Here is a 72,089-nt window from a genome sequence, read left to right as displayed (position 1 = left end):
TTTGTTCCACTCTTGCCGCCCTAGTTTCCGTCATACCGGTGTTATGTTCCCGGATTTTGCGTTCCTTACGCGGTTGGGTGATTTATGGGACCCCCTTGACAGTTTGCTTTGAATAAAACTCCTCCAGCAAGGCCCAACCTTGGTTTTACCACTTGCCTCACCTACCCCTTTTTTCCCTTGGGTTTCCGGAGCCCGAGGGTCATCTTTATTTTAGCCCCCCCGGTCCAGTGCTTGTCTAAGTGTTGGTCCGAACCAGAGCCCTTTGCAGCGCCCCCTCAGGGAAACTTGAGGTCTGGTTTTAGTTGTATGGATTTCTCATCCGGTGTTGCCCTGAGAACGAGATATGTGCAGCTCCTATCAGGATTGTCGGCGCATCGGGCGGCTTTGCTGGTCTTGTTTTACCATTGTCAAAATGTCTTGTAAACTGGGATTCCGAGTCTGATCGGGTCTTCCTGGGAGAAGGTATATCCTTCATTGATCGCGAGAGCTTATCATGGGCTAAGTTGGGACACCCCTGCAGGGTATAAACTTTCGAGAGCCGAGCCCGCGGTTATGTGGCAGATGGGAATTTGTTAATGTCCGGTTGTAGATAACTTGACACCTGATTCGAATTAAAACGCATCAACCGTGTGTGTAGCCGTGATGGTCTCTTTTCGGCGGAGTCCGGGAAGTGAACACGGTTTATGGGTTATGTTTGATGTAAGTAGGAGTTCAGGATCACCTCTTGATCATTGCTAGCTTCACGACCGTTCCGCTTGCTCTCTTCTCGCTCTTATTTGCGTTGGTTAGCCACCATATATGCTTAGTCGCTGCTGCAACCTCACCACTTTACCCCTTCCTTTCCCATTAAGGTTTGCTAGTCTTGATACCCATGGTAATGGGATTGCTGAGTCCTCGTGGCTCACAGATTACTACAACAACAGTTGCAGGTACAGGTTATGCGATGATCATGACGCGAGAGCGATGTTTACTTGTTTTGGAGTTCCTCTTCTGCTTCTTCTTCGATTAGGGGATAGGTTCCAGGTCGGCAGCCTGGGCTAGCAGGGTGGATGTCATTTGAGTTTCTGTTTGTGTTTCATCCGTAGTCGGATGGTGCTCTTATGTAAGATGATGTTGTATTCGTGTGGCATTGTATGCCTTTTGTATATATCCTCTTCTATTATGTAATGTTGAGGTAATGATATCCACCTTGCAAAAGAGTTTCAATATGCGGGTCGATCCTTGGTGGGACCTTCGAGTTCCTTTTGGATAGGGTCGCATATTGGGCGTGACACCAGAAGACAAACACCGCCGGCAAGACCCTTGCCGGGGACGGCTCCAAGGCCCCCGGCAAGACCCTTGCCGGGGACGGCTCCAAGGCCCCCGGCAAGCCTTGCCGGGGACGATCGCTGGGCCGCGGCTGGACCCACGCCCGGCAAGGGTTCGCGATCTCACCACCACTCCAGTACAATGATCAGCATGCCAACTAAGCATACGCCTGCATGGCGACATGCAGATCTTCGTGGAGGCTCTACCATCGCGCCAACACAACAGCTAGTTAGCCAGCATGGCACTGCATGCCTCGTCAACATGGACGCATGTCGAAGCGAGGGGAGGCAGCAACGGACGGGATGGGTCCTGCTACCATCCCCGATAAAGTAGGAGGACATGTAGGCATCGCCTTAAATGCGTTTGTCCTACGTTGACCGAGCGATAAGCTTGATCACTGTAGCTTGCCACCTCTTGTGTGCCACTGTGGCAACCCCTTTACGTATAAAAGGAGGCCCAAGGCATACAGAGAGATGATTTGGACTGTTGGACCGTGCTCACATCGTTGGTAGTTCAAAAGCTCAAGAACGCATATATCCAGACAAGCAGGACTAGGGTATTACACATCTTTGCGGCCCGAACTTGGGTAAAATCCCCTGTGTGCTAACGGCTCGACCTGCTCTTCGTGCAGCTAATCCGCTGCCAAACGTAGAAGGGATCCTTGTGACCCCATAGGTGTTCGGTCACCCCGACATCTTTGGCGCACCAGGTAGGGGGATTTATTTGTGAGAATATGGTCTGTTAGTTAGTACAGTAATCTCTTCATCGCGATGGCACCGAAGAAGAAGACGATCGCAGCGATCGGACCGTCCATGGCCGCTCTGCCCGCACCTGCACGGACGGGCGATGTGGCGGACACCAGTGGTGAAGGAGATCAAGGTCGTCTGCGCCACCCTGGTGCGAGGGGCCGGGCGAGCGGCATTGATACGTCCATTTTGCATCATGCTTTTATGTCAATATTTATTGCTTATGGGCTGTTATTTCACGTTATGTCACAATACTTATGGCTATTCTCTCTTATTTCACAAGGTTTACATGAAGAGGGAGAATGCCGGTAGCTGGAATTCTAGGCTGGAAAAGGAGCAAATATTGAAGGACTATTCTGTGCAACTCCAAAAGTCCTGAAACTCCACGGAATGTCTTAAAATAACTAAAGAAAAATCATCACCAAAGATGAAGGCCAGGGGGCCCACACCCTGCTCACGAGGGTGGGGGGCGTCCCCCTACCTCGTGGGCCCCTTGGTGGCTCTCCGACGTCCATATTCTCCTATATGAAGTCTTTCGATGAGAAAAAAATGGAGGAGAACCTTTCGGGACGAGGCTCCGCCGCCACGAGGCGGAACCTTGGCGGAACCAATCTAGAGCTCCGGCAGAGCTGTTCTGTCGGGGACACTTCCCTCCGGGAGGGGGAAATCATCACCATTGTCATCACCAATGCTCCTCTCATCGGGAGAGGGCAATCTCCATCAACATCTTCACCAGCACCATCTCATCTCCAAACCCTAGTTCATCTCTTGTATCCAATTCTTGTCTCCAAGTCCAGGATTGGTGCTAGTAGGTTGCTAGTAGTGTTGATTACTCCTTGTAGTTGATGCTAGTTGGTTTATTTGGTGGAAGATCATATGTTCAGATCTTTATGCACATTATTACCCCTCTGATTATGAACATGAATATGCTTTGTGAGTAGTTACATTTGTTCTTAAGGACAAGGGAGAAGTCTTGCTATTGGTAGTCATGTGAATTTGGTATTCGTTCGATATTTTGATAAGATGTATGTTGTCTAACCTCTAGTGGTGTTATGTGAACGTCGACTACATAACACTTCACCATTATTTGGGCCTAGAGGAAGGCATTGGGAAGTAATATGTAGATGATGGGTTGCTAGAGTGACAGAAGCTTAAACCCTAGTTTATGCGTTGCTTCGTAAGGGGCTGATTTGGATCCGTATGTTTCATGCTATGGTTAGGTTTACCTTAATACTTTTGTTGTTGTTGCGGATGCTTGCAATAGAGGTTAATCATAAGTGGGATGCTTGTCCAAATAAGGGCAGTACCCAAGCACCGGTCCACCCACATATCAAATTATCAAAGCACCGAACGCGAATCATATGAGCATGATGAAAACTAGCTTGACGATATTCCCATGTGTCCTCGGGAGCGCTTTTACTATTATAAGAGTTTGTCCAGGCTTGTCCTTTGCTACAAAAAGGATTGGGCCACCTTGCTGCACTTTATTTACTTTTGTTACTTGTTGCTCGTTACCATTTATCCTATCACAAAACTATCTATTACCACTTATTTCAGTACTTGCAGAGAATACCTTGCTGAAAACCGCTTATCATTTCCTTCTGCTCCTCGTTGGGTTCGACACTCTTACTTATAGAAAGGACTACGATAGATCCCCTATACTTGTGGGTCATCAAGACTCTTTTCTGGCGCCGTTGCCGGGGAGTGAAGCGCCTTTGGTAGGTGGAATTTGGTAAGGAAAAATTTATTTAGTGTGCTGAATTTTTCTGTCACTTGTTACTATGGAAATTAATTGTCTGAGGGGCTTATTCGGGGTATCTTCACCTCGTCCAGTTGAGCCAAGATTTGCTCCTCAACCTACTCAACCTACTGAACCTATTGAACCTACTGAAAATGAGACTCCTTTTCAGATTCCTTTGGGTATGATGGAAAAACTGCTAGCTAACACTTTTGCAGGAGATGGAACAAAGCATCCTGACAAACATCTACGCTATGTGGATGATATTTATGGACTATTTAAGCTTGCAGGTATACCCGATGATGTTGTTAAGAAGAAGGCTTTCCCTTTATCTTTGGAGGGAGACGCATTGACATGGTATAGGCTATGTGATGATACGAGATCATGGAACTATAAAAGACTGAAATTGGAATTTCATCAAAAGTATTACCCTATGCATCTTGTTCATCGTGATCGCAATTATATATAAAATTTTTGGCCTCGCGAAGGATAAAGCATCGCTCAAGCTTGGGGGAGGCTTAAATCAATGTTATATTCATGCCCCAATCATGAGCTCGCAAAAGAAGTGATTATGCAAAGTTTTTATGCTCGGCTTTCTGGTAACAATCGCACCATGCTCGATACTTCTTGTGTTGGCTCTTTTATGATGAAGCCTATTGAATTTAGATGGAACTTATTGGATATAATTAAACGCAACTCTAAAGATTGGGACCTCGATGAAGGTAAGGAGTCAGGTATGACACCTAAGTTTGATTGTGTTAAATCTTTTATCGATACCGATATTTTCCGTAAGTTTAGCACTAAATATGGACTTGACTCTGAGATAGTAGCTTCTTTCTGTGAATGTTTTGCTACTTATGTTGATCTCCCCAAGGAGAAGTGGTTTAAATATCATCCTCCCATAGAAGTAAATGTAGCTGCACCTATTAAAGTTGAATAAAAGACTGTCACTTACAATGATCCTATTGTTCCTACTTCTTATGTTGAGAAACCACCTTTCCCTGTTAGAATGAAGGATCATGCTAAAGCTTCAACTGTTGTTCGTAAAAGCAATACTAGAACTTATACACCTCCTAAGCAAGTCAAAGTAGAACCTAATATTGCTATTGTTAAAGATCTCTTGTCTGATAATATTGATGGGCATGTTATTCAATTCTCTGGTGAAACTGCTAGAATTGCTAAACCCTGTGATAGAGATAAACATAGACCTGTGGTAGGCGTGCCCATTATTTCTATTAAAATAGGAGATCATTGTTATCATGGCTTATGTGATATGGGTGCTAGTGCTAGTGTTATACCCATTGACTTATACAAAGAAATTATGCATGATATTGCACCGGCTGAGTTAGAAGAAATTGATGCCACAATTAAACTTGCCATTAGAGATACTATTTCACCAGTGGGAATTGTTAGAGATGTTGAAGTCTTGTGTGGGAAAACCAAATATCCCGCTGATTTTCTTGTTCTTGGTTCTCCACAAGATAGCTTTTGTCCCATTATATTTGGTAGACCCTTCTTGGATACTGTTAATGCTACGATAGACTGCAAAAAGAATGTTGTTACTGTTGGTTTGGATGATATGGTTCATGAGTTTAATTTCTCTAAATTTAGTAAACAACATCGTGAGGAAGAATTGCCTAGTAAGGATGAAATTATTGGTCTTGCTTCTATTGCTGTACCTCCTAGTGATCCTTTAGAACACTATTTGCTAGACCATGAAAATGATATGTTCATGAATGAAAGAAGGGAAATAGATGAAGTATTGTTTAAACAGGAAACTATTCTGCAACACAATTTGTCTGTTGAAATCCTAGGGGATCCTCCTCCACCCAAGGGTGATCCCGTGTTTGAGCTTAAACCGTTGCCTGATAATCTTAAATATGCTTATCTTGATGAAAAGAAAATATATCTTGTCATTATTAGTGCTAACCTTTCAGAGCATGAAGAAGAAAGATTATTGAAAACTCTAAAAAAGCACCGTGCTGCTATTGAATATACTCTGGATGATCTTAAGGGCATCAGTCCCACTCTATGTCAACATAAAATAAATTTGGAAGCTGATGCCAAACCAGTTTGTGATCCTCAACGACGTTTGAATCCTAAAATGAAAGAAGTGGTAAGAAAGGAAATACTCAAGCTTCTGGAGGCAGGTATAATTTATCCCGTTGCTGATAGTCAGTGGGTAAGTCCTGTCCATTGTGTCCCTAAGAAGGGAGGTATTACTGTTGTCCCTAATGACAAAGATGAATTGATTCCACAAAGAATTATCACAGGTTATAGGATGGTAATTGATTTCAGCAAATTAAATAAGGCTACTAAGAAAGATCATTACCCCTTACCTTTTATTGATCAAATGCTAGAAATATTATGCAAACATACACACTATTGCTTTCTAGATGGTTATTCCAGTTTTTCTCAAATACCTGTGTCGGCTAAGGATCAATCAAAGAATACTTTTACATTCCCTTTTGGTACTTTTGCTTATATACGTATGCCTTTGGGTTTATGTAATGCACCTGCTACCTTTCAAAGATGCATGATGGCTATATTCTCTGACTTATGCGAGAAATTTTGTGAGGTTTTCATGGACGACTTTTCCGTCTATGGTTCCTCTTTTGATGATTGCTTGAGCAATCTTGCTCGAGTTTTGCAGAGATGTGAAGAAACTAATCTTGTCTTGAATCGGGAAAAGTGCCACTTTATGGTTAATGAAGGTATTGTCTTGGGGCACAAAGTTTCTGAAAGAGGTATTGAAGTTGATAAATATTGATGATAGCTTTCCTGATGAACAATTAAATGTCATAAGTACTTCTCGTAGCACCCCATGGTATGCTGTTATGCTAATTATATTGTTGCTAAATTTATACCGCCTAGCTTCACATACCAACAAAAGAAAAAGTTTTTCTATGACTTGCGACATTACTTTTGGGATGACCCACATCTTTATAAAGAAGGAGTAGATGGTGTTATTAGACGTTGTGTACCTGAGCATGAACAGGAACAGATCCTACGCAAGTGTCACTCCGAAGCTTATGGAGGACACCACGCTGGAGATAGAACTGCACATAAGGTATTGCAATCCGGTTTTTATTGGCCTACTCTCTTCAAGGATGCCCGTAAGTTTGTGATGTCTTGCGATGAATGTCAAAGAATTGGTAACATTAGTAGACGTCAAGAAATGCCTATGAATTATTCACTTGTTATTGAACAATTTGATGTTTGGGGCTTTGATTATATGGGACCTTTTCCTGCCTCTAATGGTTATACACATATTTTAGTTGCTGTTGATTACGTTACTAAGCGGGTAGAAGCTATTCCAACTAGTAGTGCCGATCATAACACTTCTATTAAAATGCTTAAGGAAGTTTTTTTTTTGAGGTTTGGAGTCCCTAGATATTTAATGACTGATGGTGGTTCACACTTTATTCATGGTGTTTTCCGTAAGATGCTTGCTAAATACGACGTTAATCATAGAATTGCATCTCCATATCACCCTCAGTCTAGTGGTCAGGTGGAATTGAGCAATAGAGAGCTCAAATTAATTTTGCAAAAGACTGTCAATAGGTCTAGAAAGAATTGGTCCAAGAAACTTGATGATGCATTATGGGCCTATAGAACTGCATACAAAAATCCTATGGGTATGTCTCCGTATAAAATGGTTTATGGAAAAACTTGTCACTTACCTCTCAAACTAGAACATAAGGCATACTGGGCTATTAAAGAGCTCAACTATGATTTCAAACTTGCCGGTGAGAAGAGGTTATTTGATATTAGCTCACTTGATGAATGGAGAACCCAAGCTTATGAAAATGCCAAGTTGTTTAAAGAAAAGGTTAAAAGATGGCATGACAAAAGAATACAAAAGCGTGAGTTTAATGTAGGTGATTATGTATTGCTATACAACTCTCGTTTAAGATTTTTTGCAGGAAAACTTCTCTCCAAATGGGAAGGTCCTTACGTTATCGAGGAGGTCTATCGTTCCGGTGCCATAAAAATCAACAACTTCGCAGGCACAAATCCGAAGGTGGTAAACGGTCAAAGGATCAAACACTATATCTCAGGTAATCCTATAAATGTTGAAACTAATATTATTGAAACTATAACTCCGGAGGAGTAAATAAGGGACACCTTTCAGAACGTTCCAGACTCCAAAAAGGAATAGGTATGTGGTACGTAATTAAATCGACTCCAAAACAATTTTTAAGGCAATATTTCTCCGTTTTGGAGTATTTAGAAAAATAGAAAAATAAGTAGCAGTCCGGGGAGGACACGAGGCCTCCATGAGGGTGGAGGGCACGCCCTACCCCCCTGGGCGCGCCCCCCTACCTCGTGAGCACCTCGTGTGCCTTCCGGACTCCGTTTCCTTGCACAATACGTATTTTGGTCGGTAAAAATTCATTATATATACTCCCGAAGGTTTTGACTCTCGTATCACACAAATCTCCCCTGTTCTTGTTTCGAGCTGTTTTTCTGACAGGTCTAGATCATCATGACGACCCCAAGTGCTTCCAAGGACAAGTTCTTCGAGAAGGTGATCAACCCTTACCTCGCGGAGGTGCTGCGACACCCTCAAACCATTGAGATGCGTGATGGGTTGCTACACATCCGCGATGTTGAGGGACCAAAGGGAACCGGAAGCGTGGAGTTGAGGCTCGAAGCAATGGAGCAACAAGTTTTCAAGTGCCAGGGGATGGTGGAGCGTGGAATCAACGCTACCCACAAGATGCTCGCGGAGTTCACCAACAACCATGAGCCGGATGCCAAAAAGACTGAGGAAGCCATCTTCAAGCTACATGAGAATATCGAGCACCTCCTAGCCCAAATCTATGATCTGCAAAACCAAAACTGTGATTATGAATATAGATTCAAAAGGATGAGTTTGGCTGCAGATTTGAGGATCCCGGAGACTCGATCATCCTTCTATGATGGTGAGCCTATGCCATGGAAGGTGGACGACAAGCTTGCATCATCATCAACACCTCCACCACCAACAACAAGGAAGGAGACATAATCACATGGGTATGGGCACTCCCCTTGGCAACCGCCAAGCTTGGGGGAGGTGCCCTGGTATCGTATCACCATCACAACTCCTATATTTACCTTTTTTCTTAGTTCGATCCTATTAGTAGTATCTTGATTTAGTAGAATAAATTCATGGCATGATCTAGTTTTGAGTTTTACTTTATGATCCTTCTTTGTAATCGAGTCCGTGAGCTATATAATAAAGATTAGTGTTGAGTCAAGGGCTTGAGTATTTTGCCATGATATTGGGTGATTAGAAGAAAAAGAATAAAAAGAATCAAAGAGTTCGTATTGATCTTATTGAAAGTAATGACTTCACATAGAAAGAGTATGATGATTTAAAGTTGTTGGGAGTTGGCAAATATAGCTTTGGTCATCGTTGCAATTAATAGGAAGTAATAAGGGAAGAGAGGTTTCACATATAGATATATTATCATTGACATCTTTTATGATTGGGAGCACTCATTAAAATATGACATGCTAAAGAGTTGATGTTGGACAAGGAAGACAACATAATGAGTTATGTTTTCTTACATCTGAGATAAAGTATGTTGTCATGGATCCTCTACCGTGTTGAGCTTGCCTTTCCCCCTCATGCTAGCCAAATTCTCAGCACTAAGTAGAAATACTACTTGTGCTTCCAAATACCCTTAAACCACTTTTGCCATGAGAGTCCACCATATCTACCTATGGATTGAGTAAGATCCTTCAAGTAAGTTGTCATCGGTGCAAGCAATAAAAATTGCTCTTTAAATATGCATGACTTATTAGTGTAGAGAAATAAGCTTTGTATGAACTTGTTTTGGACGCAATAAAAGCGATGGACTGCATAATAAAGGTTCACATACAAGGGGCAATATAAAGTGACGTTCTTTTGCATTAAGATTTTGTGCAGCAACCCTAAACGCGCATGACAACCTCTGCTTCCCTCTGCGAAGGGCCTATCTTTTACTATTATCCTCTACCTTATGCAAGAGTCACGGTGATCTTCACCTTCTCCTTTTTATTTTATCTTTTGGCAAGCTCAGCATGTTGGAAAGAACATGATATATATATCTAATTGGATGTGGGGGAGCATGAATTATTATTTTTGACATTACCCTTGAGGTAAAGGTTGTGGGGCAAAACTATAAGCTCCTATCTTTCTCTGTGTCCGATTAAAACTCCGTAACCACAAGTATTGCGTGAGTGTTAGCAATTATGAAGGACTAAGTGATAGTTGAGTATGTGGACTTGCTTTTAAGCTCTGACATAGACTCTTTCCGATGTTATGATAAATTGCAATTGCTTCAATGACTGAGGGTATAATTTGTTGGTGCCCAATAAGGTTTCTGATTCATACTTTGGCTTTGTGAAAAGATCATCACTTGAACATGAGTAATCATATGACAAAATCTATTTATGTTGCTGTTATGAACTAATCATGATGCCTTCATGTCCATATTTTATTTTTATCGACGCCTCTACCTCTAAACATGAGGACATATTTATTGTTATCAGCTTTTCGCTTGAGGACAAGCGAGGTCTAAGCTTGGGGGAGTTGATACGTCCATTTTGCATCATGATTGTATGTCAATATTTATTGCATTATGGGTTGTTATTTCACATTATGTCACAATACATATGGCTATTCTCTCTTATTTCACAAGGTTTACATGAAGAGGGAGAATGCCGGCAGTTGGAATTCTGGGCTGGAAAAGGAGCAAATATTGAAGGACTATTCTGTGCAACTCCAAAAGTCCTGAAACTCCACGGAATGTCTTAAAATAAATAAAGAAAAATCATCGCCAAAGATGAAGGCCAGGGGGCCCACACCCTGCTCATGAGGGTGGGGGCGCGCCCCCCTACCTCGTGGGCCCCCTGGTGGCTCTCCGACATCCATCTTCTCCTATATGAAGTCTTTCGATGAGAAAAAAATGGAGGAGAACCTTTCGGGACGAGACTACGCCGCCACGAGGCGGAACCTTGGCGGAACCAATCTAGGGCTCCGGCAGAGGTGTTCTGCCGGGGACACTTCCCTCCGGGAGGGGGGAATCATCACCATCGTCATCACCAATGCTCCTCCCATCGGGAGAGGGAAATCTCCATCAACATATTCACCAGCACCATCTCATCTCCAAACCCTAGTTCATCTCTTGTATCCAATTCTTGTCTCCAAGTCCGGGATTGGTGCTAGTAGGTTGGTAGTAGTGTTGATTACTCCCTGTAGTTGATGCTAGTTGGTTTATTTGGTGGAAGATCATATGTTCAGATCCTTTATGCACATTATTACCCCTCTGATTATGAACATGAATATGCTTTGTGAGTAGTTACGTTTGTTCCTGGGGACAAGGGAGAAGTCTTGCTATTAGTAGTCATGTGAATTTGGTATTCGTTCGATATTTTGATAAGATGTATGTTGTCTAACCTCTAGTGGTGTTATGTGAACATCGACTACATAACACTTCACCATTATTTGGGCCTAGAGGAAGGCATTGGGAAGTAATAAGTACATGATGGGTTGCTAGAGTGACAGAAGCTTAAACCCTAGTTTATGCGTTGCTTCGTAAGGGGCTGATTTGGATCCATATGTTTCATGCTATGGTTAGGTTTACCTTAATACTTCTGTTGTAGTTGCGGATGCTTGCAACAGAGGTTAATCATAAGTGGGATGCTTGTCCAAGTAAGGGCAGTACCCAAGCACCGGTCCACCCACATATCAAATTATCAAAGCACCGAACGCGAATCATATGAGCGTGATGAAAACTAGCTTGGCGATATTCCCATGTGTCCTTGGGAGCGCTTTTCCTATTATAAGCGTTTGTCCAGGCTTGTCCTTTGCTACAAAAAGGATTGGGCCACCTTGCTGCACTTTATTTACTTTTGTTACTTGTTGCTCGTTACCATCTATCCTATCACAAAACTATCTATTACCACTTATTTCAGTACTTGTAGAGAATACCTTGCTGAAAACCGCTTATCATTTCCTTCTGCTCCTCGTTGGGTTCAACACTCTTACTTATCGAAAGGACTATGATAGATCCCTATACTTGTGGGTCATCAGGCATCGCCTACAACCGCGACGACGATCCGCACAGCCACAAAAAGCTAAGTCAACTAAACCTTGAGTAATCCTTCCTTTTATAAGGTTATCTCCTCGACGGTTTCGGTCTTTGTATGGAGAACCTGCACGCAAAAGGAACCCTGCCATGATTGGGAACACCCTTGTTCTGTTTCGAGTCCGCTCAACAGCTCAGGTGCTGAGCTTTGCTAAGGACGGCAGGGTACCTTGCCGTAATCAATAGCGCCCCTGTTCTGCTTTGAGTCCGCTCAACAGCTCAGTTGACTGCGCCAAGAGCGGCAAAGTAACTCATTGGCGTTGACACCCTCAACAGGATGCTAAGGATCCATCCTTCTAGCGCCTACGACAAGGGGTGCACGCGTCGGCAGGCCTATCCAATCAAGCGTAGGGTGCAGAAAATACAAGGATAAACTGAACAGGAAGATAACATGCAATCAGTTCAAGGCATAATAGAGTTATATTACATCAAAACTCAATTCTAACTTAAGATAAATTGTCTTGGGTGCGAACTCGCAGCGGCAACAAGGAATGAAGGAGCTAATCCCGGTGCTGGCCCTCCAGCCTCGTGACTCCGCTAACGCAGCTGATGATGGGCTCGATGTGCTCCTCGAGCGCTTGACGGTCGACGCCCCCCGGGAAGCTATCAAGCGCCTGAGCGAAGTCAATGATGGGGTTCCAGCGTGCCACCTTGGTGAGCACCTTGGTTAAGGCTCCCCGGCAAAGCTTCCGGGACTCCCCAGCCAGGTAGGCCGCCCTAGTGGATTGGAGCAGCTTCAAGGCGTCAAGGACACGCTGAAAGAAGAGGGACACCCTGGCGCTGTCAGCCACGTTCACCTCATGGGAGAACCTGAAACTTGGCATGCCCATGGCATACAGCTGCGCCGTGAGCTTCTCCGCGACGTCCACAAGATGGCTGGTCCAAAGCTTCATGCTGGCCACGAGCTTGTTATGGGAAGTGACAGCGGTCCACAGCAGCAGCTGCTCGTCCGCGAGCTCCTTGGTCAGGGTCTTCTCACGGGCCTAGGACTCTGAAAGCATCTTCTCTTGGGACTCCAGCTTCAGCCTCAGATCATCAATGGACTCGTTAGCCTTGGAGAGCAGCTTGGTTTTGTCATATATGGTGGTCTGCATCTCTGCCAGGTCGTAGAGGGTTTTCTCTCTGTCGCCCTTGAGTGTGGAGATGTCCTTGTCGAGCCTTGCCAGGTCCACCTCTAGCTTTTCCGCCTTGCTGGCCAGCTCAACCCTGGCGGCCTCCGCGGTCTCGGCATGGTCGACGGCCTCCTTCAGCTTGCTGGCATGGTCGAGGACCAGAGTATCCAGTGCCTCTTGGTGCTTCTGCATCAAATCTTGAGTCCGCTTCGCGACGGGTTTTTCAATTTCCTCGTGCTTGGTGCGAAGCGTGGCGGCAAGTGCCACTTCACGAACAACCAGGTCTTCCTCCTGGGCGTCGAGCGAGATGCAGCGTTGCGTCTGGTCAGACTCGTCCTTGGTGACCTTCGCCTTTGCCTCCTCCTGAGCCTTCTTGATGTCGGCCTGTTTCAAGAGGAGCTCGTGCAGGGGCTCATCCAGCTGATCCTGGGCAGCCCTCAGGTCTTGCCGGGCCTCGGCAAACCAGCCCTGCATCTGAGTAACACGTTCCTAGAAGTCCGCCTCGGCCTTTTCCATGGCTGCCATCCTAGAGTCCACCTTATCCTTGCGAGCCCGATGGAGAGCTTGGAGCTTGTGGAAGTTGGCGCTCATGGCCTGAAGGAGCTGATCCTCTTTAGAGCTATCGCTGCTGACGCTCAGTTCTTCAACAACCTGGAGCCCGGTGCCGGTGAGGATCTCCTCATCGAAGGCCTCCCCCTCGATTGGTGCTCTGGTGCCTACCTCTCTTGGGATGCTGACGAAAAGATCATCACCAATCTTCAAGTACCTGCTCGAGGCAGGGGCTGAGGAGGAGGAAGGCTGGTCATTGACCATCTCCTCCCCGGCAGGATCCTTGGCGGCCTCTCCAGTGGCGGCCTCGTCGGCCTCCCCAGCAGGCCCCATGGCGGCCTCCTCGGTGGCAGCCTTGCCGCCCTCCTTATTCCATAGTCCATCGAATCTTTACCCAAAACGTGAAAACTCCACAACACAAAACTCAACAGTAAACTCGTAAGCTCCGTTAGTATAAAAAAATAAAACCACCACTTAGGTACTGTAATGAAGTCATTCTAAATTCATATTGGTATAATATCTACTGTATTCCAACTTATCTATGGTTCATACCACTTAATACTAGCCATAGATGCATCAAAATAAGCAAACAACACACGAAAAACAGAATCTGTCAAAAACAGAACCGTCTGTAGTAATCGGTATCAAACGTATACTTCTAGAACTCCAACAATCCTACCAAATTAGGAAGTCCTAATAAATTTGTATACTAATCCATAGAAAAAAGAATCATATCAGAAGCACGTTTCCGTGAATTATCAAAACTAATTTACTGGGTGCAAAAGTTTCTGATTTTCAGCAGGATCACCACAACTATCACCGTAAGCTATCCTAAAGGTCTGACTTGACACTTTATTGAAAAAGGCTATAAGACATGATTACTACAGTAGCATAATTATGTGAACACACAAAAATAGTAAGGATAAATATTGGGTTGTCTCCCAATAAGCGCTTTTCTTTAATGCCTTTTAGCTAGGCATGATGATGACAATGATGCTCACATAAAAGATAAGAATTGAAACATAACGGGAGCATCATGAAGCATATGACTAGCACATTTAAGTCTAACCCACTTCCTATGCATAGGTATTTTGTGAGCAAACAACTTATGGGAACAATAATCAACTAGCATAGGAAGGTAAAACAAGCATAGCTTCAAAACTTTAAGCACATAGAGAGGAAACTTGATATTATTGCAATTCCTACAAGCATATGTTCCTCCCTCATAATAATTTTCAGTAGCATCATGAATGAATTCAACAATATAACTATCACATAAAGCATTCTTTTCATGATCTACAAGCATAGAAAATTTACTACTCTCCACATAAGCAAATTTCTTCTCATGAATAGTAGTGGGAGCAAACTCAACAAAATATTTATCATGTGAGGCATAATCCAATTGAAAACTAAAATCATGATGACAAGTTTCATGGTTATCATTATTCCTAATAGCATACAAGTCATCAGAATAATCATCATAGATAGCAATTTTGTTCTCATAATCAATTGGAACCTCTTTTGAAATAGTGGATTCATCACTAAATAAAGTCATGACCTCTCCAAATCCACTTTCATAAATATAATCATCATAAATAGAAGTCATGCTTTCATAATAATAAATATTCTCATCAAAACTTGGGGGACTAAACATATCATCTTCATCAAACATAGCTTCCCCGAGCTTGTGGCTTTGCATATCATTAGCAACATGGATATTCAAGGAATTCATACTAACAACATTGCAATCATGCTCATCATTCAAAGATGTAATACCAAACATTTTATAGACTTCTTCTTCTAGCACTTGAGCACAATTTTCCTTTCCATCATTCTCACGAAAGATATTAAAAAGATGAAGCGAACGAGACAAACTCAATTCCATTTTTTGTAGTTTTCTTTTATAAACTAAACTAATGATAAAACAAGAAACAAAAAAATCGATTGCAAGATCTAAAGATATACTTTCAAGCACTCACCTCCCCGGCAACGACGCCAAAAAAGAGCTTGGTTGACGGGGTGTGAGTGCCGCTTACCTAGCCTCCCCGGCAACGGCGCCAGAAAAGAGCTTGATTTCCACTACACAACCTTCTTCTTGTAGACGTTGTTGGGCCTCCAAGTGCAGAGGTTTGTAGGATAGTAGCAAATTTCCCTCAAGTGGATGACCTAAGGTTTATCAATCCGTGGGAGGCGTAGGATGAAGATGGTCTCTCTCAAACAACCCTGCAACCAAATAACAAAGAGTCTCTTGTGTCCCCAACGCACCCAATACAATGGTAAATTGTATAGGTGCACTAGTTTGGCGAAGAGATGGTGATACAAGTGCAATATGGATGGTAGATATGAGTATTTGTAATCTGAAATTATAAAAACAGCAAGGTAACTAATGATAAAAGTGGGCGTAAACAGTATTGCAATGCTAGGAAACAAGGCCTAGGTTTCATACTTTCACTAGTGCAAGTTCTCTCAACAATAATAACATAATTGGATCATATAATTGTCCCTCAACATGCAGCAAAGAGTCACTCCAAAGCCACTAATAGCGGAGAACAAACGAAGAGATTATGGTAGGGTACGAAACCACCTCAAAGTTATCCTTTCTGTTATCTATTCAAGAGCCCGTAGTAAAATAACATGAAGCTATTCTTTCTGTTCAATTGAGAAACAGTATAATGTAGCTAGCTAGGAGCCTCCACGGCGATTTGACTGTTTGAACCGTCGGATCATCAAATCTATGATTCAGATCAGCTCTGGTCATCCTAGGTCGCTCGCGCGCTGCACGCTACATCTCGCGGGCTGCTGCTCCACAGAACGAGTTGGTTTTCCTCTCCGTAACCGGGCCTTTCGAAGGCCCACGTCTTTTCCATGCTAACGCTAACAGCCCAGGTCGTGCACCTCCATCGCTATCCTCCCCAACCGAGTGAGTAGTTTCTCTCTCGATGCGCCGCCGTTCTTTCCTCCTCGATATGTCGCCGTTCCGCCATCGACGAGCTTCTTCTGCGTGAACGCCTCCACGCTGGTTATGCACCCCCTCCCCCCGTACTCTTCATTCGTAGCCCTTCTTTACTGGTTTTAATTTCGTGTCTTGCAGCGTTCGTACATGGCGGCTGCAGCGCGCTCTCTCCAAAGACAGCAACACAAATGGGTAACGGTGGGATGTTTTCTCACCTTCCCGTGCATGGCAGTGTTGCTATGATGGCAAGATGATACATGCGATGAGGGAATATTGGTGACTGTGCTGCTTTTCTCCGTTCTCTGTTGAGATCCAAGTGAGCACTTATATCATATTCCAACTGCCCTAGATCTTCATGAATATATGTACTGCATATGCTTCACCCTTGATTTTTTTTGCAAGAAATAATAAGATGATCTTCCCTATCTTTTTGTTTAGGCTGTCAAGTGTGCTTGATTAATTAAGGTTTAGGTACCTGGAGTAATCAAAATGCATTGATAAGTGACCATCCAATACTGCTGGTCTGCTGCTTAGACATCATCTCCTACTCATGATTTGGAGTTACAGTATTGGTTGAAAATGGGAGACCAGCACACAAGTCGACGGAGAGAAAGTTATGATACAATGATATATACATTTGTATATTGGTATCCTAGTGGCGGGAAGATATATTTGTCTCGAGAAGTGACCAATTCATTATTTTTTATGGGAATTTTTATTTCAAAAGTTATGATTGGAAAAAGAGTTACAGCTCTGAGCAGCCTGCAGAAACTAAGATCTGTTGTTGTATTTTTATTTTTTGTGGTATTTATTCTAACCTCTAAGACATAGTCGTAAAATATGATGTATATGCTATTGATTAATACAATTCTCAATGGTAAATTATTGATTCCAGATTTTCAGCTATTCTTTATTCGACCAATAGTTTACATTGACAAAGTGACAAAATTGTTAGCAAGGAGGGCAATTATGCTATTCCCTTCAATCCATATTAGTTGTCACTCAAATGGATGTATTTAGACATATTTTAGTGATAGATACATCTGTTTGAACGACAACTAATTTGGATCGGGGGGGGGGGTACTTTATTTGCAGCTATGTGACTTAACATGGAAGAAATAACACAAATCTCCAAGCGCAATTTTGAGAAAACCAATGACAGGTATTGCCCTATCGTGAGGTATGAAGTATGAAACCTACCTGTTTTGCTCATAATGAATATATTCTATTTCCTTTGTTTCAAGTGTTTGTTTTCTATTTCCTTGCCAAGACAGTAAGATATGGTGTGTATATTCACTGATATGCTTGGCAACCTGTGTTTTGAATGTATGTACTTCATTTTCTTTCTACTTCTATGAGGTTTATCTTATCTTTCCTTCTACAATTTAATTGGGACCTTTTGTAGCTAGCCGCCACTTGGATGATCAGAGGTGGCATTGTAGCGGCATAGGGCATAGGTGGTTTTTATCCTTAAGACATCAACCAGTTAGTTCATCTGAGTATTCACCATGTGCTGGTATTGGCATTTCACTATTGTTCATTTTTGCACAGTGAAAAAGATTAGTGTCATGTGGGCATACGATGATGTAGGCAAGCTCCAGCGAGGTATGCGTGCATCATTTTACTGATTCAAAAGGAGGCGGTCCCTTTATAGCCGACTCCCTAGATTGTTGGTAATTTGAGCCTCTCTTGCCCATCCCTAATATTATTGCATGTGTGCATTGTACAAAATATAGCATGTATATAGAAATGAGATTCTCTTTATGGAACATAAACATTAGGATTGATTTATTTTCCGTATATTACCTTGTCCAGGATAGTTTATATCTTACTTTTGGAGGTTCTGGTATATGATATTTTGAACCATACGAATTTTATGATATGTTCAGTTCAACATTTCTCAACCAATTCTATTGAAACTCCTAAAATGGACGGGCGCGACAACGCGCGCCTATATGATCTAGTCTATCATAGACTTCATACTAGAATAACACCTTAAGACACAAATCAACCAAAACCCTAATGTCACCTAGATACTCCATTGCCACCTCAAGTATCTGTGGGCATGATTATACGATATGCATCACACAATCTCAGATTCATCTATTCAACCAACACAAAGTACTTCAAAGAGTGCCCCAAAGTTTCTACCGGAGAGTCAATACGAAAACGTGTGCCAGCCCGTATGCATAGGTTCATGGGCGGAACCCGCAAGTTGATCACCAAAACATACATCAAGTGGATCACGTGAATATCCCGTTGTCACCATAGATAAGCACGGCAAGACATACATCAAGTGTTCTCAAATCCTTAAAGACTCAATCCGATAAGATAACTTCAAAGGGAAAACTCAATCCATTACAAGAGAGTAGAGGGGGAGAACCATCATAAGATCCAATTATAATAGCAAACCTCGCGATACATCAAGATCGTGCCATAGAGAGAACACGAGAGAGAGAGAGAGAGAGAGAGAGAGAGAGAGATCAAACACATAGCTACTGGTACATACCCTCAGCCCCGAGGGTGAACTACTCCCTCTAGCTATCTATGCTTTTCTCGTCTCAAACTCTATTCATGCTACATCACAAAGTTTGAACAAGTCGAATTCGGACCCTCCGGGTGAGGAGCACTTGGAGCCACCGATCCCTCAAGTTCTTAACTTCCAAACCTCTTAATGCATCTTGGTCAGACCGATTCACTCCTACTCGGTCTCACCGAATTCATTAAAATGATCTAGGTTTTCATCTCGCTGCAACCGATTTGAACAATCCGGCCACACCGAGTTGCAGCAACCGCTAGTAGTTTTGCATCTTGATGCCACTGAGTCGTTCCACTTGGTCACACTGAAAGTGACTGGGTATATATACCGCATGTTGAAAATTTGGAAATTCCTCCAAACACTCAACCGCGCCTCCCAGCTCTGCCAGCCCCTTGGTCTTCAGATCATCACCATCGTCGCCAGTGACCCCTTACCGCTGGTCTCCGCCGCCGTCAACGGGATTCTCACTGCCGTTGCCGCCGTAGCAAGTTCATCGCCAAGTTAGGGTATGGACTTGACCTCTTTGTGCATTCCATTATTCTGATTCTTGCACAAAGATCATTGTCATTGTTCTTCCCACGTATGAGATCAATCTATCCACCAAAAGAATCCATTAGAATAGAGTTGATGCAAAAACTTAGGGTTAGGTTTCCACCGAACTCATCTCGGACCAACCAATCTGAGGATCTCGGTCACACCGATTTGGCCCTAGCCATTGCACAAGTACAACTCGGTCTAACCAAAGTGTACTAATCAGTGCGACCAAAATCACTTACTCTGTGAAACCCTAGCATCTCAGAGTCACCGAACTGCATTTCGGTCTGATCAAAACTGTGTGTTTAGACTCTATTTGTGCTTCGGTGTTACCGAGTTTGTTAAATTGGTAGCTCAGAAATGCTTTCTGTAGAAAACTAAAATTAAGTTTTTTTCTCAATATTTTTGCAAAACAAGTTGTAATTTGTGATGCTCATCCACTCTATCTGTACCCAACTATTCACAAGGTCAGTTTCAGTAATGTCATAGGGTAGTGGCAGCCAGAACAGGTCTGAAGAGCAAGTAAACCTCAGTGAGGCACTAGTCCCTCAAGCAGCTATGATGAGGGGGCAGAAGCACTCCCAACAACTTGCCAAAGGCAGCCACTAGGACAAAAAAGAGAACTTCTGAATCTGACGATGAGGACTTTGTTGTTCAGGAGGAGGTGACCTCCAAGAAGAAAGTACTCAAGAAAGAGTATGTTGCTGCTGCTGCCACCAAGCCTGGAATGAAGGTGAAAGCTCCTGCTAAGAGGAAGCCTATGTCAAAAGCCATAGCCTCCACTTAAGAAAGCATGGAGTTCACTCTTGAACCAAGAGAGGAAGAGGCTGCTGGAGGAAAGAAGGAGAAGGAGAGAGTCAGAAAGACAATTGCCAGAGTCATTAGCAAACCATCTATGATGAGAGACTCCGAGGAAGAAGAGGAGGAGGAAGAGCCAGTTATGCCTCCACCAAAGACTTAAAAGCTTATGGGGGATGCCATAAAAACTGGGGTTGCTCCATCTAAGCCCAAGTCTGCCCCCAAGCCTTCAGCTCAAGCTCAAGCCCCCAAACCATCTGCACCCAAGAGATCAACAAGGAAGATCCCTGCTGCTGAGAAGAATAAGGCCCCAGTGCCTGAAGTTCAAGAAGAAGAAGAGCAACAAGTGCTCAGAAAACTAAGGCCCAAGATTCCAGATCATAGTGATGATCATCCCGTGGCAGAAAATATGAAGATAAGGAAGGATGCATATCTGAGACTCTAGAGAAATACTGATCCACATGCCACCAGGAGGAGAACTGTTGTAGACTATCATTTTCACACCAAGGAACACATGATTTCTATGAGACTGTCTTATTAGACAAGAAGGACATTGTCTGTGATATGAAGTGGGTTGATTGGAAATTTATTGATGACAATGAGGACTACTTCCCAGATGTGCATGAGAGCTTTAGGATGAATGAAGTGGACAAGTTTGTTTGTCAGAAATTGACCAAGTGGAACGATGAGATGATCATGCAATTCTATTCCACTACTCACTTTTACCCAGATAGAAGGATTGTCTGGATGACTAAAGGTACAAAGTATCAATCTACAATCTCTGAATGGGCCAAGTTGGTCAATGCCCCAAAGGAAGATGAGAATGACACTAATGTATATGCCAAGCCTAGGAAGGATCACAACTCCATGGCCCACATGTACAAGGAAATTCATGACGATGTCCTAGAGACACAAAAGTTTGGATCCATCTACTATGTGTTGTCTAGCTTGACAACCATCAACACCATCTTGAGGCACACTCTTCTTATCAAGTCAGGAAATCATAGAATGATCCGTGGTCACTCAATCAACTTGCTCCACATGTTTGATGTACCTCAGAAGTTCAAAGTGATGAGTTTGATTGTTGAGACTATGAAGAGAACAACTGCTGATCAAAAGAGATCATGTGGATATGCCCCTCACATAAAAATGTTGATCAATTCTAAGATGGGAACCGGGACATATCTTCTTGATAAAGAGCATCTTCCCCTGAGGCCAGATTTTGAGGACAATGAGGTTGTCATGGATGCATCTCATCCAACTTGTGTAGAAGCTCAGGAGAAGAGAGAGAGCAAAGGCTGCAAAAGTAGCAAAGGCAGCCAGTGTACCAGATGCTTCTATAGTGATGCTCAAGACCAAGAAGGATCAACTCAGTTATATTCTTGAGGCTACAGTGAGAATTGAGAAGGGCTTGGCCACCCTGACTCAAAATCAAGAGAGTCTTGAGAGGATCATTGAGACAAAATTTCATGATCTAGATGTGAAGGTCACAGAGATTCAGACCAATGTGGAGAAGCTCCAGGAAGAAGCTGAGGACAGGAATGACAGGCCTACCACTGATACTTTCCAGAGAGTGCCAAGGGCACAAAGATCTTCAACAATGCCAGTTGTCAGCGACATCAGGACTTCTATTTCAGCACCTACAGCAACTGCCACGATTGCATCTCCAGTTTTAAATTCTCCAGCTCCACACAGACATCTGCTGAAGCATTGCAGATGCCCTCCTCTCCACGCCATCTACGCACACCGGAGCAACCAACCAAAAGACCCCTTCAGGAGCTCCCGTAGATCATGCCTAGAGTGCCGCATAGCACTATGCATTTTCAAGCTTTTTGGTAGCTTGTTTCCAAAGGGGGGGAAGTGTATAGATCATTAGGCTGAGAGAGAGAGTGTGTGTGTGTTTTGCCTTTTGTTGGTTTCATTTGCTACTCTTGCTACTTTGCTCATTTGCTTGTTTGATTACTATGCTACAATTTGTGTTATGCTCGTGAGATACTCTTGTGATCATGTGTTTGATCATACTATGCCTTAATATGTGCTTGCATGATGATGTCTATTATATTTGTGTATGATCAGTCATGTTTGCCCTTGGTGATGAGTGCATGTTATTTAACTCTTATCATTTTGAGCGCTCCACCAAGATGTATGTGACATGGAAGAGTGACCCATGATCCTAATCAATTGTGCATTTGCATTCAAAAGCAAATTTTAAATAATGCACAAATTTAGGGGGAGCTCTTGCTTATCACATACTCCCTCTATCCCAAAATAAGTGTCTCAACTTTGTACTAACTCTAGTACAAAGTTGTACTAAGATTGAGACACTTATTTTGGGACGGAGGGAGTACTTCTCAAAGGGACGATGTATTTCATTCATATTATCATTTGTGGAAGCTTTGATCTATATGTTGTCATCAATTACCAAAAAGGGGGAGATTTAAAGTGCAACTAATCCCTGAGTGGTTTTGGTAATTCATAACAACATATAGCTCATTCAACTAATATCCTTTCAAGTTAAATATTTCAGCAAGTTCAATGATTGGCATGGCATGGACTAGAGATGTGGATCCCTCAAAATGCTAAGGACAAAGATTGGCAAAAGCTCGAGACTCTTCATTTTCATTTTAGTGATCCAAGATCAAATTGAGTCCATAGAAAAACCAATACTATTAAAAGGGGACGAGGTGTCTAAAACTCATTGATATTGCTCCAAAACCCGCAGCCACTTTCTCATTTCCACATTTGTCTAAAACTCAAAGTCAAACTCGCCCCCTCCGATTTGATCCATCCGGCGCCACCAGTTCAGTTGACATAACCACTGCCAAAAACCCTAGACAATTCAGTCACACCGATACGGACCTCGGTCTCACCGAGATGGCCTTGCAAACTCTCTGTTGCTTGTTGTAATTATTTTGGTCTCACCGAAATGTGCAATTGGTCCCACCGAGTTTGCTTGACCAACTCTCTGTTTGCTCTTTGCTGAAATCGGTCTCACCGAGTTTGCTTGACCAACTCTCTGTTTGCTCTTTGCTGAAATCGGTCTCACCGGGTTCATGCAATCGGTCTCACCGAGATGGGGTTTTGCCCTAACCCTAGCACATTGGTCCCACCGAGTTGCTCCCATCGGTCCCACCGAGATTCCTGACGTTCACATCTTGAACTAAATCGGTCTCACCGAGTTCTTCTATTCGGTATGACCGAGTTGGATCAAATGTGTGTAACAGTTGGATTTTGTGTGGAGGCTATATATACCCCTCCACCCCTTCACCATTTGCGAGAAAGCCATCAGAACGTGCCTACACTTCCACTACTCATTTTCTGAGAGAGAACCACCTACTCATGTGTTGAAACCAACACATTCCAATTCAACCACAAGAATCTTGATCTCTAGCCTTCCCAAAGTTGCTTTCCACTCAAATTTTCTTTCCACCACATCTAAATCTGTGTGTGAGAGAGTTAAGTGTTGGGGAGACTATCATTTGAAGCACAAGAGCAAGGAGTTCATTATCAACACACCAACTATTACGTTTTGAAGAGTGGTGTCTCCTAGATTGCTTAGGTATCTCTTGGGAGCCTCCGACAAGATTGTGGAGTTGAACCAAGAAGTTTGTAAGGGCAAGGAGATCGCCTAGTTCGTGAAGATCTACCCGAGTGAGGTAAGTCCTTCGTGGGGTATGACCATGGTGGGATAGACAGGGTTGATTCTTCATGGACCCTTCGTGGGTGGATCCCTCCGTGGACTCGCGCAACCGTTACCCTTCGTGGGTTGAAGTCTCCATCAACGTGGATGTACGATAGCACCACCTATCGGAACCACGCCAAAAATCTCTGTGTCTATATTGCGTTTGCCTTCTCCAAACCCTTCCCTTTACCCTCATATGCAATGTTTTACTTTTCGCAGCTACACTCTTAGAATTGCATGTGTATGTTGATTGCTTGACTTGTACTAGTTGCTAAAATCTGTCAACACTTAAAATTGGGAAAATGCTAGATTTTTATTTGGTCAAGTAGTCTAATCCCTCCTCTAGACCTACTTTTGATCCTACATCAGTGTTGCCAAACTTGTCAGCAGGCGAAGCCAGACAGGTCAGCCTCCCCAGGATTGCTGCTGCCACTTCCTATACCACAAGTATCCTGGGATATGATTACTACGGATTTTATTGATGGTCTACCACAGTCTGGACGTTTCAATTGTGTGTGTGTGTAACCGTGGATAAGCATACCAAATTTGCTTACTCTTCCTACCATTGGCACATCCCTACACGGCAGCAAAAGTGGCCCACCTGTACATGGCACATATATACACCGTTCATGGTCTGCCAGGGGCTATTGTGTCAGACCACAACCCGGTCTTTACAAGCAAGTTTTGGCAAGGGCTTTTCCATTATGCAGGGACATAATTGAGGATGAGCACGGTGAACCACCCACAGATGGATGGTCAAACTGAGTGCGTCAACCAGTGCTTGTAGACCTTCCTCCGCTGCTTTACTCAGGCGTGTCCCAGGAAATGGAGCTTCTGGCTGCCGCTAGCTCAATACTGGTACAACACACCTCATCACACTGCCATTGGGATGTCACCTTTCAAGGTCATGTTTGGCAGGGACCCAAGGCACTGGGGGATTACAGCATCGACCGCCTGCTCAGTTCCCTCCCTACAATCTTGGTTGGAGGAAAGAACAATGATACAAGATCTGCTTCAGCAACATTTGAACATAGCACAACAACTGATGAAGACACAAGCTGGCAAGAAGCATTCATTTTGTTAGTTCACAGTGGGTGACATGGTCTTTCTCAAGCCCCAACCCTACATATAGACATCGGTGGCACCACGCGCGAATCACAAGCTGGCCTTCAAGTTCTTCGGGCCATTCCCCTTCCTGGAACGCATCAACGACGTCGCCTACAAACTGTAGCTACCTCCGCAAGCAACTGTGCCCCCCGTGTTTTTCATGTCTTGCAACTCCGCGATGCAGTGCTCCTTGGTACGCCAGATAGCTCTGAACTTTCAATTTTCTCTGATGAACTTGCTGTACCTGTCAAGATCTTGCAAACAAGATGGCACAAGAGCAGTGGGGCGATGATCGAGGAAGTAAGAGTGAAGTGGTTGAACAACGCAACTTTAAGGGACACCTGGGAGGACAAGCTCGCACTGCAAAAGATCGCTTTCCCAATGCAGAGGCTTAGGGGCAAGCCTCAAGCCAAGTAGAGGGAGATGTCAGGGCCACTCAGGACCCGGTCCCAGAGACAGGCGCGACTAGCCCCACTCATGCGTGCCGGGCCAACCCAAGAGTGCTCGGGCCAGACTGGGTGGCCCAAGCCAGTGTCAGTACTTAACCCAAGCGACACCCAAGGAGAAGGGCATCCAGAGGATCAACGAAGGCTCGGTGGCGGCTACCGGCCCTGTTTCCCCCTACCTCTGTTCTTCACCATTCGAGAGCTTTCGCTCCTGTAATCCACCTTGTAACAGCTACTACTTCAAAGAACTGCACTAGGTCGATTACCTACTACTGTATCCCTCACATTCCATATAAAAAGAAGATTGCAAATCGTTTTGACATTACTATGAGCTCATGGATTTATTCACTGTCCAATGCTAAAAGGAAAAAGTGTCCCATGCTAACGGCGGTCGCCGTCGGCGTCGCCATGATTGCGACTCGGAGAGCGAAGGCCCGAAACGTCTGGGCCACTGCGGCTCCACACCCACCCCCGTCCGTCCACTCCGCGCCTCAACTCTCAACGGCCCCGCCGCCCTGGCACCCCCTCTTATCCGTCGAGATTCGCGCCGCGTAGCGGATCCAGCCGGTCACGCCTCGTCGAGTCGACACGCACGAGACGGCAGCGACCGAGGCAAAGCATCATATACATCCATCCCCCCTGCTCCGTCCTCCAAAATTAAACAAGGACGAAAGCAACCGACGAAGAGGAAGGGGCGGGCGGAGAAGAGAGAAAAGTCGCCGGCTCGCCGCCGCCGTCGTCGGCGAGGCCACAGTCGCGGCCCTCCGCTCCCGATCGAGGGCCTCCTTCGTTCGTACCGTAGAGGTACCCCGTCCGTTTCCCGCCATCTCGTTGTTTCCTTAGCCGCCCGATTCGGCGCGGTGGTTCGTTGGTTTGATTGACTGATTGGTTGTTTTGGTTCGGCCGGTAGGTTTGGTTCGTTGGCCTCTTCAGTCTACAAGAACTCGACAGCTCGCCGCCACCTACCTACCATGTGGTGCGAGTTCCTTGGGGCGTAATTGAAACCTCCGGGCGGCAGGTGGTGTGAGAGGTCCTTCCTGGAAGCCTCAATGCAGCCTCCGCATCTGCTGGTGAGTCCTGTTTGGTGGACATCGTCGTGCTGAGATTGGGCGCTTGTTTCTTGGTTTCAAGAACTAGAAGTTGAACCCTGCGTGGACGTGGCTAGTCCGGGCTGGATCATGGAGGTATGTAAAGCTAATGGGGTTTGCAGATTGCTGTAATTGTTGCGTTCCTTGTGTTGATATTTGTGATTGTTTCATCAATTTGTAGCAACCAGGGCAGATCGATTTTGCTCTAGCCTGATCAGTAGTGATTGATCTCCAGTGAGCATGTCCTCGCCTAGCAAGACTTTGATGGGAGGGAAGAAAGCAAAGGTGGTGGAGGGGAATGCTCGGCTGCTCTGCAGTGATGCGCTCACCGAGGTCTTCCACAAGCTGCCTGCCCGCACGCTCGCTTCTTGCAGGATGGTATGCAAATACTGGATGTCATTGCTTTCCGATGTGCATTTTCTTCACGAGCACCTGAACCGAAGCCAGCAGAAGTTGCTGCTCTTTGCAAATGACAGAGCAAATGATAGGTCTCTTGCCATGGTGCTCGCAGACGCCAATGGATACATGTACCAGCTGTCTAGGCCCTTGGTTGCTCAGAGCCTGTTTGTGCACAACTCTTGCAACGGCCTGCTCTGCCTAGGTGACAGTAAAGGAGCAGTGGAGTTGCTCAACCCGACAACCGGTGAATCTGTTGTGTTGCCGAAGCCAATGTACACTGCAGGAAGCAGCCAATTCTCATCATGCAACTGGCACTGCTTGGGGTTTTGCCCGTCAACTAAGCAACACAAAATTGCGCACTTTTATCCGGGAGCTCATGCTGGTTCTCTCGAGGTGCTCTGCGAGATATACACAATTGGAGATAGAGACTGGAGACAAATTGGGACTCTCCGTGGGGCACCAATTGATAGAGGTATACATGTGAATGGTTCGGTGTATTATTTGACAAGGTTCCGTTATATCTCTTCATCACGTATCAATTGTTTGAATCTTCAAAGTGAAAAGTTTGATGTCTTGATGCTTCCTCCACGCAAGACCTATGGAGGGCACTGTTCTTTGTCCGAGCTCGAGGGAAAACTATGTTTATTAGTTGTGGATGGTGCGCTTGAAGGTATACCTCGTACAATGGACATATTAATGCTCGATAACGATGATAAGCAGAGTTGGACTCATAGATACCACATATCTTTGCCTCCGTTGATGCAATCATGTTATTTCACTCCAAGACACACACTTTTTCATGATTCCAAAATTTGGGTGCAGTTGTTTGCTCGGAACTTATATTGCTATGATCCAAATTCAAACTCTGGGGAATTGGAGATTGCCTGTCCAGAATCTGAGTTTCCTTTCAGCATTCATACGTTTGTTGAAAGTATAGTTCCTCTGCGTTAAGATAATTTCATCAAGAAGATACAATGATGTTGGTCTTCTTTATTCTTGAAGATAGATTTCAGCTTACAGATTTACATTATCTTTGTTGTTTTTTCTCTTCAAAAATGGAGTTGTTAACTGCCTTAATTTGGCCTACTTTATCACTCTCTGTGATTAGTTATAAGAACAATCTTGAAAATTTCCTAACAACTCACTTTGTCTTGATTCTGAGAGTTGCATTAATTGTAATTTCATAATATACCGAAGACTTTATAGTCCAAGTTAGGAAGAATATTTTGTTCTTTTACATTTTGCTTTCTGTAATTATTCAGGGAACAGCTTGGTTGAGATATTCGCTCCAGCTTGTGAACCTGGATGGCTAGCCTGGCTTTGTGTCATGTAAAATCAGACTAATCGCTTTCTGTTACGGAACTGCTCATGACTAGTCTGGCTTTGTGGCATGTAAAACCTTGGTTGCCTCCTTTTCGCATGATAAAGGCCTAGCTGGTTTGCATAGTCTGGTTTTCTGAAATTGACGGATGGTTGTGAGTGCACCCGTTTTTGCGTGTTTTGAAATTGATGCAGATTGTTCACATGAGACTATCGTTTGTGTCTTCATAATGTTGTAAATGCAGTCTCAGGCCTCAAGCTGGCCATAGAGAGTACAGTTGCCATGTTGTGCGAGAGCTAGATCCCAAGCCCTGTACGCTAGGAAATCATGTTGATGATAATGGGAATCGCTCCCTGGCTCCATTTTGCATCAAGAAAAGAAACCACGGCGTTCAGTCTTACATCAGCTCGGGTCAAACACAAAACAAGAGATAGGCTCTCTACATGATTCGACTTGAGCCATGCATTACATAGCTGAAGCGGCGACATTTTAAGGCCAGGCCGTGTGATGTGCATCCACCTGAGGCATTTCTTCTTCATCAGCCTGGTGCAGAACGATTGCCGAACGTCAGGCATAGCAGGTTTCTTCTGTCGAGAGCGATTGACTGCGGCTCCAATTACCATTTCCTCGGCATCCATCTTAGCTCTAGTTCCCTAGACAGCCCCCCTTCACAATCGACCTGCATCGCCGTTGGCGCGAGCCGCCCGATCCCCACCTTCTTCTGCTTCGACGGCACCTTTAACCGCGTCTCCAGCGGGTAAGGTACTCGTTTGAGAGGAGGGCATGCCGCTCTAGTCCGCAGCGTAGGTGAAGGTCGACACGCTGTGGCTGTACAGGTAATGCGACCAAACCACATGTACCGTGACACGCTATAGCCGTAGGAGGGGCTTCATCCTGCCACGGCGTCGAGGTCCTGCCCTCAACGTACCGCTGGGCGGACATGCTCAGGAACAGAGCAACCTGAGCTGAAACGTACAATAATTTTGATCTCTTTGCGTTCCTGCAGTACCCAAGCTATGTAGTTGCTTTGATCGCCAGCAAGTTATGAATGTCTTTATGATCCGTGAACAAGGCAATATCCCGAATGATGCAAACAAGGATGATCTGGTCCTTAAATGCCTTTAAGAGAAATGCCAATGTGGGGAGGGTTTGAACTTGAAGAATTCTTAGAAATGGCATGGTCCTCGTGCCGGACCAACGCCTTGTTGGAAAAACCGTCTAAGTGGGCTTTATGCCGAACGGCGCACCAACACGACTAAGAAGAGGCTGACTGACGAAACTGCAAAGGTAAGAGCATATCTAGTAGAGCCCTCAAACCCTTAAATCTAAAACCAGTTTTAAGGGTTGAGAATTGGCCATTTTTGACACTTTTAAGAGTTGAAAAACAGAGGCAAAGACTAGAACCCTCAAACCCAACCCTTATAACGGAATATTCCGTTATAAGGGTTGGGTTTGAGGGTTCTAGTCTTTGCCCCAACCCCAACCCTTAAAACTGTCATTTGACATATCATAATTTTCACTAGAAAAACACAATCAACCTTCAAACAAACATGGAAATGAAGATCGTTGATGCATGGTTTAATAGTTTACATCACACAATCATCATCTTCCCCCTCTCATCGGCACCATCACCAAAAAGTTGCACCTGGCGCCATCTCCTAGACCACTTCCACGTCCATCAAGCACCTCCATTGTCGTCGGTGGTGGAGTCCTCCACACCGCCATCGCCACCACCACTCATTGGAGTGTCACCTCGAAGAGTAGATGACGCACCACGAAATATCCTCTTCCTCTCCGCGATGTCCTGCTTGTACTCCTTCCGCCATATCAATTGGTCTCCATCCATGTCCTTCTTGGACATCATCATGTGCTCCTTCTCTTCCACCATGAGTTCTTTCCATGCCTTTGCTTCTTTGACCCTGATCATCCTCTCCTCCAAGTCGGCCTTGCGCTTGGCATCTTCACGCCTTGCTTCAACTTGTGCAAGCTTCACCTCTTTCTTCTCGTTGATAAGAAGCTTTGTCTCCAATGTCTTCATTGTCAATGCCTCCCTTGACTTCATCATATGTTCTATCTTCTCCCTTATGCTTGACGCCTCTCCTTCCATCTTCTTCCTTAGCTTATCCTTCTTGTTTCCAGCGGGCTTGTGCTCGTTCCTTCCCTCATCTTCACTATCGTCCATCCTAAGCATTGCCGACTTCTTGGGTGCGGTCTCTTGATCCCTCAACTTCCACTTGTCATAAGTTTGAAGAATTTTCCAAACATGTTTAAATGGGAATGCTTTGCCCTTGGAAGCGGCCATCTCCTTGTACCTCAAGTCGGCAATTGCCTCCTACAAACCCACCAATAGCATAGTAAACATATATGTACTCACATAACAATAGCATAAAAAATCAAAATAAATGTGAAAAACATATATGTACTCACATAGTCACTCTCCACGATTCCACTAGGCGGTGCATCCTTCGCTTGGTCCATTGCCGCACTCCAACGAGCACAATGGGGCTTCATCAACTCCCACCGGCCTTGAAGCGACCGGTAACTACGAGGGATGTACCCACCGGTCTTCGGCTTGATCTTACAATAGACGTCCTCTATGCGTTGCCAATAGCGTTTACCGGTTTGATCGGTACCGGTGCTTGCATCCAACCCCACATGTGCCCAAGCATGAACCAAGAGAATATATTCGTCCTCGCTATAGTTTGCCGAGCGCACGGTGGGTTTTGCAACGGCGGTGAACGCCTCCTCCTCTATCTCGGTCACCTCCTCCTCATCACCCTCTTCCTGCTAGTAATAACCAAACCCAAAGGGTTTGAGAGAAGGAGCCCCGATGTCCACCTCTGCTTCTTCGAGAAGCCCCATGAACGACGTTGGTGGGGCAGGCATTCCATCGAGCACCTCGTGCACGACGGGCGGAGGTGCGGGGGCCGGGGTGGGCGGGGCGGCCGGGGCGGGCGTCGGCTTCTTCCTGGAGGTGGTCTGCTTCGCCTTCGGCGCCGCTGCAGCCGGGGCGACGGAGGCGACGGCAGGGGCGGGCTGGGGGAGGACGACGTGCTGGCCAGCACACCGCCTCTTCGCGTCGACGGCCACCACCGACGGCACCTCCGGCGCGGACGAAGGGAGCGAGGACGGGGCCGGCGCAGGCGTCGCCGAGGCCGAGGCCGGGGGCGGGGCGACGGTCAGAGGGAGGGAGGACGCGGGCGGGGCGGCCGGGGCGACGGAGGAGTCCGGCGGCGCCTCCATGGCTCGCCGCGGGGCGGCCGGGGCGACGGAGGAGTCCAGCGGCGTCCGACGGGAGGGAGCGCGCGAGGGGAAATTTCCCTCCCGCGCAACGACTGGTGGAGTGCGGGTTGGAGGTGGGTTTCCCTCTCCAATCCCCACTTTGACAGATTGGGAGGGCAACCCCAAATCCAATCCATAAATTTTTTTAAGGGTTTAGGGGTTTATGGGTTCTATTATTTGCCGTTTTTCATTTCAACCCGTAAAAAACGGTTATTTCTGTTTATTTAAGGCTTTAAGGGCTCTACTAGACATGGTCTAAGTCACCGCTGCCACCCAGACAAACTTGGCAAACCCTAGTCTAACCGGCTAGAGAGCCTGGCTAAAATCTACACCAACGAGCCATCAAGCCATCGCTCGACTCCATCAAGATAGGGAGGCTCAAGAAAACTTTATTTGCCAGATGGGCGCCGCCACATAGCTCATGTCGTGGAATTGTCATGGCAGATGTCCTAGTGTGAGGACTTAGTCGTGGAGCCATTGCAACTAGGTTAGCTTAAAGGGGTTAAAGGGACAAAGGACACAGAGAGTTTATACTGGTTCGGCCCCTTGCGGTGAAGGTAAAGGCCTAATCCAATTTGAGGTGGTATTGCTTATGTCTCAATTACTAGAGAGCGAATACGCTTGACCTAGCTTTCGATCTCTTGTTTCTTGCCCTGAACCGCCGGCGGGTCGTCCCTTTATATACACAGGTTGACGCCCAGCGGCTCACGGAGTCCCGGCCGGCTCATAGACAATGTGTCCGGCTCGGTGAGTAAATATACTTGCCTTACAATATAAGTCATACACATATGGCGGTTTACCCCTATGGGCCCTAAGTCGCCCTTGGGCTTTAGGCCCTTGCTTCATGAATCGCCATATTCGACATCCTCATGGGCTTTGTATTGATGAACTGCCATAGGTATAACCCGGCCCCTCCTGGGCAGGTCATACCCAATAGTCATATCCCCAACATTAGGCCCCTGATTGATTTGAACTCGTTCATGTCAACCTTCAACACTTAGAAAAATCTTTCCTTCTTTATTCATGCGAGGTCTCATAACCCGCCATGACGTCATCTCCTGCGATTGTGGTAACCCGCCGTGACGTCACCTGTCATTAATATTACACAATACCCAATATATCTTAACAGATCCTTATCTTTAATAACCATCCCGAAAATCGAGGCATCTGAGCGGTTGGATAATCATTCTTTGGCCTCCTCATTTTTTGCGCCCACCTGTTACCCTTCTCCTTATAAATAGGGTCAAACAACCCTCCTTTCATTTTCCCCTCTTCTCCTTCACGTCTTCCACCTCTCTCGGCGACGCATCTGCAGACCTGAGCGCTGCCGCCACCGCGAAGCTCATCGCCTTCCTCGACCTCGGCCGCAACATCGACCTGAACGGGACCAGAGAAACTGCAGTGCCTCTTCCTTGCTCATCGGATCCAATAAGCACCTCATCTTCTCCACCATAGATCTCCGTTAGGGTTTCTACCGTTCTACGAGTTCATCATCGTTCTTCGTCACGCTTCTGTTAATCCTTACATTGATCGAAAAATGACCTTTGAAATATGCAGAACCTGTTTCTATCCTTTGTCTTAATCACTGAACATACCTTTTAGATGCGGAAATCTCGTCCATGTGCTAGTCCCTCTGCTGCTGCGATATTTAGGTTTTGATTTATTTTCCGTTTTCACACAGCGCTAGATCTAAATCATCTGCTCCAGTCTGTAAAACATGTTTATTCAACACTTAGCAGATTTCACTCTTGATAGATATCAATCTAGTCATGGCGGCTCACATCACCGGTTATCAGTAGCCATATATCATTAATCCCCTTTTAAGTCGCCACTATGAATATATACTGTAGCATTTTACTTCCGGCTTAATGAATCAACTTAAACCGGCAAAATTGTTCTTTCTTTTAGGCTTCTTTCTTCACAATGCCGCCGAAGACAGCCACTTCATGTAATTGGGTTCCCTCCACTATCATTGAAGACACACTCAAAGACTTTGTCAAAACCGGCTATTTACCAGCAAAAATGTCATGCATTATCGCGCCCCCAATCCAGAAGAAGAAAGACCTCAACCAAAGGATGATGAGGTCATTGTTTTTACTAACACATGAATCGGGGCTTCTCACCGCCCGATTCTAAAATTTTCCGAGATGTTCTGCACTTCTTTCAGCTCCATCCTCAAGACATCGGACCCAATTCCGTGTCAAACTCCGCAACTTTCAAGTTTTCTGCGAAGTATACCTTCAAGAGGAGCCCAGTGTAGAACTGTTTAGGAAATATTTTTATTTGAACCGCCAACACGAGTTTACGAATGGACCCAGCTTGGAACTTGGCGGAATCTCAATTCAACAAAGAAGAGATGCTATCTTCCCCTATGCTTGCTTGTCGAGTCACCCCAAAGATTGGAACCAGACATGGTTTTATTGCAAAGATACCTCTCTGGCTGACGAGAATCCACTGCCAGGCTATCATGCCCAGCGTCTTGACCCAAAACATCGTCTTCCTGAGAAGCTTACCCCTGCTGAACGTGCAAAACTTGCCCCCACCATTGCAAAGGTCAAGGCTCTGCTAGGAAATGGGTTAACTGGCATTGACTTGGTTCAATGTTGGGTTTCTTGGCGAATCATTCCCTTGAGTCGCTGATCTGGCTTAATGTGTACTTACACGGGTGGTATAAAGGATCCACTACACCACAACTCCGTACGTTTAAATGATGAGACGATCAATGGAATGACAAAGACCCTTCTGAATGAAGATTCGAAAGACTGCAGCAAAGTGGGTTTGAACCCTTTCTGCAAACTTAACCCGCCACCAGATGTGAGTCTTTAAATTACTTACTTTTACCTTCGTCATTCAAATATTCTATTAACTCAACTTTGATGACTTTCACAGGCTGACTCTGATTTTTGGAAAAAGAAATATAACCATGAAGCTGCCAAAAAGGCCAGGGCTGCCAAGAAAGCCGCCAAGAAGAACAAGAAGAAATTAAGTACTTCCGAGTTGTTTGAACTGGACGACAGCTCTGAGTCAGAGGTAGCTCTTGATTCCCTTGGCTCCTTTTTCAACTATCTTATTGACATTGATTATCATCAGGATGACATAGGGGCCAGTCAAGCAATCGAGGAAGAGTTAAGTATCATTTCCTTCGACTCCGAGCCTTTGCCAAGACAGAAAATTCGAAGAGTAACTCGAAAAGTAAGCTTTTCACACCCCTTAGCTTATCTGGATCCTCACTTTCTTTTGAAGCAATAGCAGCACGAGAACCGGCGACAGACTTGGACCAGCGGAGGTGAAGAATTATCTTCCGGTTTACCAAATACTCTAGCTCCGAGGAAACGTCTAAACGAGGTCATCCCAAATTTAAACTATTTTTATCCTCTGGCGGGACTCATTCACCAGCCACGTAATTCTTCCGATTCAAACTATCAGGAGACTTCTCACTCCTCCTCCGGTGACTCATCACAGTCCCAGCTGCCAGCTTTCAAAACTGCTCCTGGGTAATAACAATTACTTATTATTTGCTTCCTTATCAGGTTCTTATCTTTGTACTGACCCCTCATAACACATGCAGTGGAAAAGAAAAAACTAGCAAGAAGGCAAAGGTGACTAAGCCGGCTGAAGACCCCAAAGTTCCTGAACCGGAGCAACCAATTCCAGCATCTGACACCTCCGCGCCACAAGCAGAAGAACCTATTCATGATGTTCCACCAGAAATTCCTGACCCTTCCTGTCGTGGAAACGTCACGACAGATGTCCTAGCAAAAGGACTTAGTCGTGGAGCCATCACAACTAGGAAGCTTAAAGGGGTTAAAACGGGGCAAAGGACATGGGAGTTTATACTGGTTTGGCCCCTTGCGGTGAAGGTAATGACTTAATCCAGTTTGAGGTGGGATTGCTTATGTCTCGATTACTAGGGAGCGAATTCGCTTGACCTAGTTCTCGATTTGATGTTACTTGTCCTGAACCGCCGCCGGGTCGTCCCTTTATATACAGAGGTCGACGCCTAGCGGCTCACAGAGTCCCGGACGGCTCATAAACAGTGTCTGGCTCGGTCTCTATCTATTCCTGCCTTACAATATAAGTTATACACATATGGTGGTTTATCTCTATGGGCCTTAAGCCGCCTTTGGGCCTTGGGCCCTTAACTGAACCGCCATCTTCAAGTATCGTCTTGGGCTTCATATTACGAATTGTCATAGGTATAACCCAACCCCTCCTGGGCGGGTCATACCTAATAGTTATATCCCCAACATTAGGCCCCAGATTGATTTGAACTGGTTCATGTCAATCTTCAACACTTAATAAAAAACGTTTGCTCTTCATTTGTGCGAAAGTTTATAACCCGCCATGACGTCATCTTCTAGATCTGTGATAACCCACCATGACGTCACCTGTCATTAATTCACACTTTGTCCAACATATCTCAACGGATCCTTATCTTAATAACCGTCCCAAAAATTGAGGCGTCTGGGCAGACGGATAACCATGTTTTGGCCTCCTCGTCTTTCGCGCCCACTTATCAGTCTTTTCTTATAAATATCCATGACCTAGTCTCTCCTCATTCCCCTTGTCGGTGACACCACCGGCGGATCTCGGGTAGGGGGTCCCAAGCTGTGCGTCTTAGGATCAATGGTAACATGAACACGGGATTTTACCCAGCTTCGGGCTCTCTTGATGAGATAATACCCTACATGCTGCTTGATTAACTGTAATGAGTATAGGGGTTACAAGAGTTGATCTACCTCGAGATCATATGTTGTGGTCTAAACCCTAGAGGTATGATGAGTAATGTCATAATGATATATCGACTAGCCTAGCCTCGGTTTATATAATGTACCATAGGCCTAGGGTAACAAGAGTCCTAGCCGAATACGTCGGTGGGGGAGGAGTCCTTGTCTTGATCACCAAGTCTTGTGGAATCTTCCTTGTATGCGGAAACTGTCCGAACTGGCCCATGAGTATACGGCCATGGGGTACTCGACCCAATCCAACTGATCGGGAGACGACGTGGTGAGTACCCCCTAGTTTAGGACACCGTCAGTAGCCCCCTGAACCGGTCTTCAAGTTGGGGATGCTCCTCGATTCTTCCGAGCTGTTCTTCATCTTCGGTCGTCGGTCTTGAAAACTGGTTCAACAAATCTTCTCATCTTCGATCTTGAGGATCGCCGAAGTAAATCCGAAGAGTTTACACGTCGGGTATCCGAGGAGCCCCTTTAAGTTTCTGGCCTTTATCAATGACTTGTTATTTTTATGCCACACCTCGGGTTTGAAGTTATTCCCGGGCAGTAGTGTCCTCTTGCATCTGAGCTCCAACACCGGGTTGCATTCGAGGTATCTTTTGCAACCAAGCACCAACACCGGACTGCTTCCGAGCTCCAACACCAGAATGTATCCGAGCTCCAACGCTGGATAGTGTCCAAGCTCCAACGCCAGAATGTATCCGAGCTCCAACGCCGGATTGTGTCCAAGATCCAAGGCCGGACTGTATCCGAGATGTCATAGATCATCTTGGTTCAAAAAAGTTGAAGGATTTTAGCCGAGCTTAATGCCGGGAATGCCCTCTATGGAGCCAGCCACTGGCGCCTGAGCTTTATGCCAGACTGCTTCCAAGGTGGTGCACCACCCCTGACTACGGGCTGATTTTTTGATTGGTGCAATTTATTCTCTGCCGAGACATTTAGCTAGTAGCCCTCAAGGTGTGTGCGTCAGTCTAAAACCCGAGATGCACCTGAAGGAAAACATGAAACTGCTGATCCTAGTTGCCCCTGAGACTCAGGTCGATGCGCGAAATCGGCCTGAGGATCAACTCCTAGCTCGGCAGCATACATAGGAATAGAAACACGGCGTGCAAAGTCCTCGAGACTCATGTTGGGTGCGGCCGACCAACCTGAGGATAATAATCTCCTCAAAAACTATATTGCACTTTAAATTTTCTGCATTGGACAGGCAATGCAGTAGCCCTCGAGACACTGGTCGGGTGGCGACACCAGATTAGGGGATCAATGTACCCCTTTAATATTTGTAAATAATAAGAACGAAGCCCAGTAGCCCCTGAGCCTTAATGTGGGCACGGGTGGCCGAATTAAGGATCGATATCCAAAGTAAAATCACAAATTATGTGTAATGATTCTATGTATCCAAGTACTCTACATCATCAATGCTTGTTGTACAGAACTTTGTTGACCGGCCATCGGCTTCAACCTCCTCGGCCAGTAGCCGGGGAGTGTTTGTCCCACTTTATAAAGCCCTTCTGAGGGAAAAGATTTACGGCAAACAAGATAATCCGGCCATACGGTTTTATAAACAAAGGTATGTAGAGAGACATGTTATATTATTGTTTTAACATAAGAAACATGATCCAAAGAAAATAGTCCCGCTATCGGTTCCTTTCTTTGGGTTGTCATGCTAAGCATGATCATGAAACCTCATCTCCGATCAATGTGGGAGGAAAATACTGAGGATTTAGTTCGGGAAAAGCTTCCAAACTCTATGGTCTAGATGAACCCAAATTTTCACTTCCGTTGCGACCTTTTATAATCTAAAAGTGGCCCATCGTCGGCTTCTACCCCCTTGTAGATGCTATGCAGGGTGTTTCCGAAATAACAAAACAACCCTTAGCTAACGTCTCGGTGCTCGAAGGCGGTTGTGTTTAGCGGAAGCGAGGCAATCAGATATGCGGGCTTTATAACTTTCACTTAGTCATAGGAGCTTAAAGTTGGGAGGCCAGCAAGTAGCCCCCTGGTTAGTGTTTGGTGACAGCCAATGTCAAGCCGTAAACACTTAGGCCAATGTTATGAACGGAGTGTCATTTAATACAGTCATTGGACCACTGACCAGTTTAGGCTTATTGTGACAGTCAGTTTTCGGCTTTCTCCACTGAGGTGCTTACACATGCGAGCTGGAAGCACAATCGCAGTGGTTCTCCCTTCGCACACCTAGCCGAACAAAGCGGAACGTAGGAGGCAAGCGCAGGAGCCGGGCAACCCAACTATTGACCGAAGACACAAGTCAAAAGTGATGCATATATAGCAATATCCGAGAATTTTTGCCGAGTCTCTAAAGGTGTCCGGCGTTGCACGTCGAGACTTATGTGGAAAACACACAAATAGTTGAAAAGTGCCGCAGGATTGGAAAACCAAAAAACATCAGGAAAAACTCGACGTCCGAACTAGATCAATTGTTTGGTGCCAATCAGAAAATTGGTCTTAGAAAAAAAATTGTGCTTCTGTCGTGCTTTAACATGACACATCCTATCTCAAGACTTCAAGCGGGTTAGCCTACGGCTTCAACCTCCTACCCCGAAGGCGGAGTACTTCTCGTTAGGCCAGTTTAGCAAACTTTAGCGGCTTTGAGAGAGAAATTAGGCTCCCCGGCTATTGACCGCACACTCGCGTCGAAAAAGAGTGATATAAAAAGGACTTTGCAATGACTAAGAAGAAAAACACTTATTATAAAACAGCTCACCTAAATTTAAGAGCCCCCAAGTGACTTGGGTAAAAGAATTTTATGTATAATGAATCTATGGACCGAAGTACTTATATCATATTTGTGTTCACCCGAACTTTATACGCGTCTTAACCGACCGTCGGCTTCTCCCTCTTCGGTCAAGGACCGAAAAGTGTTATGTACTCCACCTGTCGAAAATATCGACGGTGTTTCCGATAACCAGGCAATCAGGCCATAGGGCTGTAATAGACAAAGCGCGCTCAGGGAACTTATGCTATATTACCGACAAAGTGTAAGAAGCATCTTCGAAGAAAATAGTACCCCCACCGATACCTTTCTTCGGTTGCTCACTATGAGACTTGTGCAATACATTTTTTGTACTCATGAGTTCCAATGTGTGCCGACCATTATTGAAAACAGTAAGAGCGCTAGCTTTCGGCTTCACCCAGTCTGAGGTCCGGCTCGGGTGACCCGATCGTGACAATCACAGAGATGCTCCCTTTACTCCCTAGCCGAACAATCAGGAACGTAGTGGTAAACACAGGAGCGAGGCAACCCAGCTTGCAAATCAACCTTCCAGGACGGGGAATAGGACAAAGAAGAGGAAAGGGTTGATCCAGCAGCTTCAAGCCAACAAGAGAAATGATCCACCGGGCGGCTCATATTTGTAACCTTCTGAAAAAATGGTTAATCATTTGGACTCGGGGAGTCATGTAATAGGGTAGAAATAACTTTGCTCTGTCGTGCCGTCGTGCACATTTTGGTGCTCAACACTGTTAAGCCACTATCTCATATTTACCCTTATTATACTTATCATCTGTTTTCCTTATGCATAAGAAAGTCCTTGAACTATCCTGGACACAGAAATAGATCACAAGAACCCTTGGCGGTTTACCGCAGGGCGGGTCATAATATCTTACATATGACCACTGACATGTAAAAAAAAGGAGTCACTGATAAGCCGGTTATGAATCGTAACTTGGAAACATAACTATAACATCATACCTGTGATATTGAATTTGCATTGCCGGTTTATGTGGCTTGCACAGTAAGGGTGATAACCCGATCTGTAGAAGCCTAAAATTTCCAAATGTTTGATCATTGTCATATGTTGGAGACTTATCGTCCAAAGCCAAGCCGGGTTAAATAGAAACCACATATATATATGCCTCAGATATGAACAAAAAAGTCTCAAGACAAACCCAAAGACTGTTTTCAAAAAATTTAAGCCAAACAGAGTGAAAGAACATGCGGTGCCCCCATGTTGGGTTTTGGTAATTGATGACAATCTCCATGGACTAATGGTTGTCTTGAGTTATATTTGAAGGATTTGTCCATAGGCTTTTCTTGAAGTCCATGTGTTGGTTTCTAGGAGTTTATGAGTTGACCAAGGTGCTATTAAGGAATTATCCAAAGATTGGTCATGTGAGTGTTGAGCTTATTGCAAGCATGTCTTGAAGAAGAAGATTGTGTGATCATTCATGTTTACCTTCAAGACATCATCCAAATGAAGAGAGTTGGAAAGGTTCGAGGTTGATCAAGACTAAGTCAAGAGTGAATCAAGTTGATCAACTCACAAAGCGTAGAAGATTTACTGATAGGGATCAAGCGATCCCATGGTATGGTAAGCATTGTCAATTTCGCTTTGTGTACTAACCCATAATCTTCGTGAGAGTTCTTTGTGGGGTTAGGTTGTGGTGTGCAAGTTCAAGTGAAGCATCACGAAGAGATCAAATGCTTGAAGCTTGTCGTCCATTATGGTGACAATGGACTTGTGAAGATGTGCGGAAGAGTGGCTCACCCATAGTGGAGTATGGGGGAGCAATCAACTAGTCTTGATCGAGCCAACGCAATCAAGAAAGGTGGTCCAACTTGAGGGAGTCAAGATCGTCATCACCTAGCTCAAGTGGACCATGTGCAAGGCAAAGGTTTTCCCTTGATAGGTTTTCCATTTTACCAATCCCATGGTGGTAGTTGGGAGACCGGGTTTTAGGATCGATTGCCGTTCTATCAAGGGGGGCTCTCGATGAGTAACTTGATCGTATCATTTGTAGAGAGCTCAAACCATTGCATCCTTGCATCATATTTCTTGGTTCTTGTTTGGTTCTCTTTGTGAGTTTTGGAGCTTATGGCCATCTTGATGACAAGCTCGAGTTCATCGAAAACGGAGTTCACATGCATCTTCTATGATGTTTTCGATGTTGGAGGTTTTGCCGGTTCTTCTCTGTTGGAGGTTTCTCTCCTCTTTTTGTTAGGCATACCTCCTCTGCCTCTTCTTACTACATCCAGCTGCTGTTCTGATGCTACTCATTGTCTTGTATCCAACAAGCTTGAGTTTGCTCAATTAAGAGCTCATATGAAGAAGTTATGGCAGTTCTGTTTTTCTCCCTGCGGTAGTACCGCGGTGGCAGCGGTAGTACCGCTTGTAGTGTCAAGCGGTAGTACCGCTCTACTACCGCCTCGATTTTGGGTCTTGCACTTTCCGTGTTGGGTTTAGCAGTAGTAGCACAGCAGTAAGGCACGGCAGTTCCGCCTATAAGCGGTAGTACCGCCCCGATTGGGTGGTAGTACCGCCTATAAGCGGTAGCACCGCTCCGGTCGGGCGGTAGTACCGTTACTGCATTACTGCCGCCGTTCTCTGCTCTGCCCTGCCTCTTTTGGTCCTGTGTTCTGCTCCTCCAGCGGTAGTACCGCTGGGGTGAGCAGTAGTACCGCTTATAAGCGGTACTACTGCCCCAAGGTTCATGTGTTGTTGCTCCTTTTCCCTGCTTCTTCCGCCCGAGTGGTAGTACCGCTCGTGGAGCAGTAGTACCGCTCGTGTGCGGGCTGAGCACATAACGGTTGGATTTTTCCCCTCCTATAAAAGGGGGTCTTCTTCCCCAATGAACCTTATCCTTTGAGCTCGTGTTCTTCCCCCATTGTTGACCTTCTTCAAGCTTGCTAACTCTCAATCCCTCCATGGATTCTTGCTAGTTTTTGAGGGAAAAGAGAGAGGAGATCTAGATCCACATTTCCACAAATCACTTTCTCCTCTATGTGAGGGGAACCCATTGGATCTAGATCTTGGAGTTCTTGGTGTTCTCCTTCTTGTTCTTCCTCTCATCTTCCTCCCTAGCATTAGTTGCTTCGGTGGGATTTGAGAGAGAAGGAGTTGGGCACTCTGTGTGCCCTTGCCATTGCATTTGGTGCATCGGTTTGAGTTCTCCACGTGATACGTGGAAGTTACAAGTTGAGAAGCTTATTACTCTTGGGTGCTTGGTACCCTTGAGCTTGTTACTCTTGGGTGTTTGGACACCCTAGAGCTTGTTCCTCTTGGGTGCCTTGGCGCCCTAGACGGTTGGTGTTGTTCAGAGATCAATCATTGTGGTGTGAAGCTCCAGGCAAGTGTCGGGGGTCTCCAATTAGGTTGTGGAGATTGCCCCGAGCAATTTGACGGGTACCGGTGACCGCCTCCAAGGGTTGACAAAGTGTACGGGTTCAGTGACCCCCCCAAGGGTCGCCATTTGTACGGGTTCGGTGACCGCCCTCAAGGATCCCTTAGTGGAATCACGACATCTTGCATTGTGCGAGGGCGTGAGGAGATTACAGTGGTCCTAGTGGCTTCTTGGAAAGCATTGTGCCTCCACACCGCTCCAAACGGAGATTAGCATCCGCAAGGGTGTGAACTTCGGGATACATCGTCGTCTCTGCGTGCCTCGGTTATCTCTTTCCCGAGCCCTTTACTTATGCACTTTACTTTGTGATAGCCATAGTGTTCTTTGTCATAGATCTTGCTATCACATAGTTGCTTATCTTGCTTAGCATAAGTTGTTGGTGCACATAGGTGAGCCTAGTTGTTTTAGGTTTTGTGCTTGACAAATTAACCGCTAGGTTTATTCCGCATTTGTTCAAGCCTTAACCGTAATTATTTTAAAGCGCCTATTCACTCCCCCCCCCTCTAGGCGACATCCTCGATCTTTCACAGAGAGAAAAAATGAGGCTTCTGATTCGAATACGATCAATAAACTAGACCATAAGAGGGTTAAGCTAGGATTCGAATACGATCAGGAAGCCCCCTAGTGGTTTTGGCATTCCGCCGATCAAGAGGGTACTGACAGCTATGTTCTCTTTGGTTCAAATACGACCTATGTTTGAACAGGAAGCCCCCAAATGACCTTGAGACTTGTTTAACGACTCTGATTCGAATACGATCAAAGTCGGACCAAAAGTGTTAAGCTAGATTCAAATACGATCAGCCCCCAATTGGTCTTTGAATTATGATGATGAAGATGTATGATCATTAAGGATGAAAAGGACAGAGGTCCTGCTTTATTACTTATCATAATATATACATCATCAAAAATATGTACATCATAAGAACCGGTGGCTCAAGTGTAGTAAGGCCGAAGATGAGCAATATTCCATGGCCGGCGGGTCTTCTCCTCCGATTTACGTGAGTCTTTATGCTCTCGAACATCGATAAGGTAGTATGACCCGTTGTTCAAGTTCTTGCTGACCACAAAGGGCCCTTACCAAGGTGGGGATAACTTGTGTGCATTAGTTTGATCCTGGATGAGCCGATGCACCAAATCACCTTCTTGAAAGGTTCTGGACATAACCCAGTGGCTGTGATAATGGTGCAGGTCCTGTTGGTAAATCGTCGAGCGGGCTGCTGCCAAGTCACGCTTTTCATCTAATAGGTCAAGTGCATCCTAACGCGCTTGTTCATTATCAGCTTCAACAACATAAGCCGCCACACGGGGCGAGTCATGACGGATGTCACTAGGAAGAACCGCCTCTGCTCCATAAACCATGAAGAAAGGGGTGTAACCCATAGATCTGTTGGGGGTAGTATTGATACTCCATAACACTGATGGTAACTCTTCCACCCAACAACCCGCCGTCTGTTGCAAGGGAACCAAAAGCCGGGGCTTGATGCCTTTCAAAATTTCCTGATTGGCTCTTTCGGCTTGACCATTGGACTGGGATGAGCTACTGATGAAACGTCAAGCCGAATATGCTCACGTTGACAAAATTCCTCCATGGCACCCTTGGACAAGTTAGTGCCATTATCAGTTATGATACTACGAGGAAAACCAAAACAGGAAATCACCTTTTTCATGAATTGAACCGCCGTTGCCGCATCACACTTACTGACCGGCTCTGCTTCAACCCACTTTGTGAATTTGTCGACTGCCACCAAGAGGTGGGTCTTTTTATCTTTGGACCTTTTGAAAGGCCCAACCATGTCAAGTCCCCAGACTGCAAACGGCCAAGTAATTGGAATCATCCGTAATTCTTGAGCCGGCACGTGAGCTCGCCATGAGAATTTCTGACAACCATCACATTTACTGACCAGATCCTCTGCATCAGCGTGAGCCGTCAGCCAATAAAATCCATGACGAAAAGCTTTGACCACAAGGGACTTTGAACCGGCATGATGTCCACAATCTCCTTCATGAATCTCACAAAGAATTTCTTGACCTTCCTCAGGAGATACACAACGCTGAAACGCCCTAGTGAGACTGCGATGATGCAACTCGCCATTGGCAATTGAAATTGACTTAGACCACCGGGTTATCTGCCTAGCCAAGGTTTCATCCTCAGTCAATTCGCCCCGGGTCATGTGAGCCAAATATGGCACTGTCCAATCTGGGATGACGTGAAGAGCCGCCATCAATTGTGCTTCCGGGTCAGGAACATCCAAGTCTTCCTCTGTAGGCAACTTGATAGAAGGGTTATGCAGAATATCCAAGAAAGTGTTAGGTGGCACCGGCTTATGCTGAGATCCCAGTTGGCTTAAAGCGTCAGCCGCCTCATTCTTTCTGTGATCAATGTGCTCCACTTGATAACCCTTGAAGTGTCCAGCAACAGCATCAACTTCGCGGCGATAAGCCGCCATGAGGGGATCCTTGGAATCCCATTTGCCTGAGACTTGTTGAGCCACCAAATCTGAGTCGCCAAAGCACCTCACCTGGCTTAAGTTCATCTCCCTAGCCATCCGATGACCATGGATCAAGGCCTCATACTCAGCTGCATTGTTAGTACAAGGAAACATCAAGCTTAGCACATAACAAAATTTGTCACCTCGAGGGGAAGCTAAAACAACTCCAGCCCCCGAGCCTTCCAATTGCATGGACCCATCAAAGTGAATAGTCCAATATGTGTTGTCCGACTTCTATTCAGGCATCTGCAGCTCTGTCCAATCGTTGATGAAATCCACTAGTGCTTGAGACTTGATAGCAGTGTGTGGCACATACTTTAAACCATGAGGCCCAAGCTCAATGGCCCACTTGGCGACTCTTCATGTGGCTTCTCTGTTTTGAATGATATATCCTAAGGAACAGAACTGACCACAGTGATGGGATGACACAGAAAATATTGTTTAAGCTTCTGGTTGGCCATGAACACCCCATAAACAAGCTTCTGCCAATGTGGATATCTCCGCTTGGACCCAATAAGCACCTCACTAATGTAGTAAACCAGCCGTTGAACCGGATATTCTTTGCCAGCCTCCTTGCGCTCCACCACAATGGCCACACTGACGGCACGTGTGTTAGCAGCCACATATAACAATAATGGCTCCTTATCAATGGGAGCAGCAAGAACCTGCGGCTCAGCTAGCTGCCTCTTCAAATCTTCAAATGCATTGTTAGCAGCATCACTCCAGACAAAGTCGTCTATTTTCTTCATCATCTGATACAACGGTATAGCCTTCTCACCTAACCGGCTTATGAACCGGCTTAAGGCAGCAATACGGCTCGCCAAAAGCTGAACATCATTGATACACGCCGGCTTAGCCAAGGAGGTGATGGCCTTAATCTTCTCCGGGTTAGCCTCAATGCCTCTGTTAGAAACCAGAAACCCCAAAAGCTTGCCTGCTGTCACACCAAAAATGCACTTGGCCGGGTTAAGCATCATCTGGTAGACCCGGATATTGTCAAAGGTTTCCTTCAAATCATCTATCAAGGTCTCCTTCTCCCTGAACTTTACCACAATGTCGTCCACATAGGCATGAACATTGCGCCCAATCTGATTATGAAGACAATTCTGCACACATCGCTGATAGGTCACCTAGGCACTCTTAAGCCCGAAAGGCATAGAAACATAGTAGAAGGCTCCAAAAGGAGTAATAAAAGTCGTCTTCTCCTGGTCCTTAATTGCCATTTTGATCTGATGATAACCAGAATAAGCATCCAAAAAGCTAAAACGCTCACAACCCGTCGTAGCATCAATGATTTGATCAATACGAGGGAGAGCAAAAGGATCAGCCGGACAAGCCTTGTTTAAGTCCGTATAATCCACACACATACGTGAGGTGCCGTTCTTCTTAAGCACTAGCACCGGGTTAGCCAACCACTCTGGATGAAAAACTTCAACAATGAACCCGTCTGCCAAGAGCCAGGCCACTTCCTCACCAATGGCCTTACGTCTCTCCTCATTGAACCGCCGAAGAAACTGCTTTACCGGCTTAAATTTTGGATCAATATTGAGAGTGTGCTCTGCGAGTTCTCTCGGTACACCCGACATGTCAGAAGGTTTCCATGTGAAGATGTCCCGGTTCTCACGACTGAACTCGATGAGCGCGCTTTCCTATTTGGGATCTAGGTTAGCACTGATACTGAACTGCTTAGATGAGTCGCCGGGAACAAAATCAACCAGCTTGGCATCGTCAGCCGATTTAAACTTCATCACCAGCTCATGCTCTCTGGTTGGCCTTTTCAAAGACGTCATGTCCGCCGGGTCAACATTGTCCTTGTAAAACTTCAATTCCTCTGTTGCACAGACAGATTTAGCATAAGCAGCATCGCCTTCCTCACATTCTAGGGCTATCTTTCGACTCCCATGCACTGTGATGGTTCCCTTATGACTCAGCATCTTGAGCTGCAGATAAACATAACACGGCCATGCCATGAACTTTGCATAAGCCAGCCGTCCAAACAGAGCGTGATACGGGATTTTGATTTTGACCACTTCAAAAGTTAACTTCTCAGCCCTAGAATCATGCTCATCTCCAAAGGCCACTTCTAGCTCAATCTTACCCACTGGGTACACCGACTTACCAAGCACCACTCCATGGAAAACAGTGTTGGACGTCTTAAGATTTTTATCAGTCAACCCCATGCGACGGAAAGTCTCATAATAAAGGATGTTGATGCTACTGCCTCCATCCATGAGTACTTTAGTGAATTTGTATCCACCAACCTGAGGTGCTGCTACGTGTTGAGCTTGTGTTGGTTTTCCTTGAAGAGGAAAGGGTGATGCAACAATAGTAGCGTAAGTATTTCCCTCAGTTTTTGAGAACCAAGGTATCAATCCAGTAGGAGGCTCCTCAAAAGTCTCACGCACCTACACAAACAAACAAAGAACTCGCAACCAACGCAATAAAGGGGTTGTCAATCCCTTCACGGCCACTTGCGAAAGTGAGATCTGATAGAGATAGTATGATACGATAAATATATTTTTGGTATTTTATGATATAGATTGGAAAAGTAAAGATGCGAATAAAAGTAGATTGAAAGCTTATATGATAAAAGATAGACCCAGGGGCCATAGGTTTCACTAGTGGCTTCTCTCAAGATAGCATAAATATTACGGTGGGTGAACAAATTACTGTTGAGCAATTGATAGAAAAGCGAATAATTATGAGATTATCTAGGCATGATCATGTATATAGGCATCACGTCCGTGACAAGTAGATGACTCCTGCCTGCATCTACTACTATTACTACACACATCGACCGCTATCCAGCATGCATCTAGAGTATTAAGTTCATAAAGAACAGAGTAACGCATTAAGAAAGATGACATGATGTAAAGGGATAAACTCATGCAATATGATATAAACCCCATCTTTTTATCCTTGATGGCAACAATACAATACGTGTCTTGCTGCCCCTGCTGTCACTGGGAAAGGACACCGCAAGATTGAATGCAAAGCTAAGCACTTCTCCCATTGCAAGAAAGATCAATCTAGTAGGCCAAACCAAACTGGTATTTCGAAGAGACTTGCAAAGATAACTCAATCATACATAAAAGAATTCAGAGGAGATTCAAATATTTCTCATAGATAAACTTGATCATAAACCCACAATTCATCGGATCTCGACAAACACATTGCAAAAAGAGTTAAATCGAATAGATCTCCAAGAAGATCGAGGAGAACATGGTATTGAGATCCAAAAAGAGAGAATAAGCCATCTAGCTAATAACTATGGACCCGAAGGTCTGTGGTAAACTACTCACAACTCATCAAAGGGGCTATGGTGTTGATGTAGAAGCCCTCCGTGGTCGATTCCCCCTCCGGCGGAGCACCGACGAAGGCTCCAAGATGGGATCTCGTGGATACAGAAGGTTGCGGCGGTGGAATTAGGTTTTTGGTGGCTCCCCTGATGTTTTCGGGGTACGTAGGTATATATAGGAGGAAGAAGTACGTCGGTGGATGCCCGAGGGGCCCACAAGATAGGGGGGCACGCCCTGTAGGGGTGGGCGCGCCCTCCACCCTCGTGGCCGCCTCGGCTGCTTCTTAACTTGCACTCCAAGTCCTCTGGATCACGTTTGTTCCAAAAATCACGCTCTCGAAGGTTTCATTCCGTTTGGACTCCGTTTGATATTTCTTTTCTTCAAAACACTGAAATAGGCAAAAAAACAACAATACGGGTTGGGCCTCCAGTTAGTAGGTTAGTCCCAAAAATGATATAAATGTGTAAAGTAATGCCCATAAACATCCAAAACGAGTAATATAATAGCATGGAACAATCAAAAATTATAGATACGTTGGAGACGTATCAAGCATCCCCAAGCTTAATTCCTGCTCGTCCTCGAGTAGGTAAATGATAAAAACAGAATTTTTGATGTGGAATGCTACCTAGCATATTTCTCAATGTAATTTTCTTTATTGTGGCATGAATGTTCAGATCCAAATGATTCAAAATAAAAGTTCATATTGACATAAGAAATAGTAATACTTCAAGCATACTAATCAAAGCAATCATGTCTTCTCAAAATAACATGGCTAAAGAAAGTTCATCCCTACAAAATCATATAGTTAGGCTATGCTTCATTTTCGTCACGCAAAAGTGCTCCCAAATTATACACCCTCGATGACAAGCCAAGCAATTGTTTCGTACTTAAATAATCTCAAACTTTTTCAACTTTCACGCAATACATGAGCGTGAGCCATGGATATAGCACTATGGGTGGAATAGAATATGATAATGGGGATTGTGTGGAGAAGACAAAAAAGGAGAAAGTCTCACATTGACGAGGATAATCAATGGGCTATAGAGATGCCCATCAATTGATGTCAACATGAGGAGTAGGGATTGCCATGCAACGGATGCACTAGAGCTATAAATGCATGAAAGCTCAACAAAAGATACTAGTGGGTGTGCATCCAACTTGCTTGCTCAAGAAGACCTAGGGCATTTTGAGGAAGCCCATCGTAGGAATATACAAGCCAAGTTCTATAATAAAAAATTCCCACTAGTATATGAAAGTGAAAACATATGAGACTCGCTATATGAAGAACATGGTGCTACTTTGAAGCACAAGTGTGGAAAAAGAGATAGTAACATTGCCCCCTTTTTATTTATTTTCTTTTTTTCTTCTTTTTTCTTTTTCTTTCTTTTTGGGCCTTTTTTGGCCTTTCTTTTTTTCTTTTTTTTCTTTGGCCTTTCCTTTTTCTTTTCTGGCCTTCCCCTTTTTTTTAATTTGGGGACAATGCTCTAATAATGATGATCATCACACTTATATTGATTTATAACTTATGAATTACAACCCAAAACTAGAACAAGATATGACTCTATATGAATGCCTCCGGCGGTGTACCGGGATGGGCAATGAGTCAAGAGTGACATGTATAAAAAATTATGCATGGTAGCTTTGCCACAAATACGATGTTAACTACATGATCATGCAAGGCAATATGACAATAATGATGCATGTCATAATGATAAACGGAACGGTGGAAAGTTGCATGGCAATATATCTTGGAATGGATATGAAAATGCCATAATGGGTAGGTATGGTGGCTGTTTTTAGGAAGATATAGGGAGGTTTATGTGTGATAGAGCGTATCATATCATGGGGTTTGGATACACCGGCGAAGTTTGCACCAACTCTCAAGGTGATAAAGGGCAATGCACGGTACCGAAGAGGCTAACAATGATGGAAAGGTGAGAGTGCGTATAATCCATGGACTCAACATTAGTCAAAAAAGAACCCATATACTTATTGCAAAAATCTACAAGTCATCAAAAACCAAGCACTACGCACATGCTCCTAGGGGGATAGATTGGTAGGAAAAGACCATCACTCGTCCCCGACCGCCACTCATAAGGATGCACAATCCAAAGACACCTCATGTTTCAAATTTGTTACACAACTTTAACCATACGTGCATGCTACGGGACTTGCTATCTTCAACACAAGCATTCTTTAAATTCATAATCACCCAACTAGCATGACTTTAATATCACTACCTCTATATCTCAAAACAATTATCAAGTATCAAATTGATCATAGCATCCAATTCACTTCCTATGATAGTTTTTATTATACCCAACTTGGATGTCTACCATTCTAGGACCAATTTTATAACCATAACAAATACCATGCTGTTCTAAGAGACTCTCAAAATAATATAAATGAATCATGAGAGACTAACAATTTCGACAAAATTAAGCCACCGCCGTGCTCTAAAAGATATAAGTGAAGCATTAGAGCAAAAACTATCTAGCTCAAAAGATATAAGTGAAGCACATAGAGTATTCTAATAAATTCTAATCAAGTGGGCTTCTCCCAAAATGTGTGTACATCAAGGATGATTGTGGAAAACTAAAAAGCAAAAACTAATATCATACAAGTGTTGGGGAACGTAGTAATTTCAAATTTTTCCTACGCACACGCAAGATCATGGTGATGTATAGCAACGAGAGGGGAGAGTGTTGTCCACGTACCCTCGTAGACCGAAAGCGGAAGCGTTATGACAACGCGGTTGATGTAGTCGTACGTGTTCACGATCCGACCGATCCAAGTACCGAACGTACGGCACCTCCGAGTTCAGCACACGTTCAGCTCGATAATGATCCCCGGACTCCGATCCAGCAGGGTGTCGGGGATGATTTCCGTCAGCACGACGGCGTGGTGACGATGATGATCTTCTACCGACGCAGGGCTTTGCCTAAGCACTGCAACGATATGACCGAGGTGGAGTATGGTGGAGGGGGGCACCACACACGACTAAGGAACGATCATGACGATCAACTTGTGTGTCCTGGGGTGCCCCCCTGTCCCCGTATATAAAGGAGCAAGGGGGGAGGGGCGGGCCGACCTAGGAGGGGGCGCGCCAAGGGGAGTCCTACTCCCACCGGGAGTATGACTCCCTCCTTCCTTGTTGGAGTAGGAGAAGGGGAAAGAGGGGGAGAGGAAGAAGGAATAGGGGGCTGCGCCCCTTGTCAAATTCGGACCAGAGGGGGGCGCAGGCCTCCTTCCTTTTGGCCTCTCTACTCTATTCTCGTATGGCCCAATAAGGCCCATATACTCCCCGGCGAATTCCCGTAACTCTCCAGTACTCCGAAAAATACCGAATCACTCGGAACCTTTCCGAACTCCGAATATAGTCGTCCAATATATCGATCTTTATGTCTCGACCATTTCGAGACTCCTCGTCATGTCCCCGATCTCATCCGGGACTCCGAACTCCTTCAGTACATCAAAACTTATAAACTCATAACAAAACTGTCATTGTAACGTTAAGCGTGCGGACCCTACGGGTTCGAGAATAATGTAGACATGACCGAGACACGTTTCCGGTCAATAACCAATAGCGGAACCTGGATGCTCATATTGGCTCCCACATATTCTACGAAGATCTTTATCGGTCAAACCGCATAACAACATACGTTGTTCCCTTTGTCATCGGTATGTTACTTGCCCGAGATTCGATCGTCGGTATCTCAATACCTAGTTCAATCTCATTACCGACAAGTCTCTTTACTCGTTTCGTAATACATCATCCCGCAACTAACTAATTAGTTGCAATGCTTGCAAGGCTTAAGTGATGTGTATTACCGAGAGGGCCCAGAGATACCTCTCCGACAATCGGAGTGACAAATCCTAATCTCGAAATACGCCAACCCAACATGTACCTTCGGAGACACCTGTAGAGCACCTTTATAATCACCCAGTTACGTTGTGACGTTTGGTAGCACACAAAGTGTTCCTCCGGTAAACGGGAGTTGCATAATCTCATAGTCACAGGAACATGTATAAGTCATGAAGAAAGCAGTAGCAACATACTAAACGATCGTGTGCTAAGCTAACGGAATGGGTCAAGTCAATCACATCATTCTCCTAATGATGTGATCCCATTAATCAAATGACAACACTTTTGTCCATGGCTAGGAAACTTAACCATCTTTGATTCACGAGCTAGTCAAATAGAGGCATACTAGTGACACTATGTTTGTCTATGTATTCACACATGTATTATGTTTCCGGTTAATACAATTCTAGCATGAATAATAAACATTTATCATGAAATAAGGAAATAAATAATAACTTTATTATTGCCTCTAGGGCATATTTCCTTCAGTCTCCCACTTGCACTAGAGTCAATAATCTAGTTCACATCGCCATGTGATTTAATACCAATATTCACATCTGTATGTGATTAATACCCATAGTTCACATCGTCATGTGATCAACACCCAAAGGGTTTACTAGAGTCAATAATCTAGTTCACATCGCTATGTGATTAACACCCAAAGAGTACTAAGGTATGATCATGTTTTTCTTGTGAGAGAAGTTTAGTCAACGGGTCTGTCATATTCAGAGCCGTATGTATTTTTCAAATATTCTATGTCCGCAATGCTCTGCACGGAGCTACTCTAGATAATTGCTCCCACTTTCAATATGTATCCAGATTGAGACTTAGAGTCATATGGATTGGTGTAAAAGCTTGCATCATTGTAACTTTTTACGACGGGCTCTTTTATCACCTCCATAATCGAGAAACATCTCCTTAGTTCTCACTAAGGATATTCTTGACTGCTGTCCAGTGATCTACTCTTAGATCAAAATTTTATTCCTTTGTCAAACACAAGCAAGGTATACAATAGGTCTGGTTCACAGCATAGCATACTTTATAGAGCCTATGAGTGAGGCATAGGGAATGACTTTTCATTCTCTTTCTATTTTCTGCCATGGTCGGGTCTTGAGTCTTACTCAACTTCACACCTTGCAACACAGGCAAGAACTCCTTCTTTGACTGTTCCATTTTGAACTATTTCAAAAAAATTATCAAGGTATGTACTCATTGAAAAATCTTATCAAGCATCTTGATCTATCTATATAGATCTTGATGCTCAATGTGTAAGCATCTTCAACGAGGTCTTGCTTTGAAAAACTCTTATTTAAGTATCCTTTCATGCTATCCAAAATTTCTATATCATTTCTAATCAACAATATGTCATCCACATATAATATTAGAAATGCTACAGAGCTCCCACTCACTTTCTTGTAAATACATGCTTCTCAAAAAGTCTGTATAAAACCATATGCTTTGATCAACTCATCAAAGTGTTTATTCCAACTCTGAGATGCTTGCACCAGTCCATAAATGGTTCGCTGGAGCTTGCACACTTTGTTAGCACCTTTTGGATCGACAAAACCTTCTGGTTGCATCATATACAACTCTTCTATAATAAATCCATTAAGGAATGCAGTTTTGACATCCTTTTGCTATCATAAAATGTGGCAATTGCTAACATGATTCGGACAGACTTAAGCATCGATACGAGTGAGAAAATCTCATCGTATTCAACACCTTGAACTTGTCGAAAAACCTTTCACAACAAGTTGAGCTTAGTAGATAGTAACACTATTATCAGTGTCCGTCTTCCTCTTGAAGATCCATTTTATTAACATGGCTTGCTGATCATCGAGCAAGTCAATCAAAGTCCATACTTTGTTCTCATACATGGATCATATCTCAGATTTTATGGCCTTAAGCCATTTCACGGAATCTGGGCTCATCATCGCTTCCTCATAGTTCGTAGGTTCATCATAATCTAGTAACATGACTCCCAGAATATGATTACCGTACCACTCTGGTGCGGATCTTACTTTGGAAGACCTACGAGGTTTGGTAGCAACTTGATCTAAAGTTTCATGATCATCATCTTTAACTTCCTCACTAATTGGTGTAGGAATCACTGGAACTGATTTCTGTGATGAACTACTTTCCAATAAGGGAGAAGGTACAATTACCTCATCAAGTTCTATTTTCCTCCCACCCACTTCTTTCAAGAGAAACTTCTTCTCTAGAAAGGATCCATCTTAGCAACGAATAAGTTGCCTTAGGATCTGTGATAGAAGGTGTACCCAATAGTTACCTTTGGGTATTCTATGAAGACGCACTTCTCCGATTTGGGTTCGAGCTTATCAGGTTGAAACTTTTTCACATAAGCATCGCAGCCCCAAACTTTAAGAAAAGACAATTTTTGGTTTCTTGCCAAACCACAGTTCATAAGGCGTCGTCTCGATGGATTTTGATGGTGCCCTATTTAAAGTGAATGTAGCTGTCTCTAATGCATAACCCCAAAACGATAGTGGTAAATTGGTAAGAGACATCATAGATTGCACTATATCCAATAAAGTACTGTTATGACATTCGGACACACCATTAAGCTGTGGTGTTCCAGGTGGCATGAGTTTGTGAAACTATTCCACATTGTTTTAATTGAAGACCAAACTCGTAACTCAAATATTTTCCTCCACGATCAGATCGTAGAAACTTTATTTTCTTTATATGATGATTCTCCACTTCACTTTGAAATTCTTTGAATTTTTCAAATGTTTCAGACTTGTGCTTCATTAAGTAGATATACTCATATCTGCTCAATTCATCTTGTGAAGGTCAGAAAATAACGATACCCGCCACGAGCATCAACACTCATTGGACCGCATACATCGGTATGTATTATTTCCAATAAGTCACTAGCTCATTCCATTGTTCCGGAGAACGGAGTTTTAGTCATCTTGCCCAAAAGGCACAGTTCGCAAGTATCAAATGATTCATAACCAAGAGATTCCAAAATCCATCTCTATGGAGTTTCTTCATGTGCTTTACACCGATATGACCCAAACGACAGTGCCACAAATAAGTTGCACTATCATTATCAACTTTGCATCTTTTGGCATCAATATTATGAATATGTGTATCACTACGATCGAGATCCAACAAACTATTTTCATTGGGTGTATGACCATCAAAGGTTTTATTCATTTAAATAGAACAACAATTATTCTCTGATTTTAAATGAATAACTGTATTGCAATAAACATGATTAAATCATATTCATGCTCAACACAAATGCCAAATAACATTTATTTAGGTTCAACACTAATCCCGAAAGTATAGGGAGTGTGCGATGATGATCATATCAATCTTGGAACCACTTCCAACACACATCGTCACTTCACCCTCAACTAGTTTATGTTTATTCTATAACTCCTGTTTCGAGTTACGAATCTTAGCAACCGAACAAATATCAAATACTCAGGTGTTACTATAAACACTAGTAAGGTACACATCAATAACCTGTATATCAAATATACCCTTGTTCAGTTTGCCATCCTTCTTATCCACCAAATATTGAGGGTATTTCCATTTCCAGTGACCATTTCCTTTGCAGTGTAAGCACTCAGTTTCAGGCTTTGGTTCAGCTTTGGTCTTCTTCGTGGGAGTGACAACTTGATTGTCATTCTAGTTGAAGTTCCCTTTCTTTCCCTTTGCCCTTTTCTTGAAACTAGTGATCTTGTCAACCATCAACACTTGATGCTCTTTCTTGATTTCTACCTTCGTTGATTTCAACATCACGAAGAGCTTGGGAATCGTTTTTGTCATCCCTTGCATACTATAGTTCATCACAAAGTTCTACTAACTTGGTGATGGTGACTAGAGAATTCTGTTATCACTATCTTATCTGGAAGATTAACTCCCACTTGATTCAAGCGATTGTAGTACCCAGACAATCTGAGCACATGCTCACTAGTTTAGCAATTCTCCTCCATCTTTTCGCCATAGAACTTGTTGGAGACTTCATATCTCTCAACTCGTGTATTTGCTTGAAATATTAACTTCAACTCCTAGAACATCTCATATGGTCCATGACGTTCAAAACGTCTTTGAAGTCCCGATTCTAAGCCGTTAAGCATGGTGCACTAAACTATCAAGTAGTCATCATATTGAGCTAGCCAAACGTTCATAACGTCTGCATCTGCTCCTGCAATAGGTCTGTCACCTAGCGGTGCATTAAGGACTTAATTCTTTTATGCAGCAATGAGGATAAACCTTAGATCAGGGAACTATCCGCATCATTGCTACTAACATCTTTCAACACAATTTTCTCTGGGAACATATCAAAATAAACATATGGAAGCAACAACGCAAGCTATTGATCTACAACATAATTTGCAAAATACTATCAGGACTAAGTTCATGATAAATTTAAGTTCAATTAATCATATTACTTAAGAACTCCCACTTAGACAGACATCTCTCTAGTCATCTAAGTGATCACGTGATCCAAATCAACTAAACCATGTCCCATCATCACGTGAGATGGAGTAGTTTTCAATGGTGAACATCACTATGTTGATCATATCTACTATATGATTCACGCTCGACCTTTCGGTCTTCGTGTTCCGAGGCCATATCTGTATATGCTAGGCTTGTCAAGTTTAACCTGAGTATTCTGCGTGTGCAACTATTTTGCACCCGTTGTATTTGAACGTAGAGCCTATCACACTCGATTATCACGTGGTGTCTCAGCACGAAGAACTTTCGCAAAGTTGCATACTCAGGGAGAACACTTATTGATAATTTAGTGAGAGATCATCTTAAAATGCTACCGTCAATCAAAGCAAGATAAGATGCATAAAGGATAAACATCACATGCAATCAATATAAGTGATATGATATGGCCATCATCATCTTGTGCTTGGGATCTCCATCTCCGAGGCACCGTCGTGATCACCATCGTCACCGGCGCGACACCTTGATCTCCATTGTAGCATCGTTGTCGTTACGCCATCTATTGCTTCTACGACTATCGCTATCGCTTAGTGATAAAGTAAAGCAATTACAGGGTGTTTGCATTTCATACAATAAAGCGACAACCATATGGCTCCTGCCAGTTGCCGATAACTTCGGTTACAAAACTGATCATCTCATACAATAAAATATAGCATCACGTCTTGACCATATCACATCACAACATGCCCTGCAAAAACAAGTTAGATGTCCTCTATTTTGTTGTTGCAAATTTTACGTCGCTGCTATGGGCTGAGCAAGAACCGTTCTTACCTACGCATCAAAACCACAACGATAGTTCGTCAAGTTAGTGTTGTTTTAACCTTCGCAAGGACCGGGCGTAGCCACACTCGGTTCAACTAAAGTTGGAGAAACAGACACCCGCTAGTCACCCGTGTGCAAACCACGGCGGTAAAACCAGTCTCGCGTAAGCGTACGCGTAATGTCAGTCCGGGCCGCTTCATCCAACAATACTGCTGAACCAAAGTATGACTTGTATCGCCCACAACTCACTTGTGTTCTACTCGTGCATATAACATCAACACATAAAACTTAGGCTTGGATGCCACTTTTGGGGAACATAGTAATTTCAAAATTTTCCTATGCACACGCAAGATCATGGTGATGTATAGCAACGAGAGGGGAGAGTGTTGTCCACGTACCTTCGTAGACCGAAAGCGGAAGCGTTATGACAACGCGGTTGATGTAGTCGTACGTCTTCACGATCCGACCGATCCAAGTACCGAACGTACGGCACCTCCGAGTTCAGCACACGTTCAGCTCGATGACGATCCCCGGACTCCGATCCAGCAGGGTGTCGGGGATGAGTTCCTTCAGCACGACGGTGTGGTGACGATGATGATCGGCTACCGCCGCAGGGCTTCGCCTAAGCACCGCAACGATATGACCGAGGTGGAGTATGGTGGAGGGGGGCACCGCACACGGCTAAGGAACGATCATGAAGATCAACTTGTGTGTCCTGGGGTGCCCCCCTGTCCCCGTATATAAAGGAGCAAGGGGGAGGGGGCGGCCGGCCTAGGAGGGGGCGCGCCAAGGGGAGTCCTACTCCCACCGGGAGTATGACTCCCTCCTTCCTTGTTGGAGTAGGAGAAGGGGAAAGAGGGGGAGAGGAAGAAGGAAAAGGGGGCTGCGCCCCTTGTCAAATTCGGACCAGAGGGGGGGGGGGGCGCAGGCCTCCTTCCTTTTGGCCTCTCTCCTCTATCCCCGTATGGCCCAATAAGGCCCATATACTCCCCAGCGAATTCTCGTAACTCTCTGGTACTTCGAAAAATACCCGAATCACTCGGAACCTTTCCGAACTCCGAATATAGTCGTCCAATATATCGATCTTTACGTCTTGACCATTTCGAGACTCCTCGTCATGTCCCCGATCTCATCCGGGACTCCGAACTCCTTCGGTACATCAAAACTTATAAACTCATAATAAAACTGTCATCGTAACGTTAAGCGTGCGGACCCTACGGGTTCGAGAACAATGTAGACATGACCGAGACACGTTTCCGGTCAATAACCAATAGCGGAACTTGGATGCTCATATTGGCTCCCACATATTCTACGAAGATCTTTATCGGTCAAACCGCATAACAACATACGTTGTTCCCTTTGTCATCGGTATGTTACTTGCCCGAGATTCGATCGTCGGTATCTCAATACCTAGTTCAATCTCATTACCGGCAAGTCTCTTTACTCGTTCTGTAATACATCATCCTGCAACTAACTAATTAGTTGCAATGGTTGCAAGGCTTAAGTGATGTGTATTACGGAGAGGGCCCAGAGATACCTCTCCGACAATTGGAGTGACAAATCCTAATCTCGAAATACGCCAACCCAACATGTACCTTCGGAGACACCTGTAGAGCACCTTTATAATAACCCAGTTACGTTGTGACGTTTGGTAGCACACAAAGTGTTCCTCCGGTAAACAGGAGTTGCATAATCTCATAGTCACAGGAAGAAAGCAGTAGCAACGTACTAAACGATCGTGTGCTAAGCTAACGGAATGGGTCAAGTCAATCACATCATTCTCCTAATGATGTGATTCTGTTAATCAAATGACAACTCTTTTGTCCATGGCTAGGAAACTTAACCATCTTTGATTGACGAGCTAGTCAAGTAGAGGCATACTAGTGACACTATGTTTGTCTATGTATTCACACATGTATTATGTTTCCGGTTAATACAATTCTAGCATGAATAATAAACATTTATCATGAAATAAGGAAATAAATAATAACTTTATTATTGCCTCTAGGGCATATTTCCTTCAACAAGACGCTCCAAGCAAAACACATATCATGTGGCGAATGAAAGTATAGCTCCAAGTAAAGTTACCAATGAACGAAGACGAAAGAGGGGATGCCTTCCGGGGGCATCCCCAAGCTTAGGCTTTTGGCTATTCTCGAGTATCTTGGGGTGCCATGGGCATCCCCAAGCTTGGGCTTTTGCCACTCCTTATTCCATAGTCCATCAAATCTTTACCCAAAACTTGAAAACTTCACAACACAAAACTCAACAGGAAATCTCATAAGCTCCGTTAGTGAAAGAAAGCAAAACCACCACATAAGGTACTGTAATTAACTCATTCTTTATTTATATTTGTGTTAAACCTACTATATTCCAAGTTCTCTATGGTTTATACCACTTAATACTAGCCATAGATGCATCAAAATAAGCAAACAACACACGAAAAACAGAGTCTGTCAAAAACAGAACAGTCTGTAGCAATCTGTAACCCACGAATACTTCTGGAACTCTAAAAATCCTACCAAAATAGGAAGTCCTGGAAACTTTGTCTATTGATTTACAGAAAAAAGTGCCAACGCAAAATCACGTTTATGTGATTTAATAGAACTAATTTCATGCACGTAAAGTTTCTGTTTTTCAGCAGAATCAAATTAACTATCACCATAGGTTATCCTATAGGTTCTACTTGGCACAAACACTAATTAAAACATAAAAACACATCTAAACAGAAGGTAGAAGCAAAATTTATTACTAGACAGGAACAAAAACAAAAACACAAATAGAATTGGGTTGCCTCCCAACTAGCGATGTCGTTTAACGCTCCTAACTAGGCATAAAAGCGAGGATAGATCTAAGTAGTGCCATCTTTGGCACTCAATTCCTCAATAGAGCACTTATAATCTTTAGGGGTTTCTCCCTGTTTAGCAATGATTAAACCCTTAGGCAAGAATTCAATAAATTCATTTGTAGCAAAAGGTTCCTTAATGATAGAGAGACAATTGGGATGAACACTTATTGATTTGAGATCCGCATTTCCCTTACTAGAAGATTCACCCTTATTTTTAGGAACATAGATAAATTTGGCAGTTTTTGTAGGAGGATTTGGAGTGTTTTTCACGGAATAAAACGCCGACCCTACGTTGGTAATGATATCCTCAAATTTACCGATTCTCGTAGAATCTAGATCTATTCTTTCATTAACTATAGGTTCTTTCTCTTTACAAGATTTCAAAGTAACTCCAACCCTAGATCCATATTGGGTAATTTCATTATGAATCTTTTTATCCAAATTTTCAATCAATTAAACAGTGGCAACTTTATTTTCAATAATTTCAAGCCTTTGCATCACATGTTCCAAAGATAAAACAGTTCCATTAACCAAAAGAGGTGGTGGCCCAAACAAATCTAACATAACATTATAAGCATCAAACGTATGGCTACTCAAGAAATCCCCTCTGGTAATGGTATCAAGAACACATCTATTCCAAGAGTAATGCATACATAAAAATTGCGAAGAAGAATGGAAGTAGAAAGCTTCCTAGTAGATTTATTTTGAGCATTGCAAATTCTATGTCAAGCATCTTTTAAATTTTCTCCCTCCCTTTGTTTAAAATTAAGAATTTCATGTTCGGGAGTAATAACAAGGATAGGAGGACTAGCCATAATGACAAGGTAAACGAGCTAACACACGAGCAAATGGAAAAAGGCTAGCAAGAGAGAGAAGAAGAGAGCAAGCGAAAGAGAGAGGAGATTGGGAAAGAGAGGGCGAATAAAACGGCAAGGGTGAAGTGGGGGAGAGGAAAACGAGAGGCAAATGGCAAATAATGTAAATGCGAGGGAGATGATTTGTGATGGGTACTTGGTATTGATACGTCTCCGTCGTATCTATAGTTTTTGATTGTTCCATGCCAATATTATTCAACTTTCATATACTTTTGGCAACTTTTTATATTATTTTTGGGACTAACATATTGATCGAGTGCCCAGTGCCAGTTCCTGTCTGTTGCATGTTTTATGTTTTGTAGAAAACCAATATCAAACGCAGTCCAAACGGGATAAAAACGGATGGAGATTTTTTTTGGAATATTTATGATTTTTGGGAAGTAAAATCAACGCAAAACAGTGTCCGGGGTGGCCACGAGACAGGGGCCGTGCCCCAACAAGGAAGGCGCGCCTGGGCTCTCGTGGGCCACCCGTAAGGCGGTTGGCACTCTTATTTTTGAGCAAGAAAGCTAATTTTATGAGAAAGATCTGGGCAAAAGATTCACCCCAATCGGAGTTACGGATCTCCGGATATAAAAGAAACGGTGAAGGGGTAGAATCTGAGAGCGCAGAAACAGAGGGATAGATCCAATCTCGGAGGGGCTCTCGCCCCTCCTAAGCCATGGGAGCCAAGTACCAGAGGGAAACCCTTCTCCCATCTAGGAAGAAGGTCAAGGAAGAAGAAGAAGAAGGGGGCTCTCTCCCCCTTGCTTCTAGTGGCGCCGGAACACCGTCGGGGGCCATCATCATCACCGCGATCTTCACCAACACCTCCGCCAACTTCACCAACATCTCCATCACCTTCCCCCATCTATATCCAGCGGTCCACTCTCCCGCAACCTGCTGTATCCTCTACTTGAACATGGTGCTTTATGCTTCATATTATTTTCCAATGATGTGTTGCCATCCTATGATGTCTGAGTAGATTTCTGTTGTCCTATCGGTGATTGATGAATTGCTATGATTGGTTTGAGTTGCATGTTTTATTATTGGTGCTATCCTATGGTGCCCTCCGTGTCACGCAAGCGTGAGGGATTCCCACTGTAGGGTTTGCAATATGTTTATGATTTGCTTATGGTGGGTTGCGTGAGTGACTGAAACACAAACCCGAGTAAGTAGGTTGTTTGCGTATGGGATAAAAGGGGACTTGATGCTTTAATTCTATGGTTGGGTTTTACCTTAATGAATCTTTAGTATTTGCGGATGCTTGCTAGAGTTCCAATCATAAGTGCATATGATCCAAGTAGAGAAAGTATGTTAGCTTATGCCTCTCCCTCAAATAGAATTGCAATAGTGATTACCGGTCTAGTAACGTAGTCAATTGCTTAGGGAAAATTTCAAAACTCCTACCACCACTTTCCACACTCGTTATATTTACTTTATTGCATCTTTATCTAAACATCTCCTAGTTTATGTTTACGTGCTCTTTATTATCTTGCAAACCTATCCTACAACACCTACAAAGTACTTCTAGTTTCATACTTGTTCTAGGTAAAGCGAACGTCAAGCGTGCGTAGAGTTGTATCAGTGGCCGATAGGAGTTGAGAGAGTATTTGTTCTACCTTTAGCTCCTCGTTGGGTTCGACACTCTTACTTATTGAAAGAGGCTACAACTATCCCGTATACTTGCGGGTCATCAAGACCTTTTTCTGGCGCCGTTGCCAGGGAGTCATAGCGTGGGGTGAATATTCTCGTGTGTGCTTGTTTGCTTTATCACTAAGTAATTTTTATTTGTTGTTCTTAGTTGTTCTCTATCTTTAGTTATGGATATGGAACGCAAAATACCAAAAAAATTAGATGTACTTGCTACTCATGTAGATGGGGTAACTCTTAAAACCCATGATTCTCATTATGTGAAAGACAGTATGTACTACTTTGATAATCCTGAGAAAACCCCATTCAACTTTATAATGGGAGACACGTTGGATCAACGTGAATACTTTAGGGATTATCGCTCGACACAAAAAGGGAAACTATTATGGGATCAATTTATTATGCTGCGTTGGTATGCTTGGAAGATCTGCTTGAGATATGATATTACTTGTTGCTGTAGGATGGAGGCTCCACACCTTGCCTTTTCATGCAAATTTAATGATAATGACACCTTAGCTTCTTATGCTAATGGTATATATGATTACTATGATGTGGAACAAATAGAAGAATTTGTTGCTTTTAAGGCTGCTTATGAAATTGAAGCTTTGTTTGAAAAGTATGAAGCATTTGATGATGATGGTTATAGGCCTGAAAATCTAGCTATACTTAGATATTGCTATGAAAATTATGAATACAATTATTATATTAATGCTTTTATGAAGAAAGTCTCCGCTATCCAAGAAGAGATTAATATTTTGCAGGAAGCTATGGAAGAAGAAATTGATGAAACTGTGAGCTCATTGGATGAAAAAGATGATGAGGAGAGCGAAGAATAAAAGGAGGAAGAGCGGATTAGCTACCCGTGCCCACCTTCTAATGAGAGTAACTCTTCAACTCTTATATTTTTTAATTCCCCTTCGTGCTTACTGAAGGATGATTGCTATGATGATTGCTATGATCCCGTTGATTCTCTTGAAATATCCCTTTTTGATGATACTTGCTATGTTTGTGGCCAAAATGCCAATATGAATTGTGCTTATGGAGATGAACTTGCTATAGTTCCTTATGTTAAACATGAAATTGTTGCTGTTGCACCCACGCATGATAGTCCTATTATCTTTCTGAATTCTCCCTACTACACTATATCGGAGAAGTTTGTGCTTATTAAGGATTATATTGATGGGTCACCTTTTACCGTTGCACATGATGATTTTGATGAATGTAATATGCATGTGCTTGCTGCTCCTACTTGCAATTATTATGAGAGAGGAACTATATCTCTGCCTCTTTATGTTTCCAACACGATAGAATTGCAAGAAATTGCTTATACTATGCATTGGCCTTTACTTAGTGTGCATGAATTGTTCTTTTATGACATGCCGGTGCATTGGAAGAGAGCTAGACTTCGTTGTTGCATGATATATGATACTTTGTGCTCACTACTAAATTACAAACCATTGTTAATTAAAATTGGCTTTGATATACCTTGGGATCCGGGTGGATTCATTACTTGAGCACTAAATGCCTAGCTTAATGGCTTTAAAGAAAGCGCTGCCAGGGAGACAACCCGGAAGTTTTAGAGAGTCATTTATTTCTGTTGTGTGCTTTCATTTTAGTTTAAAAACAAAAAAATAAAGAGGGGAACCTAAAACTTTTCAAAAAAGGAAAGTGAAAGTGAGAAAGACAAGCATTGTTGAAGTGGGAGAGCTCCTTGAACTTTGTTCATGCTCACGGAAACTTTGTGAATATTAATTACAGAAACTTTTTATCAAAAATAATTATCCCCTTGTACATTTCCATTGTATTATAAAAATAATGTGCCAAGGTTTGCCTTTAGGATGTTTACAATGCTTGTTGGTTTGTACGGTGCAGGACAGAAACTTTGGCTGTAGTGCGCAATTTTACATTTTTAACTGGAACGTTAATTGGTTCTGATTCCTTTTGCACTGTCTTTCTGTACAACTTTTTTATTTTTCATAATTTTGTTAGAATTTTTGAGGTACCAGAAGTATGGTGGATGTTCAGATTGCTACAGACTGTTCTGTTTTTGACAGATCCTGTTTTTGATGCATAGATTGCTTGTTTTTATGAATCTATCAATTTATATTAGTGGACTAAGCCATGGAGAAGTTATATTATAGTAGACACAATGCAAAAACAAAATTTTAATTGGTTTACAACAGTACTTAGAGTGGTGATTTGCTTTTTTATATTAACGGATTTTACCGAGTTTTCTGTTGAAGTTTTGTGTGGATGAAGTGTCTAAACGAGGAGGTCTCGATATGAGGAAAAGGAAGAGAGGCAAGAGCTCAAGCTTGGGGATGCCCGAGGCACCCCAAGTAAATATTCAAGGAGACTCAAGCGTCTAAGCTTGGGGATGCCCCGGAAGGCATCCCCTCTTTCTTCAACAAGTATCGGTATGTTTTCGTATTTGTTTCGTTTATGCATTATGTGCAAGTCTTGGAGCGTCTTTGCATTTAGTTTTCATTTTTATTTTATGCACCATGCTGGTATGAGATAGTCCTTGGTTGATTTATAGAATGCTCATTGCACTTCACTTATATCGTTTGAGTATGGCTTTATAGAATGCTTCATGTGCTTCACTTATATCATTTGAAGTTTGGATTGCATGTTTCTCTTCACATAGAAAACCGCCATTTGTAGAATGCTCTTTTGCTTCACTTATATTTGTTAGAGCGTGAACATATCTTTTTTAGAAATAATTAAACTCTCTTGCTTCACTTATATCTATTTAGAGAGATGACAGGAATTGGTCATTCACATGGTTAGTCATAAAATCCTACATAAACTTGTGGATCACTGAATATGATATGTTTGATTCCTTGCAATAGTTTTGCGATATAGTGATGATAATATGTGGGAGGTACTAGTAGATGGTTGTGTTCAGTAGGGATGTTGGTGTTAAGGTTTGTGATTCCCGAAGCATGCATGTATGGTCTACTAACTATGTAACCAAATTGGCGCGCATTGTATTTTGATTGTTTATCTTCGCATGAAGGTCGGGGGCGCGCGATGGTTAACTCCTACCAACCTCCCCCCTAGGAGCATGCGTGTAGTACTTTGTTTCAAGGGCTAATAAATTTTTGCAATAAGTATGTGAGTTCTTTATGACTAATGTTGAGTCCATGGATTATACGCACTTTTACCTTTCCATCATTTCTAGCCTCTTCTGTACCGCGCATTGCCCTTTCTCACCTCGAGAGTTGGTGCAAACTTCGCAGGTGCATCCAAACCCCGTGATATGATACGCTCTATCACACATAAGCCTCATTATATCTTCCTCAAAACAGCCACCATACCTACCTATTATGGCATTTCCATAGCCATTCCGAGATATATTGCCATGCAACTTTCCACCGTTCCGTTCATCATCATGACATACATTACTTTTGTCATATTGCCATTGCATGATCATGTAGTTGACATCGTATTTGTGGCAAATCCACCATGCATAATTTTTCATACATGTCACTCTTGATTCATTGCACCATCCCGGTACACCACCGGAGGCATTCATATAGAGTCATATCTTGTTCTAGTTTTGAGTTGTAATATTGAGTTGTAAGTAAATAAAAGTGTGATGATCATCATTATAGAGCATTGCCCCATGAAAAAAAGAAAAAAGGAAAAAAAGGAAAAAAAGAAGAAAGGCCAAAAGAAACAAAAAGGCCAAAGAAAAAAAGAAAAGAAAAAGAAAAGAAAAAGAAAAAAAGAAAATAAATAAAAAGGGGCAATGTTACGATCCTTTTTCCAAACTTGTGCTTCAAAGTAGCACCATGTTCTTCATATACATTGTCTCCTATGTTGTCACTTTCATATACCAGTGGGAATTTTCATTATATAACTTGGCTTGTATATTCCAACGATGGGCTTCCTCAAATGCCCTAGGTCTTCATGAGCAAGCAAGTTGGATGCACACCCACTTAGTTTTCAGTTTGAGCTTTCATACACTTATAGCTCTTAGTGCATCCGTTGCATGGCAATCCCTACTCCTCACATTGACATCAATTGATGGGCATCTCCATAGCCCGTTGATTAGCCGCGTTGATGTCAGACTTTCTCCCTTTTTGTCTTCTCCACATAACCTCCATCATCATATTCTATTCCTCCCATAGTGCTATATCCATGGCTCACGCTCATGTATTGCGTGAAGGTTGAAAAAGTTTGAGAATACTAAAGTATGAAACAATTTCTTGGCTGACACCGGGATAGGCATGAGGGGTACCTTGTGTTAAGAAAAGGGAGCATACAAGACTATATGATTTTGTAGGGATAACTTTCTGAAGCATTGATGTTTCGAAAGACATGATTGTTTGTTGGGATGCCCTAAGTATTATTGCTTTTATGTCAAATGATAGACTATTGCTTTGAATCACTCGTGTCTTAATATTCATGCCATGATTAGACATATGATCAAGATTATGCTAGGTAGCATTCCACATCAAAAATTATATTTTTATCATTTACCTACTCGAGGACGAGCAGGAATTAAGCTTGGGGATGCTGATACGTCTCCGTCGTATCTATAATTTTTGATTGTTCCATGCCAATATTATTCAACTTTCATATACTTTTGGCAACTTTTTATATTATTTTTGGGACTAACATATTGATCCAGTGCCCAGTGCCAGTTCCTGTCTGTTGCATGTTTTATGTTTCACAAAAAACAAATATCAAATGGAGTCCAAACGGGATAAAAACGGACAGAGATTTTTTTGGAATATTTATGATTTTTGGGAAGTAAAATCAACGCGAAATAGTGTCCCGGGTGGCCATGAGACAGGGGCCGCGCCCCAGGGAGGCAGGCGTGCCCTGGGATCTCATGGGCCACCCGTACGGCGGTTGACGCTCTACTTTTGGCGCAAGAAAGCTAATTTTATGAGAAAGATCTGGGCGAAAGATTCACCCCAATCAGAGTTACGGATCTCTGGATATAAAAGAAACGGTGAAGGGGTAGAATCTGAGAGCGCAGAAACAGAGGATAGATCCAATCTCGGAGGGACTCTCGCCCCTCCCAAGCCATGGGAACGAAGGACCAGAGGGGAAACCCTTCTCCCATCTAGGGAGAAGGTCAAGGAAGAAGAAGAAGAAGGGGGCTCTCCCCCCCTTGCTTCCGGTGGCGCCGGAACGCTGCCGGGGGCCATCATCATCACCGCGATCTTCACCAACACCTCCGCCATCTTCACCAACATCTCCATCACCTTCCCCCATCTATATCCAGCGGTCCACTCTCCCGCAACCCGTTGTATCCTCTACTTGAACATGGTGCTTTATGCTTCATATTATTTTCCAATGATGTGTTGCCATCCTATGATGTCTGAGTAGATTTCCGTTGTCCTATCAGTGATTGATGAATTGCTATGATTGGTTTGAGTTGCATGTTTTATTATTGGTGTTGTCCTATGGTGCCCTTCATGTCGCGCAAGCATGAGGGATTCCCGTTGTAGGGTTTGCAATATGTTTATGATTTGCTTATGGTGGGATGCGTGAGTGACTGAAACACAAACCCGAGTAAGTAGGTTGTTTGCATATGGGATAAAAGGGGACTTGATGCTTTAATGCTATGGTTGGGTTTTACCTTAATGAATCTTTAGTATTTGCGGATGCTTGCTAGAGTTCCAATCATAAGTGCATATGATCCGAGTAGAGAAAGTATGTTAGCTTATGCCTCTCCCTCAAATTGCAATAGCGATTACCGGTCGAGTAACGTAGTCAATTGCTTAGGGACAATTTCACAACTCCTACCACCACTTTTCCACACTCGCTATATTTACTTTATTGCATCTTTATCTAAACAGCCCCTAGTTTATGTTTACGTGCTCTTTATTATCTTGCAAACCTATCCTACAACACCTACAAAGTACTTCTAGTTTCATACTTGTTCTAGGTAAAGCAAACATTAAGCGTGTGTAGAGTCGTATCAGTGGCCGATAGGACTTGAGAGAGTATTTGTTTTACCTTTAGCTCCTCGTTGGGTTCGACACTCTTACTTATCGAAAGAGGCTACAACTATCACGTATACTTGCGGGTCATCAGGTATGTCTTGACTTGAGCGAAGACCTCCCCGTCAACGGCGCCAGAAATCCTTCTTGCTACATCTTGAGCTTGCATTGGTTTTCCTTGAAGAGGAAAGGGTGATGCAGCAATAGTAGCATAAGTATTTCCCTCAGTTTTGGAGAACCAAGGTATCAATCCAGTAGGAGGCTCCTCAAAAGTCCCTACACAGACAAACAAAGAACTCGCAACCAACACAATAAAGGGGTTGTCAATCCCTTCATGGCACTTGCGAAAGTGAGATCTGATAGAGATAGTATGATAAGATAAATATATTTTTGGTATTTTATGATATAGATTGGAAAAGTAAAGATGCAAATAAAAGTAGATTGAAAGCTTATATGATAAAATATAGACCCGGGGGCCATAGGTTTCACTAGTGGCTTCTCTCAAGATAGCATAAATATTACGGTGGGTGAACAAATTACTGTCGAGCAATTGATAGAAAAGCGAATAATTATGAGATTATATAGGCATGATCATGTATATAGGCATCACATCCGTGACAAGTATACCGACTCCTGCCTGCATCTACTACTATTACTCCACACATCGACCGCTATCCAACATGCATCTAGAGTATTAAGTTCATAAAGAACAGAGTAACGCATTAAGAAAGATGACATGATGTAGAGGGATAAACTCATGCAATATGATATAAACCCCATCTTTTTATCCTCGATGGCAACAATACAATACGTGCCTTGCTTCCCCTGCTGTCACTGGGAAAGGACACCGCAAGATTGAACCCAAAGCTAAGCACTTCTCTCATTGCAAGAAAGATCAATCTAGTAGGCCAAACCAAACTGATAATTCGAAGAGACTTGCAAAGATAACTCAATCATACATAAAAGAATTCAGAGGAGATTCAAATATTTCTCATAGATAAACTTGATCATAAACCCACAATTCATCGGATCTCGACAAACACACCGCAAAAAGAGTTACGAGTAGATCTCCAAGAAGATCGAGGAGAAAATGGTATTGAGATCCAAAAAGAGAGAAGAAGCCATCTAGCTAATAACTATGGGCCCGAAGGTCTGTGGTAAACTACTCACAACTCATTGAAGGGGCTATGATGTTGATGTAGAAGCCCTCCATGGTCGATTCCCCCTCCGGCGGAGCGCCGGCGAAGGCTCCAAGATGGGATCTCGAGGATACAGAAGGTTGCGGCGGTGGAATTAGGTTTTTGTTGGCTCCCCTGATGTTTTCGGGGTACGTAGGTATATATAGGAGGAAGAAGTACGTCGGTGGACGCCTGAGGGGCCCCCGAGATAGGGGGCGCGCCCTATAGGGGTGGGCACGCCCTCCACCCTCGTGGCCTCCTCGGCTGCTTCTTGACTTGCACTCCAAGTCCTCTGGATCACGTTTGTTCCAAAAATCACGCTCCCGGAAGTTTCATTCTGTTTGGACTCTGTTTGATATTCCTTTTCTTCGAAACACTAAAATAGGCAAAAAAAAACAGCAATACGGGTTGGGCCTTCGGTTAGTAGGTTAGTCCCAAAAATGATATAAATGTGTAAAGTAAAGCCCACAAACATCGAAAACAGGTAATATAATAGCATGGAACAATCAAAAATTATAGATACCTTGGAGACGTATCAGGTGCCACCACCAAGGCCAAGTGACCTGGATTGTCAACCCGGAGAGGGTGATCCTCTCTACTCCACAGAATAGGCTGCTTAGACCATCTTAAGTAACAAGGAACTGTCGGCTCAATAGCGTTCACAACCCTCTTATGAAGCTTCTGGTCTCGTTTGCATAAACTAGTGGTAAACACATGATACTGCTCACTATTCAACTGCTTTGGATTACTCTGATATCCAGATTGCTGCTGCTGCTAACCTCCCTGGCCAGACTACTGATTACCCTGATTACCTTGAGGGCCTTGAAAGTTGGAATTAGAGCCACCTCCTCCATAACACGGGCCATGAAAACCGCCGCCGCCTGAGTCACTGCCCCTTGAAAGCCTTCATGATCGCACAATCCTTCCATGGGTGAGTGGCCGGTTTCTGCTGAGTGCCATGCCTTGGACAGGGCTCATTTAGCAACTGCTCAAGAGTGGGACCTAACCCGCCAGATCGAGGAGGCGGTCTCCCCTTATGTCGTTCATTATTGCCCTGCGCATTGGTGTTAGCCACAAACTCTGAGCTACCGTCAGCCTTACGTTTGTTATTGCCCCCTTGATTCGCCGGGTTATGCTGCGGGCCCTTTGCATTACCGTTCTTCTTTCCTTCCCTGTCTTCTCGTCGTTAGACTCGAGATCCTTGGTACTATCAGAGTCGACATACTTGACCAGAGCCGCCATCAGCTGGCCCATGTCATTACAATCACGCTTAAGCCGCCCTAGCTTCTATTTCAGAGGCTCAAAACAGCAATTTTTCTCCAACGTTAAGACTGCAGAGCCGGCGTCCGTCTTATCAGATGAATGTATTATGGCCTTGACCCGGCGCACCCAATGGGTCGTGGATTCACCCTCCTCTTGCTTGCAATTAGTCAAGTCCACAATCAACATGAGCTGCTTGCATGTATCTTCGAAGTTCTGAATAAACCGGGCGTTTAACTCTACCCATGAACCGATGGAATTAGATGGCAGCCCCTTCAACCAAGTACGGGTCGTACCATCCAGCATCATGGTGAAGTACTTGGCCATTGTAGCATCACTGACTTCCAGTAGTTCCATGGCCATCTCGTAGCTTTTGATCCATGCCCTAGGTTGTAAGTCGGCCATGTAATTAGGCACCTTTCAAGGTCCCATGAAATCCTTGGGCAAACACTCATTACGCAGAGCCGGTACCAAACAAGGTACGCCCCCAGTCCTAGTGGTCACGCCTGCCTCAATCGAAGTCATCGGATAAACCGGAAGGGGCTGATAAGCCGCCTGCTGAGCCGCCCGCTCAGCTTCCTGACGCAATCTGTCCTGATCAACCACATTAGGAACTCCATTGCATGCCAGGTCATAACCGCGCGGCTGGTCATGGCGTTGGGCATTGCTTGAAACGGCTGGTGAATCCATGTGCCTGCTATAGCTCGGGCTCCGGCTTGGGCGAGGGGTCGAATGAATGATGTCTCGACTATAAGAATATGCCTCCTGCTACGCCAAAGCTGTCTGAAGAAGTTCTCTGACCCTTCGTGTTTCAACCACCGTCCG

General features: G+C 43.9%; 1 protein-coding gene across 1 annotated transcript; it reads left to right on the top strand.

The window, feature by feature from the left end:
- Window positions 1-26,203: 26,203 nt before the first annotated feature.
- Window positions 26,204-28,401, top strand: LOC123111835 (putative F-box protein At4g21240). Its single transcript, XM_044532712.1, has 3 exons — window positions 26,204-26,436; window positions 26,543-26,816; window positions 26,902-28,401. Exon 3 carries the CDS (start codon window positions 26,961-26,963, stop codon window positions 28,068-28,070), a length of 1,110 nt encoding a protein of 369 aa, XP_044388647.1. The 5' UTR covers window positions 26,204-26,436; window positions 26,543-26,816; window positions 26,902-26,960; the 3' UTR covers window positions 28,071-28,401.
- The last annotated feature ends 43,688 nt before the right edge of the window (window positions 28,402-72,089 follow it).

This window comes from Triticum aestivum, chromosome 5B (assembly GCF_018294505.1).
Source record: "Triticum aestivum cultivar Chinese Spring chromosome 5B, IWGSC CS RefSeq v2.1, whole genome shotgun sequence".
Lineage (NCBI taxonomy): Eukaryota > Viridiplantae > Streptophyta > Magnoliopsida > Poales > Poaceae > Triticum > Triticum aestivum.
Note: the sequence above shows the minus strand (reverse complement) of the source record. Positions and strands in the feature narration are given on the sequence as shown.

Bases quoted from the DNA above. Each gene is read 5' to 3' on its own strand.
- LOC123111835 (XM_044532712.1), top strand. From the start codon at position 26,961: ATGTCCTCGCCTAGCAAGACTTTGATGGGAGGGAAGAAAGCAAAGGTG.